The following is a 70,721-nucleotide window of genomic DNA, read 5'->3' as shown; positions in this document are numbered from 1 at the left end:
ATGGCTGCTCGTTCCAGTCTCTGTACGGATTGACACGAACTTCTTTTACCCTAGAATAACAGGCTTTAAAAACTGCCCGCACAATATGCACAGTTGGGAAGGAGGAACTTGACACCACAATTATGAAGCCCTCCTTTGTAAGGCTAGGTTCAGAAGTCGCTTGGTTATGATCCTTATACCAACCAGTTGTGAATAATTTCTCTGCCACCAAGGGTCAGCCAAACAGCAAGAGGGATCGAGCAGTTGCTTTGGCCAGCAAAGTCTGTTTTGCCACTTTTAAAAAAAACCCAACAACAAAAAAACCCAGAAAAAACCCTACCTGAACACTGGTCCTGCAAAAAGCAGTGGGCATTTTGCCCCTGCTTGGGCAGGAGCAGCGCTGGTGTGAGTTGGGCAGCCTTGTACGTGCTTGCCCAGGCACACTGCTGCCTTTGTACGCCGGCGCTCGGTGAGAAGTGGCAGGGGATGATTTCACTAGATTACAGACCAGGGCTTGATGCTGAAGGCTGAGTTGATCAAGGCCTTGTTATTCTCATAGCAGCGGGCTTTTGTGCTGAGCTCACCCACTGGCGAGCAGTGCTACACGGGTGCCAAGTCTCCAGAAGGTTCCCAACCCCTTTTGTAGCAGTGTGGGGATTTATTTATTTTATAGTGCTAGTTATGATTGACAGAAATTGGCATGGGGATAATGAGGACTGCTGCAAAAATGATCCGAGGGTTTGCAAAATCTGTGCTTTGCAAACATCCAGTATGTAAACTGTACATCTCAAATGGGATCGGGCTTTCGCGGTCTCCTTAAGACCTGGAATGTCGCAACTCGGTGCAGCCTAATTGGATACAGCCTCCTAATTCAAATCTATATTCTCTTCCTAATGAGCTACAGATCTGCCAGAAATTATCGACGGGATATCGGTGAGTGTGTTGTGAGCAACGTGCCAAAGTTATTTCTCTTGCAAAGAAAGAGTGAGCCAAGACCTCGGCAATGCTGCGTGCTGGCTGCACCCAGGCAGAGCACCCCTCATCGCCTTGGCTGCTCTAACAGCCGTGTGCATTAATCTAATGAGGGCCAAAAAGTGATCTAATTCCTGCAGGAACTGCACAGAGCAATTCAACTCCCATATTCAGACCTGCTGCTCCCATGGACATCTTGGGGCCATGCCAAGAACATCAGCTCAGGTCCTCAGCCTGGGACCACATGCTCTCCTGCTTGTGGCTGTTTGATTTATCTATTTATTCTGAGCTGTCTCTAGACATCACTAAATGGCTTGCTAATGTGTTTGAAAAGCCTATTATTTCTCTAAAAGAAGAAAATTCCCTCATTTAAATGTGGCACTTCTTTGTGTTGATACGTGCCAACACGATCCTTGTTAGACCAGGACTTGGACAACTTCCACTGAACCTGCTCAGATGTGTTGGACTCAATCTGGCTGCAAGTAAGAGGCACAAATTCAACAGCTCCTTGAAACTGTTCTCCTGGTAGAAAGAGAAAATGAGTCATTTCTGCTTCCTCCTTTCCTTCCCAATGAATGGGCTGAGAAATCGGGGGAATTTCCCTCATCTCTGAAAGAGGAAACGAGCTGGATGCTGGTCCATATTCCTGCTTCCTCATTACTCGTGCTGTCAGTCCAAGCTGGCCCAATAGGAAGGGGCCGTGTTTTCATTTCGGATGGTCATTTCTCTGTGGAAAGTCTGTGATGTCCCCGTTTGCCGTTGAGGATGCCCTAGAATGCAGCAGCAGAGCAGAACATGATCTCTGTAGCAGGATGGTGTCAGGGCAGGTTGGGATGAATTATGTGGAGGACAAGATGAGGTCACTTCACCCGTTTCTCAAATTAAATACTTGTCTTCCTTCTTCCTTGCCTCCCATGGCCCCTTGGTTCTGAGTGGAGCCGTGGCGGGTGCGGGCCACAGCAACTCGGTTTCAGCAAATGACCAGGAGAGACTCTGCCTGATTTTGAGCTCCCACAATATTTCCAGTGGGAGAAGGAACCAAAAAGAGTATGAAGGCCCCTGAGAAACCTTGCTGTGAGATTTCTTACAGTCCTGAGGAAACTCAAAATCTTACTCAGACATGGGGCGAGAGGAGGGGAGTTGCTACGGCTCTTCTGCAATGAACTGGAGGTGTGAGCTTGCCCCGGGCACAAGGCTGCCCACTGCTCAGCTCTGACGATAAACAGTCCTGAATAACCTTCAGACAGCTCTTGCTGGTAATTAATAGGGGACTAATTAGTATTCACAGGTTGGAGTCCATAGTGGGCGTTTCCCCAATGACCAAAGCAAGCCGAAGCCGTGGTGTGCGAGCGCACCGAGCTGCATCCCGCGCTCTGCATCCCTTCAGGGATGGAAGCCTGGCTCCACCGGCTCGCTGTGCGTCCTAGCAAAAAGTTCAGATCCTAACCTAACGGTATATATTTTCTTCAAAAATGATGAAGCAAGGTTTTCCTACTGAAATGTTATTCCACCACTCCCTGCAAGCGAGCCTTCGTTTTCGTTCTCTTTGAAAAACGTACATCTCGTTTCAGCTCTGTCTCTGTCCTCGTCTCAATCTTTTGCATTTGAAGTTAATTTCCTACTTCAAAGAAAAACAGAAAAGTCTTTGATTCACCCGATTGGCTAAATTCAATATCTTTCCCAGAAACAGTGGCTCAGTGTTTCCTAACAATAAGTTCAAATGTTTGAAGGATATAATTTCCTCACTTCTGACACTCATCAAAATCAGCATATTGCATCCAATTTGGTCTCCTTCATATCCCCGTGGCAAGCTTAGCATAAATTTTATCCACTTTAAACAATAGTTGTGTTTGCCACACAGTGTCCTAAAGCTGTAAGGTCTGATTCGTGATACGAATAACACGCACAGTTGGACACCTACATTAAGTATGTATGATGAGATCACTTCCAGTAAAATCTTGAAATGCAGTAATGTGAAAAACATCTGGTTGTTGTGCGTTTGATTTAAAGTTGGAAGTCTTGGACAAAGGGACTATACATTTATTAATGAGTTCTGTGCTTTATGGTGGTTTCCATGCAATTCGCTCATTAGACTTCAAAACAGGAAATTATATGACCTCTTGATTGAAATTAGATTATTAGACATCAAAAGCAGGACAATATATGATCTCTTGGAGGAAATTAATTATTGCTTTTCTAAAAAAAAAAAAAAGTGTGAATTTAACACAGCAATTCCCTCCTATGAACCCACCACTGATGCAGTACGTGTGTGTTTATGCACGTGTGCTGAAAATGAAGCGGGGAAGAAGATTTGGATGTTGGGAGTTGGCCACACCAAGCCATGCTGGTTCCTTAACTGGAGATGCTGGTACGTGGGCAAGGGTTAAGGCTAGAAGAGGGGATCCAGGGGGTCCCGTGGCACAGTCCTGTGGCCCTTGCCGAACGTTTAAAGCCGTGTGGGGTGGCTACGTGATGTCCTTTCCCCAGAGCAAGGAGAAGCAAGGATGAAGCACCATCTCTCCCATCACCTCTCACCTGGGTTAGTCCCTGCCGTCACCTTTGTGCCCTCGGCAGAGCCCGGCAGGGACCGGCGCGGGGCTCGGCTGCAGCCCTCTGCTCCGGGCTGCCCCGCAGGAGCGACTCGGTGTCTACGTCTCCCCAGCAAAAATGTACAGTGTGTTTGAGGCGTATCAGGCGAGCCCTGGTAACCATGGAAATGTGACTGTTTAGCAAATTGTAGAGAGGAAAAATCAACAGAGATGGCCAAAGGGATGAATTAGAGCTGCCCCTTGGCAAGCACGGCATAGAAACTAGTGTTTTTTTCTTTTTTTTAAAAAAAAGAAAGCATGTACGCATGTGAAATTTCTAATTTCTCATTCACCGCTGACTGTCTGATCTAAGATGTGGAAAATATCTGCAGGGGTGTTGCGACGTCTCCCACGTTTTGTTTGCGGTCCTGCCTTGCCTCGCCGAGATGGCCTGTCCTTGCACCGTGGGTGCTGCCGTGGAGGGGCGTCCCTCTGCCCCCTCCATCTCACAGAACGGGCTCTTGGCATCCCCAAATTCACATGCTCTGAGGGCAAATCCCCAAATCTGGGGAAGACGTTGCTGGAAATGCTGCTGAGGGCCAAAGCGGCATGCAGAGGGGCGGAGGGGGTGTGAACCCTTTTGCCCATCACAGCTGGGACCTCTCTTTCTGTACATAAATCTTTGTATTTGACCTCTTGATGGTCTCCTGTTGTGCCCAGTTCCTCACAAACGTCCCGTTCTGGTGTCTTGATCACTTTTCAAATGTGGGAGCTCCAATGGCGGATTAAGCCTAGACCAGAAAAATCTAAGAAACATAGATTTTAAGAGATATTTGTGTTTATGAAATTGTTTTGTGGTATTCTCTCTGATGCTGTTTAAAGGTGCTTTTTTTTCCTGCATTTTTATTTGGTGCTGCTAAGGATTTTGCTGCATTAATCCTTATTTTCTTATAAAATGCTGTATATTTATATAGCGCATTATGATTTTAGTCCCTATAACCTCTGCTGTAGAGAAACACCGATGGCAGAGTGATACAGCTCTGCAGCAGCCACTGCATTGTCCTTAGAAATACGGGCGGCCAGCCAAGCATAGTTTAAGCAGTTTATTCTGAAGAACAAGTTATTCTGATCTTCCCGCAGGCTGCCTTTTGGGGATGCAGGTACACAAATCCCTTGGCTTGGGCACAGCGAGGACAAATAGGACGAGTTTCCACTCGATGTGCAGTTCCCCCCTGCCAAAACAAAGGTGTAAACCTCAAGAGTTCCTGTGAACCTCTTTCTGACCAGTCATTTTTAACTCAGTCTGTTCCAGCTTTTTCACTTTTGGGTCCAGCAGCATTTTAAACGTGGCCATGGTTTGACCCACTGCATCCCTGTGCCCGGGCTGGGGAAACGTCTGAGAAAACCTGTCCTCTGGATGTGCAGACAATGACAAACGACCAATTACTGGAAAATATTCTTCTAATGAAACCGTCTGTATACAGTCTGACTCATCTAAAAGCAGACTAAGAAGACAAGTCACCTCTCATGTTTAAAAAAACTAGGTTAGCCCCGTGTATAAATATGCTTTTCAAGTAGCCCCATTACTATATCCATAAGGCATGTTCTGCTGAGCCTGCTGTGGGTCGGTTCCCATGGAAGCACAACCAAGGCATGATAATCCTGGCTACTACAGAACATCTGCTCTACGTTTTCACATGATTTACAGTAACATGTTGCAAACATATATGCGTCTGTGTATGTGTATATATATAAAAAAGAATAATACATCAGCACTCATCAAAAATCCTGCTTATTACTCTAATGCCGACACGCGTATTTCTGACCTCTCGCAAACCATTTGTTGTCCAAATTTCTACACGGCATACTTGCATAATAAAATATGAAGAAAACAGCAACTCTATTGATCTTCAAAACCAACTGCGCTTTATTTTGCTATATGAAAAGGTCATGGAGAGATTTGTATACAATATTTCTTTATTGCTACAGTTACCCAAGACTAGGGTACTTAGCAGGAGTACAGATCCACTTTGGACTACATGGACTCATTTATCTTCTTGTAATACCAACAAAGGTGTCTAATTATTTAAGAGCTTACAGGGCTTGCAACACTAACTCAAATTCCTCACGCTAGGCTCTTCATTTGCTTTTTATTCTGAAAAACACAATAGCCTTTGGAAGAAAGGGCAATGTTTTTTCTAGATAAAGAGAAATCTGAGCTATGACTTACTAGGAAATTCTCTTGATGAGTGTCTTACAGACTAGATTTCACAATTTCTGCCCTTTTGAGTTTGCTTCTCCTCACTTTACCTTACTTTTCTTTTTTCCTTTAAATGAGAAGGACTTTTTCTTCCTCTTTTTCTGCTTTTTACAGTCTAAGCAGAACATGAGGTAACGGCACCAGGGACTAACGTTAGTGCCAGACTTTTCCCAGTGGGCAGACAAAATGGGAAAGTCAAATTCTAACTGTAAAAATGAAAAGTCCTCAGTGAAGATGCCCACGAGTCTAAGGGAGAGCTTGGGCCAGGTACTCAGCTACCATCAGCGCGTACGGATTGGTGGCCACCAGTGAGGCATCTCCATTCCGTGGCGCTGCCGGTTCGTTAGCGTCGGTGTTACACTGGGATTCACAGTCCGGTGGACCTGCTCCCAGTGGAGAGCACAGGCCTGACCCATGCGTGCAGGTGACAATTTGATGGAATAGGCTAATTCCAGATATTGCACAGCAATAAGCAGTTGTGACATTTTCCCCTCTGTCTCCTCTCGCCGTTCGTGCTAACCGTGATGATGTCATCCTCCCACACGCAATACCCAGCGCCGCAGCCTCGGCTCCCCCCCACGCCTCCGCCGGCGGCTGGGACTGAGAAGCAGCCCTCGGCAGCAGCACGGAGTCTACTGTAGGTACCGGGATGCGGATGAATCGTGGCCTGTAATTACGTTAGACCCTGCAATATGTTTCTCATTTGCTGAACTAAGGCTTTTACGAGACAATGGTGCAGCGTGTGCTCTGGAAAAGGCAAGGGAGCTGAAGGACAGCGGGGAAGCCAGAGTGACAAGGAATAAATAGCCCATGGCAGGTACAGATTCTGCTTCCTTTTCTAATTTTTGGTTTAAATTCAGTCACTTCAATGGCGTTGGACTTTTATCCTCCTAGTAAAATCAGTATTGCCACACATCCCCCTTTCTTCCGTTAGGCTACTTAGAGTCTTCCAACGTTTTAAAAAAAAAAACAAAACATTAAAAACCCCTCTGATTTAATTACTCTTAAAAAATAATCATTGGCAATTATCTAACAGAGTTGTTCATTACTCCATTAATCAGCATATATGGGCACGTCAGGCTCTTGCTGCTACAACAAACCCAAAACACTTCCATGGTGGAGGTTGGTTGCCCTGTTTTCAGTCCCGGGAAGGTGCCGCGTTTTCTGGACCAGCTGCTATCACTTACTGGAAAAGAATTGCAATGGTTTGTCCTTCGTGGGGAGGAACAAGGTGACAGCTGGCTTTTCCACCATACTTGTCTGCACCTCAGGAGAAAACTGGGTTGCGGTCAGGCTCTGAGATATTTGCTCTCCATCACTGGCACAAGCTGTGGGAGGAAGAGGAGGAGGAGGCAGCCCGAGGCGTACAGGAGGGAGCGACTGGGAGGTGTTCGGCGGCAGGTCTGGCTGGGTGCGGGCTCGGGGATGCACAGGGCTCGAGGGAAAGGAGAAGTGCTGCTATATCAGCTCAGGGGGGTCCCTGTATCGCAGGTGTGTGGGGTTTTGGTGAGATTTTCTTTATGTCTGTTTGCTTTAAGGACAAATTTCCATCAGAGGCATCCCGCCCCCAGGGCATTGGGAAAGGAAACAGGGAGCATGGGGCAGGGCTGTGGGCTGTGGGGTGGAGAAACGAATCCACCTCCCAGGTGGGGAGAGGCGGAAGAGGGCTCTAGGAGATGGGTTTCTCCAGGTTTCCTTGGGGAAAACATGAAGCACCTACTTCTGAGCGCCCAGCAAATGTATGTTAACAAGTGCCTGGGAAAGAGAAGGTCTTGATTTGGAGCCGGTGGTCCTTTCCTAGGGTCAAGGCTGTAATAGTAGTGGAGAAAAAAGGAAATAAATCATCACTGGGAACTGTGTGAGAGGCAATGAGCTGAATCAGCACTTGTGGGCTCTGATGAACAGAGCTGCATCTTCCAGTGGTTTTATCTGGGGAAATTTGGAGGGCTGGTTCTCAAGCAGTGCTCCCCTGGGCTGGTGGTGGGCTCACATGGATGACCTGAATCTGGGAAGGATTCAGCCTCCAGCTGCTTTTCACATGGGTGCGATGTGAGCAATCCTCTGCAAAACTGGTGGGTTTGACTTAAAATGAGGCGTTAATGTCTTTGAGGAGATATCTGTACGTTCTTTTACTGCACACATTTGTGGTGTTTGGCAACCAAACATCCTTGTTTGGGATTTTTGCTGAGTTGTTCTATTTTCTGCTTCACCCGTTTATGGTACGCTGCTGCGGAAGCAATGTTGGTCCTGAAGCTGGTTTCACACCAGGCAGAACATCAAACCCACAGCAGCTCTGCAGCATAAAGAGGTGAGCATGGGCTGACTTGATCTGATTTATCTGGCAAATACCTGGTGCTTGTTCTGAGGCTGCCTCAGGAGCGCAGCTCCCAGAGGCATTTGCTAACCTTCCCTGGTGCTTTGGGTGTCCAGATCAGGCACCCGGTACCCGATCACTGAGGGTCCTGCCGAGCAGGGACGGGAGGTTCCAACCCAGGCTCTGGGCTGGGTCTTGCACAGGTCAGCGTCAAACCCATAAACGAGGAATAAAGCTCCAGCAGTTGAACCTTTCATCCTGTCAACCTGGGAGAGATTTGCCCAGATGACTTATATTAATTTTCATGGAAACTGTGTGCGGAAACCACAAGCTTAAATCAAGAAGATTATGTCAAAAGAGCAGACTTTACATTCATAAATCCAAATGACAGACTCCAAGTGGGTTTTTCTGCTCACTGCAAAGAACTCATCACTATTTTCAGCTTCTTAAAGCTGACACAATGCCCAGCCTTCATGGGGATCAAGTTTTGAAATGGTTTTCATAATTCAAAGGATAAAGGAAGAAATCTCCCCAAGTAGGGTCATGTTAATAAGCAGCTACATGAAAAGAGCAGTTCTCAGAGACTTCAGCGCAAGTTTTGGCTTGGCATCTCACTGCAGCCTCTGTGCCAAGGTGGGACGAGCTGCTGAATATCGTTTCCTTGCGGTGGCGTGGTCGGGAGCGTGGCGAAGGATGTTGCATCAGTCCATCCCGCCCGCCCCAGCAGGGAGACTGGCACTTTCCATGGAAGAAACAGCCTTTCCTGGAGAGTTGCACTTTTTAAATTCTATCCATTAATTAAGATGAAAGGAGGGGAAAATACAAACATCAGGAATCTCCACAATGGATAGTACTGATTTTTCTGAGGATACTTTTAGCTTGGAAAAGTACCTCCTGAGCTTGTAAGGAGCTGGGGGTATAAGACAAGTCCAACCTAGTGATCACAGACTGATCAAAATGCACTCGAAGAAGGGTGTGAAATTGCATGTATTGCAGCAGGCTGAGAAAACCATGACATGTCTTTGGACAAGCAGAAAGGAAAGGACCTGGCTTCCAGGCTCGGAGCCAAAATCCTGTTGCATTCTGTGCTTGAGAGTGTCCCTCAACACACAGCTCCTGGCTTTCTCCATTAGCAAGATGGGAACATCACCACGTGGCTCCCCTTGCTTAGGAGAAAGAAATAGCCACATGATTTCCCTCTCTTCTCTCCTGAGCTGCTCCCAGAAAGCCCTCCTACTTGCTTGTTTTTTCCAAAGCCATCCCCACCTTCGCGTCTGTCGGAATTCATACCTGGCTCCTCGGGGCTGGCAACGGCACCACAGAAAAAGCACTGTCTAATGCCTCCAAGCTTTTGAAGAACCTCACGGCCTGGGGTTTCTCAAGCCCCACCAGCTGCATCGAGGTCTGCCACTTGTTCCCCCTCTGCAGATCCTAAATTGCCTCCACGATGTGGTGCCTTGTGCCCGGTTCTCCGGTGGCAGCGCTGGGGGAGCTGAGAGCAGCTCTCGATGGCAGTCGGGCCAGGGAGCATCTCATGAGCCCTCAGATAGCAGCCCTGCTCCTGGGGAAGGAAGAAGAAACTGCCCCTGCAAAACCTGCTTTCAGAGCTTTCTTGGAAGGTGGGGGGGGGGAATAAAAGCTTTTCTGCCAGGAAACAGTAGCCACCACTAACGAACAGGGAGCAACTTGTCATTAGGCTCTTGTCAATGACTGACATGTTTGTGGCTCTGGACATCTGGAAGGGATTTAGCAGAAAGGTCTGGTTCCTGTGACACTGCTAATCTCCCTGGATGATGGGTTCAGAGGGAATGAGGTAGAAGAAGAAAAGTAAACTGAAGATCCAAGAGCTGATTCTTGCCACATGTGAAATAAATAAAGGACCAGCTCAGGAAGGAGGGTAAACAACCCAGCTCGGCAGCATCAACTGCTTTCTCTTGCTTTTCCCTTCTCCTGTTATTTATCAGGGGTGACTACAATGCGCTGAAAGCAAAACGTCCTCAGCCCCACAGGGTCTGGGTTTCTGCAGGGTAGTGGGGGGCTCAGGGGCTCTCCCCCACGCTGGCTTCCCAGCCACCTTCCCCTCCCGGCCTGAGCGTTTGGGCGTCAGCGATGGGCATCCTGGGGAGGTGGTGAGCAGAGTTTTAACTAAACCCCAAACCACCACCTGGTACAAAGCCTCATCCGGACCTTGTGAGCATGTTTGCGGCTCAGCCTGTGACCCTGCCTTTAGCCCAGCCACCTTGTGCATCTGCTCAACAGCGTGACCCCAGCAGACCCCACCGCTGACCTGAGACGGACGTGGGAGTCCTCCCGCTGCCGCAGACATGGAGGAGAGACATGGAAACACAGAGGTTTTAATTGTCGGTTTCATTTTGGTGTGACATAAAAAGCAAGACTTCTGGAAAAAACTGTGCAGAGGAAAGAGATTTCCCAAAGCCGAATCTGGTGGGTGGTGGTTGGGGCTCACCTGGGCTGTGGGAGACCGAAGCTTCCCTCTGGGGAAGCGCTTGGCCACAGGTAAACGGGCTGCTCTGCGTTAGTCATGCTCAGAAATTACTCAATCTTGGATAAAATTGCAGAGCCAAAGGCTGGTTCAAAATACGAGACGTGACCTGACTTCCCAACCTCCTTGATTACTTGGCTGTCAGGTTCTTCTGGGAGTGACCCAAATTTCACCTTGTCCGAGGTTTAGGTAACCTTGCAGCTGAAAACGCAACACACAACACTGGTTGTGCTCTTTCCCTTGGTTCAGTCCTGCTGGAGATAATCTTGTCCCTAGACACAGTGCTGTTATCCATTGTGTACTGATGAGCGACGTATTTTAAGTTGTTCACTTAACGTCACACGATATTTGGAATATTATCATATGCATGGCATGCCTCTCTTTATGTAAGGAGAAAACTTTCGGAATATAGCTGCTCTGTGTGATCAGTGTGCGGTCCTAAAATATGCTGTTGGATGTCTCATGCTTTTGAGATGGTCTTTTTTTACTGCCATCTGGGATTAAATAATATGGGTCTGTCTGGGAGCCATGAGCCAGTCTGTTAGCTCAGACCTCGGCAGCATTCAGATAAAATTCCTAATTTGGACAATTGTTGATCCAAACGGTCCCTGGAGTAAAATGGCCAAGGAATTCCCCGGTTCTTCAGTTTAAAGTGTAAATCACCAAAGGCCAGTGAAAGGCTATTGAGCAAACCAAAGATATCTCAACCACCTAAAAAAGTATTCCCAGCAGTAATCAGCTCAGAGGATCTTCTGACGACCTTTAAAAAAAAGTTTTATCTTATTCTTTTTTTCACTTTTGAGAAGGGTTTTTGTTTAAAGGAGCTTTCAGGGAGTTTGACAACGGGATTTTGACAAATTCTGGCAAATCAGAGCAACAGGTGCCTGGTGTCGGCACTGGAAATTTAATGTTGCACCCTGGCAGGCCTGTTGTGCTCTGCAGCAGGTCTCTGTGCAGGTTTGGGGGTGTGTATTTGCACATCGTGGCCCTAAAACCCTGTGGTTTGCTCTCCCAGGCGGGGAGAGGCACGCTCCGTCTCCTCCCTACCTGATCTGGCCTCTAGGAAAAAAGTACAGTTTGGGATGAAACACCCATGACCTCATCCTGGGAGTTTCACGTTGCTGCGAGGATTAGGACCATATGACTGGAAAGCCTGCCTGATAAATATTTGTTCCTGCTCATGGACGAAACATCTCTCCTGCAGCCGCCGGCGCGAGGGAGTGCTGCCTTCCCGCTCCGCCGGGCTCCGGGCGTGAATTAGCGCATCCCTCCGCTATAATAAAAGAAGAAAGCCAACGTGTCCGCTCGCCAGCTTCAGAGTCGGAGAGTGACGAGTGCGGACGGTGCCAAACCATCGTGAAAAGCAGACTTAGAAGAATTAAAAACTAATAACGAAGAAATGAGTCTGTCTTGACGGTGCTAGAACTGCCAGACTAATCCTACTGGAATCCTCCCAGGCCTGAGCATCACTTTCTCAGTAGCTGGCAACTCTGCTTCTTAAAACTAGTGGTGGGAACAACTTTGCTTTTAAGAAGCTCTTGATTTGTAGTGAGGTTTTGCTTCATTTGAACTCCAGATTTCCAGGTACTTGGGGCTAATTCTAATACAAAGTCCTATTGTATCCCACTAAAGAAATCACTTCTCTGATTCTTCCCATAAATGCCCAACGCTGAGTTTCTCTTTACCTTGCCTGAGTGAGAAGCATCACTGAAATGAAGAGGTCAGTTTGCCTAAACAAGAGGAACGGGATCTGGCCCAAGCTATCTTGCTTTACAATGTGCTATGTCTCCTGTAAAAATCCACATCTCCAGTTTCTCTCTGCTTTGGATATGCCAAAGTCCTGCTGCATGTTCAGACATCCTCTACGAGACCTATTCCCACACCTGCATCTCTTGTAAAAAGCAATTATCCTGCGTGCATGTGAGCCTCAGAAATAACGTGCCTGTGCTTTGCTGGATAAAACAGCGCATGCCTGTTTCAAATATTTGACAGAAACCGGTAGAAAATGCTGCTCCTTATATTTTATGGAAAATAAGCTACGTGGACCTGGCTAGTTGTAGAAGTGCTTTCTCCAGGAACATATGTCTGTACGTTGAACTTGCATAATGAAGGCAATTATTTTCCATTGAACCCTCCTAACACATATTGCAACATTCGTTCTCAGCAGTGGTGAGGAAATGGATGCAAACTGTTCCAGCTCTCCCTGGCCCTTTATCAAGGAGCGTTTACAAGCGCTGTAGACTGTATTACTAAATCATTCCCTCTTAGAAACATTTACTAGCCCTGTCATGTTATCTACTCAGCTGTAACTACAAAACCACTGCGACTAAATTAAGCCATATGTCCCCTATAACTCCTTGCAGTGATGATGCACTCACGGTACCTAATCGAGACGTACGTATGGGTTCTGTGTTTGCCTGCGCGCATGGATGCAGGTGGAAATGCTCCAGAATCACGGGTGCGGGTGAAGCTCTGCTTGGCGTACAGCCCCCCAGCGCGGACACGGGCGAAGGGGATGTCTCCGTCCGAGTTTCCTAGCCGCGAGGAAAGGAAAGAAAGAAGAAAAAGGTAAAATCCAGACACGAAGGAGCTGATGAGGTACATGATCGCCTTCGGTGCGCAGAGCCTCGAAGCTGAAGGAAATCCTGAGAAGGTCTTTTGCTGCAGCCGGTGTGATGCCAGGCAGGAGAACGCGTCGAGCGGGATTGTTTCGCTCTTGTACCTACCACGGTCCGGCCCCGTGGGGAAGGGTGTGGACGTGGCCAGCACGGGAGGGCTGGGGCGGGCAGAGCCCGTGCCCGAGCCCCCGCTACTGCCGATGTCACCCCTTCCCCGCGCCCGCTCCTGCCCACCCTGCCTGCTGCCTCCAGGAACGGTCTCGCTGCTGGGGAGCCCACCAGCCCAGCAGGAAGCGGGACCTGCAAAGTGGGTCCCACTGCACTGGGGGAGAAGGACCTGCCTGTGAGCCCCGTGCTGGGCTGACGGAGGCAGGAGAAGAGCTGGTGCGTGGGAGCATCATTTTCGGAGCGAGCCAGCCGTGATGTTGAAGGTTACCCAGCAGAAACAGGTCCAGGAGTGTGTAAGTGGATCTCATCCACACTGACAGCTTGGGTCATCTAGTCCCTCTCCCCATCTCAAGGCTGGCTCGGCGCTAGCTTTCCCCTCCCAGCAGATGTCTGTCTGAGCTGTTACTGAGAACAAGAGGGGAGGTTGCTCAGCTTCCTTCCTCCCAGCTGTACAGATCTCCTCTGACGTCAGGTCTCTGATCACACAGCCGCATGTTGGGCTGGATCTGCTCACAGAGCTGAGAGGAACGTGATGGGGTCAGAAGGAGGGTGGTTGCTGCGTCCAAGCACTTGGTCTGATGCATGGTGGAAGAGGCTGTGCCTCCTCGGTGGTGGCACGAGAGACAATTGGGTGTGTTGTGAAATGTCCCTCTAGTGTCACTGAAGTTTGTTCTCCCTTCATTAAAAAGGGAGAATTTTCTTTATTAGGACCTGGTTTTCCTAAAGTTTATTACTGCTTGCTTGGTCTGCTGTCCTGCGCTTTGTTACGTACTTGCTTCACCTTGGTGCTTGAGGAGGCAGCTGTCTGAAGAATGGAATAACCAGAAAAAAACACCCAGAATTTGTATAACTTTGCAGAACAGAGATATCAATGATGTGCAAATGCTACATGAAATAGCTACCAATAAATTATTATCATTATTATTATCACCATCATCATCATTATCACCATCATCATCATCATCATCATCATCATCTCTCTCTCTTTCTTCTCTTAGATGCAGCCTCTCTTCCTGCTGACGAGGGTGTGAATCAAACAAGGCATTGAGAAATACTCTTCTGTTCCCCACACAGTTTCTTGACATCCCAGCACCTTGTGATTCTAAATATTTTTAAATGCTCCTAACTGCGAGAGCCCACAGGGTTTGTATAAACCCTCAGGTTTACTTCAAGATATTGGTAGTATGTTGGAAAATGTACAGCAGGGAACATCTTGCACTTCCATGCTCTAATGTCTCTTTTCCTTTGCTTCGCTAACACCACATGAGGTGTATTGAGAGACGATTGTGCGGAGGCCCTGTGATCTGTAGGTAATGACCACCTTGTCGCGTTGGGTGTAGCATATTCAAATCTTGCAGAAGAAATCACTGCACTGAGCTACAGAGGGACTTTTTGAGGTTGGTCTTGAAGCCAGAGTTCTGTCTTGAATTTCATCCAAAGTCTATGGACTAACAGCAGCAGCCTTCTGGCTATGCATCTCCAGTTACGAGATGGTCTATTGACATAATGTAGTTTGTGTATCTTTTTGGCAGGCAATGGTTTCTTCTGCCTGTTCTATTTAACTGAAGTTAATGGGTATCTTGTTGGTTGTTTTTTTTTTTTAGGAAGTTCCAATATATCATAATAAACTGAATGAATTCAGATTTCAAAGCTTAGCATCCCAAAATAACAGTCTGTTGTAATTTGGCTCAGGCTGCTCAAACGTTTGCTCTCTTCCTGCATTACAAAATGGCCTACAGCCAACCTCAGCAGATTACCACACTGACGTTGAGCGTCTATCAGACCTTTAAATCAGTTGAAGCAGGCCAGAAAAAACTTGCTTTTATCCATCTTAAGGTCTGCAGACCCTGCTCGTCAAGTGGTTTGCTCTCCAGTGATGGCACAGACTTTTCCATGGCTTACGCAGCTATGCATGGAAATGAATACTCCCCAGAAAGATATGTCAGACTAAGATTTCTTAGGGTTTTTCTACTTCATTGCTGGCTTGCTGAAAACAAGAAGATAAATTGCAGGATAAGGAATAAAATGAGAACATGTGAGAGCTAGAAATGCCTTGTGGGAGCTGTTTTCTATCTCTCCTTTTTCTTTTTCATATATGGACGATATGACTAAGTGACACTGAATTATTCCCTGAAAGTGGAATTGCTACTTTTTGTGACTTCCTGCTCTATAACTTTACTGTATCGTATATCTGCAATATGGGGCAGGGGGAAGGAGAGGAAAATAGAAAACAGATGAGGGGATATCAGCTAGGCCCCACAGCACTACTCATGAGCTTCGGTGGGTTTATTTTGTGTGTGTGCCTGTCGGCACACGAGAGAGAAACACGGCGCAACGGAGAGGCGTTCTTAAAAAGATTTATCTCAAAATATCTAATGTGGGAAGATAATTACAAGCTTATACCATGGGGTAGGAGAATTGTTTTGTTTATACCAGAGAAGATAAAGCACATTATTTTTTCCATCACGATGATACATTAAAAGGAAGCAGAATATTGCATGTGATTGTCGCTTTGGCTAGCGAGGCGCCCCGGGACAGGACGACGGGGTGCCTTTCAGAGCTCGCAAGCTACCTCAGGGCAGCTGCCCTGCTTAAATGCTTGTGGGGAGGCAAGGGTAGGTTAATTTGGCCAGACCTAACATTCAGCCCTTCATCAGAAAGGAGAGAGAAAACAAAAGTAACTGTACCCCATTTCCTTCAAGCAGCTTTTCGGGGGATGTGTCAGAATTGGGCTCGCGCTGCCTTCGTCACGGAGCATCGCGGCTCCTCCCAGGCAAACGCGTGGTCTGTGAACTGCTGGGCACCCAAATGGCCTGTAGCTCACGACGAAGGCCCCGTATGGATGCTGTAGACTGAGGAACTGGCAGATTTTCCTGACTTTTGACGGGGGTAAGTTGGCTGTGCCACCGCAGAGCGAGCAGGAGGCTTTCACTTGCTCAGGCTCTAAGGAAGCACTGGTCCCTCGCGCTAAATTTGATAGCCAAAGCATGTTTCATTTTTGCTTCTTTCTGTTCTTCCCCACTCTTCCTCCCCCAGACGCTACCGTGATTTTTATTTTATTCTGAATTTCCACCATATGTCACATCTCTAAAGGGCCGGACAGGCTCTTCTGATGTTTCAAAGGCAGCTCATGCTGCCTGCCACTATTCCAATTGCTGACCGAGATGTTACTGTACGTAATAATAACACTTCACACATACAGAGGGCCTTTTGGACACAATTTTGAGCAGAGCTGGAACATAAATTCCGTGAATTCCCCTCTGCGTGCGGCGGAGGCGAGCGGGATTAGTTCTCTTCCTTTTCCAACAGGCTCTGGACACATCAAATGGAGCTGTCTACGAAGGGAAACGAAGCGGATTATGTGATCTTTATCGGGATCTCTTTACAAGACTGATGTGTGAAAGCAAGAGCGTGGTGTGAAGGAGCATCTGCCACGTCGTTAACATGAGACATGGAAAGAAGACCCAAAAGGCGAGTGCGGGAGCATTTGGGGCAAAGAAGTTGTTCAAAAAAAGGCCTAAAAAGACACAGAAGGGAAATTTCTCCCCCAATATTAGCATTGATAGTTAAAACCGGTAACAAGGTGAGAGTGTGGGATGAGACGGGATGTATTTCATATCAATATATCAGTAGACTCATGGTTAAGGTCATTTTCCACCAGTCAACCGACCCCTCTGTGGCACCAACCGGCGGCTGTCGGTGCCGCTGTCGCTGGGGAATATTTTTCTGCGACATTCTGATCCCGCCTGTCTGGATTATTTTTTGTTTCTTTCATCCCCTTTCGTGCTGGAGCCGCTCGGGTCCTGCCACATCCCGTGCAGGGCTGCGTCTCCAGCCGCAGCAGCGATGCATCTGCCCGGCGTTTCACAAACGCCCCGAGAGTAACGTGAGTGAAGGATCTTCTACTTATTCTTCCGAATAAATTCTGCTGAGGTTAAAACACAAGCACAACGGAGATGCTCAGAGGTGTTTTTCAGTGCTTTTGCTCAGAGTCTGTGCAAACGAGAGCAGAGGCTAGTCTGGGGAAAAAAATCTGACCTGGCTGTTAACTAGAGCTCAAAATGAAACGGAGATTCAGCCTGCTGCAGGGATGTGGGTTTTGCCAAATGTCACTATAACTTTTTATTATAAGAGTTATTGCTTGTACTATTATGAGGATAGTAGAAATTTAATATGGCAGGCAAATACAAAACTCCTTTTAATTCTATGCTATTTTCCTTGAAACTGTTAGTAGGGAGGTGGAAAGGTGGTTTTTCTCTAGAAGCTCTCCTTCTGGCCTTTCTGTGCAGCTCACAGAACAAGTAAAAAATATTTATGGTCCTAATGATTCAGTAATTTCAGCCTTCAGATTTGTTTATATAGGAAAAGCTTTTTAAATAATAGATGTTTATTATTGCTGAAGATTTCTTCGGTTTGGCTTAGGGTATGTCTTGCGATTCCTCCCTTTTGGTGGAGCAGCTGTTATTTCTGCTTATTGCTTACTCTGAAATGTGTATAGAAGTGTCTATTTGTGTAAGTGCAATTTTCTACGTGATTGATTTTAGAGTATTTGTATGAGTGTGCAGAGAGTCCACTGCCCGCGGATTTCATTTCAAACTAAACATCCGTCTGAAAGCAGAGGTTAAAACAAGTGCAAACCAAAGCAATGGTCATTCACAAATAGGTTTGTCACAGTCTGATAGCCCAGTGTATTTGAATATTTCTTTGCAACAGTTGAACCGCTCTCAAACAGATTCACAGAAGTTAATTGAAGGCTTAGTCAGTACAGGGAGTCCTGCTGGAAAGGAATAATGAATAAGGATGCACTGGAGAAGAACAAGGAGGCAGCAGGACCAGGAGGGAGGGATGGGGAGGAAGGAAACCAGCAGTGGCGGATTAAAAGACTGAATTTGCCGGGGGGTGTTGCGGGAGATGCTTTTCCACGTGAGCTCTCTGCTGCCCAAATGGCAAACACACCGGCTCTACCCACCCGCCTGCGCACCGAGTGTTTCCCGTCCTGCCTTTGCCTTGCTCCGTGTATCGGCACAACCAATCCAGACTTTTTGGGGCAGGAAAAGCAGCGCGTCACTCGGGGGACCCAGGATGCCTGCCGGCGCGGGGCGAAGGCGGCGGGGCTGCCCCATCACTCCCCGCTCTCAGCCCCGAGCCCTCGCAGCCACTTGTCCCTCCGCACCCGCTGTTTGCTGGGCCTCCAGGAAAACGCTTCACTGGGGAAAAACTCTGCCAAGTCCGTTCCCAACATTTTGAGTTCAGAAAACTTCTGCTGACTGCAGTGCGGGGTTTGGTGTCTCGAGGACATCAACCCTCATTTTGGAAGGTCATAACAGGAACATGGTGATCCTGGTGAGCTCACCCTAGGACAGGCAGCCCTGCGCTCCTGGGGTAAGATGCTCTTCCGAGGATCTGGGGTTCCTGCTCCTTGGGGGTGTCCAGGAGAGAAGCTCACAGGTCTATAAACCAGCTGTGCGAATGAGAGGGACCCTGCCATTCCCGAAACGGCGGTCTAGCACAGGAGAGACAAGGCAGAGCCTATGTCCAGGTGCTTGTCCCTGCCACCGCGTGGGAGCTTCGCTGTTCTTCGCAGAGAAATTGCAACCGGCTCCTGTTTTCAGAGGACTCAGCAGCTGGCAATGCCTTTGCCGTCATCTCCCTTCTCTTTTTGTTTCACTTTTTAGGAGCTTTAAGCTTTTCCCTGGCAATAAATTATGATAGCTGGCGGAGGAGGAGTGAATTTTAAGGCTCGTTCCCTTCTGGGGCCAAGGGGCCTAACTCTGACCTGGAAAAATGCACATCCATCAGATAAGGCTTCGCAGCCCTAAATCTTCTCCCAGAGCCGGGGAACCAAGTCACCCCTTTCTGGGGCAAGCGTGGATCACTCCTCCCTTTTAAGCAGAGCACTGGAGGCACTCATAAAAAACCCTCCATTTTACAGAGGTGCAGCTGAGAAAGGCTTGGGCTAGGCAATACCTAAGAGGGTTTAAAACCCCATCTTTCTCTCAGGAAGACCTGAAACCTCTATTTCTTGTCTTTTAGGCTGGAGTCATGAACCTTTGGAGGTAAGTCTTCATGATGTACATACTTAGATGGAAGCAGCAATGAGGAGCTCCCCGGGGAGAGGAAACCCGACTGAGGAATAGTTTTGTGTATTTTATCCAAGAAGCGTTAAGGCTGTTTACATGAATCAGATTTATTTATTGTGGGTGGAAAAAAAAAATCTTTGTAAATTCAAAGTGTTTATTATTGCTAAAGACTTCTTCTCTTTGGCTCAGTGGCTGCCCACTGGATACGTTTCAATTCCTGTCCTTTGCCGAGCAGCTGCCCTTTCTGGCCACTGCCCAGGCTGCAAAGCTGCATGAGGGTTTTGCAGAAGTCTGTCCCTAAGGGCAAGCGGCCACAAAGGGCCCCTTCTGCTTCCCAGGAGGATTTAGGGAGGAAAGAGCTCTTCAACTTTGGTGTCAGTCCAGTCAGAGCAAATCCATTACAAACACTGGGATGCTGTGGTGAGTCAGGTTGGATAAACTGCGGGCCAGGTGATTTGAGTCTCCCCTGCCCCTTTGTGCACGGCGTCGCACCAGGAACCTCTGGTTTGTGCTGTTTGTGCTTCGCCCACGTTTTGGCCCCTTGAGGACTTCCGCAAGGGCTCTCTCCTGGGAACCCGTGGCGATGACCACAGCGACAGCCCCGCGTAAGGGTTCGATTCTTTGCTGCCGTTACCTTTGCAAACACCGACCATCACTCTCTGCCCTTGGCTGGAATGGAGGTTTCCCCCGCGAGCTGTTAGGACGGCTGCGATGCCAGGGGTGGCTCCTGGGGGCCCGTCCCACTGGCAACGGCGGGCCGGCACCTTTGTGTCTGTGACCCTTCAGAGCAACGGGGTGGCATGTGGCTTGCTGCAGAACTCACCCCCGGGCTTTCACCCCAGAGCCGCGTGTAACACGAGCAACCCCGCCGCGGGGGCAGGCGGACGGCAGCCTTATCGCTCCTGCTTTTGTTGAAAAGAAACCAGGAGCCTCTCAACACGCGCGGCCCCCGACAGCGCTGGGAGGTGCTGGGAGCGGGGTGCGACGCCGGCAGGCGCTGGGAGGGTGCCAGGCGAGGCAGCACAGGAGCTTTCCGACAGGCTATGGGGCAGGCTGGGCCGGCCGGGCTGCAGCCAGGAAAGCTCCCCGGGGCCGGGGGGGTCCCAGAGGGGCTGAGATCGATGGGACCCCCGGAGCTGTCAGTCCAAGCACCCCGCTCTGAGCCCCGACTGGGCCGGGCCGGGGGGGAGGCCAGAAGAGGAAGAAAAAGCGTTTCGGGGTGAGACGCTGAGCGGGAAGGGAGGGTGGAGGATGCCCCCGGCCCCTCGCTGCTCCCGCAGCGCGGGGCACGGACGGACAGACGGACGGACGGATGCCCTTCCCGGGGGGCGGCCCCCTCTCCCCTCCCCTCCCGCCGGGCCGGGCGGCGGCTCCGCTCCCCCCGCGGGGCCGCACCGCCGCTCCCCGCCCCCGCGCCGCCGCCGCATTTAACGGGGCGCGCGGCCGCTGCCGGCCCGTCCCGGCCCGCCCCGTCCCGGCCATGGCGCTCCCGCCGCTGCCGCTGCTGCTGCCGCTGCTGCTGGCGCTGGGCCTCGCCGCCGCCGCCAAGTCCCCGTACCAGCAGGTCCTGCAGCACAGCCGGCTCCGCGGCCGGCAGCACGGGTAAGGGCGGCGAGCGGGAGGGGGCGAAAAAGGAGGGGAGAGGGGGAAGGAATTTTTTTTTTCCCGTCTAGTCGCACGAGCCCCGGTGGGAAGCGGCGGCGGCTCGGTTGCCTTCTCGGCCCCGCTCCGGCCGCCGGGCGCCTTGTGCGGGCGCGGAGGCGCCGCCGAGGCGGGGCCGGTGCGGGACGGCAGCAGCCCGGCCCTGCCCTCGGGGAGACTCTGGGCGCTTTCTTCCCGGGATAGCGGCTTTTGCTTTCTTCCTCGGACAACTTTCTTCTTTCTTCTTCGCGTAACTTTCTTCCTTTCTTGCAGGAGGCTTAATATTGCAGCTGTCGGTTTAGACCCCCCCCATGATACCGTGTCAGTCTATCCCCATTAAGGAAAAAGGGGGGGGAAATCCCCCCGATGTTGAACGGTTAAACATTTTGTGGAAGGTGTTCTCATTTTCATGAATTTATAGAACAAGAAAACTGGTTCAGTGGCAGAGGAGAGTCTCTCTGGAGTAAGCACCAACTTACTCTTTGACTGGAACCCCTCCTAAGCCTTTAAAGTTTTCTTGATCAAAGCAATCACTTATTTATTCATAAACCTTCCGAGATAAGGAATATCAAAAAAAAGTGTGCATAGACCTCTCCTGCTAGATGGACAATATGTTACGGACTGAGTAGTTTGAGTCTTCATTGATAGGTGGAAAACTAAGCCAATGTTAATAGTTCTTCCCACTATTTTTAAAATCTATTGGAAATTAGGAAGGGTGAAAGGATGACAGACCTTTCAGCTGGCTTTTGTCTCTCATGATGATGACGTTGTTTGAACTGTAGCTTCCATTTAAATGGATTGCTGAAGGCAGGGTGATGAAACGCTTTTAAAAAATCCCAAGGCTTAAGTATAGCAATTTGCTACAATAACAGGTCAGTATTTATGAAGAGGAGTGTGCTGTTCATGTGTCTGATCAGGTACAGAATCCAACACGCTAATTCTGGGCTCATGTCTTAATTGTCTAATTCTTTCATCTCAATAATGAAAGAAGTACAGTGATTTATGTACAAATACAGCGAGTCTTGTTCTTCATCTCTACGTGATCTGAAACCAAGTAAATACCCAGTTCTGCTGATAGCCCTGAGGCAGAAGTTTGCTCAGACTTGGTAGGTTAGGGCAGTCCTGGTGTAAATCAGTGCCTGCATCTGTGCAGAGAGCAGCCTGTTACTCCCTGTACAACCAAGGGAGGCACAGGGTAAGATGTGATTGCGGTCCGTGCTGGTGCCTGAGATCTTTGGGAGATGCAAGGAACTAGTATGCCAGGGTTTTCAGGTGAAGTGAAGTTATGCTGAGATAAGTCCAGCCACAGCACTTTGCTCACTGGTCCTCTTCTGATGGAGGGAGCAATTTATACCGAGCTAATTTTTAAACATTGATTAATGATGTGCCACAGAGATACAGCAACACAAAACCAGCCAAAAAGCTCTTGGATGTGAGGCGTGTTGTTTTGCTTGCAGGAGAGAGCTCAGGAGGGATGTGCAACCAGGACTGCCACCGTTTCTGCTGTGAGCATCCCCCCACATCATCAATGCTCCTATTGAGCCCAGAGCAAGTTGGGTGGCAGAGCCTGGCTCTGCAGCAAAACTTGTACATTTTAATTAACTTTTTTTTTTTTTTTTAAAGTTGAATCAGCCCAAATCCGGGAGAGGAGCTGAGAAGTATATAAGGAACATGAACATTTGAAGGTGAAAACCTAGGACTGCTCTCCCCAAACCCACCTGGCTTTGTGGGCACTACGTGGTGCTGGGGAGCTTCATGGGCACAGTCACAGCAGGTACCTGGGGCTGTACAGTAGGTCCTGCTCTTCTCTGCCCCTTCCCGAAGGGCAGCCCCTGCCCCAGCAGCTCCCAGCTGCTGCCTGCCAAGTGGAAGGCTTCAGCTGAAGGGGAACAATAGGCAGTTTTATCCTCGAGTCAGTGCGGCTGGCTGGGAACGGCATGGCAGAGGTGATGAACTCCAACGAGGAGAGGGGAGAGTGTTGACAAATTCATTTTAAGCCAGACTGGGCAAAGGACCAGAACACGCACTGCGGGGAGCCGCTACTACAGCCTGCCTGTGGGAATCACTGATAAGATGGGCCTGGAGGGGGATTTTTCCACACTGAGGAAAAACTGGGAAGGCGTTTTCCCCGATATGTCAGGGAGGGAGCAGCAGCCCTGCGGAGCTGCGGTCCCGGGCAGGGAGGAGGGAACAAGGCAGCACCGGGTTCGATGCTGTCCTGAAGGCGCAAGGGTTTTCTTGGCAGGCTGCTCCTGGGGATACGGGGGAAGTGATCAAACAAGTCTTTCAGTAGCCAGGCTTGTCAAGATGAATATTAGAGGGATTGTCCACTGCCGTCAGCCAGACGCTGAAATCGAGGCAAGGTTTGGAATTTCGATGTAATTGGAACCATATTTCGGCGCGGCAGGGCTGGGGTAGCCGAGGTGGGCTGAGTCAGAGAGCACAGACGTCTCTCTAAGCGATGATTTGGCGTGGAAATTACTGAGCCTGGGCCAGTTTGCACCAGCTGAAAGTTTGGCTTTGTGATTTCTCACTTTTTTTTCAGTCAATTCTTTCTCCCTGTCCGTCGCCCTATATCTACAAAGGGCAATTAAAAGCTTGCAAGAAACAACCTACCATTACTGGATATGGCAGTAACAGGGGAGATGGTGAGCCTAATTCCCCCAGGTCCCACGGGCCCTCACTTTCCCCTCGGGGCAGGACGAAGGTGCCAGGGCCTCGCGGGGTCAGATCCTGCCTGCGCAGAGCCCTGCAGCAGCCACCTCAACAAAGGCTCATTGAGGGAAAGCCACGCTCCCGCTGAGACTGGCGCTGGAGTTAGCCAACGTATAGGAGACCCTCACGTTAATTCATGCTAATGATGGGCAGGCTGGCCCGTTTTGGAGAGAGCTGAATTTGGGACACTGGTGAAAAGCAAGCACGGCCACAGGAAGACTCGGTGCTTGGGCTGCAAACTCTGCTTTTGTTAATTTTGGTAGACAAGCGGGCAGCGTCTCGGTCAAACCCAGCATGAAGCAGGCTGCTGTCTGTTTTCCTAAACAGATCAACAAGACCTTTACACCAGCATCTCCAGGCCCCATCCGGAGTTTCATTTGTGCAAATGAAAACTCTGCCTTGAACGGTGCAGAGCACTTCTGGTGGGCTGAAGTGATGATTTATGTATTTTGCTTAATTATTTGTTTTCCCTCCATCTGCCTGGCAGCCAGTGCTGCACGTACTTTTGGTGCCACTGCTGCAACTGGGGCATGGTGTTGGTGTTGGGAATCTCAGTTGAGCCAAGTGACCTCAGCTTGCTTGGGTGTTTGCTACAGCCCTGGCTCAAGCCCAGGGGCAGTTGGTGGCTTGGCGACCCAGATCCATAAATCATATCTCATGCACTGACCGTGCGTTGCCCGCACCCGTGGCCAGGGCTGCTGGCCACAACCCATGGAGATGGTGCACCAGGCTGCGTGGGGAAAGGCTGTGCTGGCCAATCTCCCAACTCCTGTTTGACCACATCTTTGCTTGCATGGCGCCGCTTCGTAGAAAGCTGAAAGGCTGCCGTCAGCTCTCAGTGGGGTTAGTCAGAAGTGTAACGCCAAGCATCTACTTTTCTGGTTGAGAAGCAGCTTTTGGTACCTTATGATGGCCACGGTCAGCCTGTGCTATCGTACCTGGTGTGTTGAAACCGGAGCGGGCTGTGCCACTTGCTCGTTTTCCCTGTTAGCAGCTCGGCATCCATGTCCAGAATCGGCTGAGTCGATCATACAGCAAAAGTTCTGGTTTTGGTGCAAGTATGTCCATAGGCTGATAAATATCTGTCCTTCTTTAGGTCTTAAACAACAAAATAATGGGGCTTTTTGGAAGGCTTTGAATTATTGCACAACTTTATCAGGTTTTAGCTGGGATCCCAAATTGTAAGTAGCGGTTCACCATAGAAATACTGACCAAAGTATTATTTTTAACTTAATTTCTCTATGTTTTGGCAAGATTCTGCACTCAGTGAAGAAAAAGATGCTCTGGCAGAGTGAAGAGAGATCTCTTTCACTGCTTCCTCCACTTGATGATAGTCATTATACGCTCAGGTCGAGCAAGTGGACTTGCAGGTCTCCAAGTTTCCTCCCTTGCAAGCCCAGCAGGGCTTTTCGGGCGCTGTCAGGTGGGGTCTGGCCCCGTGTTGGGGGTGAGCCCTGAGAGGAGGGAGGCTTACCGGACCCTCTTCTGCTTTGTCGTTACCTGTAGCCCCAACGTGTGCGCGGTGCAGAAGCTGATTGGCACGAACAGGAAATACTTCACCAACTGCAAGCAGTGGTACCAGAGGAAGATCTGTGGGAAGGCGACGTAAGTACCCGGGCGCCGATCAGGGTCTCCCCGAAAACCCCGTTGTGGAGGTGGGCGCTGGGTGGGAGAAGCGGACGGTGGGACAGACGTGGGATGTCAGAGCCCGTGGTGTGGGCTTAACATGTATATGTGTTAAGAATTGTTTTAGCCTTTTACTCCCTAAGACATATTTGTGTTTTCCTCAACTGGCAAACATGATCCTACAACATTTAGATGTTAAGAACGGAAAGTACCATATAAATACAAACCCTGACGGTTTATTCTAATTGCATTTCTATATATACTTACAGAGCTTTCAGTGCTGTAATGAAGTGTGTACCAGATGTTTTCTAGTACTTAGCTGTGTCTCTCTCCACGCTAGGCTCAATGCTGCTTAGCTACAAAAAAAAAAAGGCAGTCCAGAGCTGATGGATGTTGGAGAGAATGTAAAATTCATCTACATGTGTTTGCTTTGGAAGGGAAAACAGAAACAAGGGGAAAGAGGTGTCAGTTTTAGCCAACACTCTCTGATGACTCCATCAGGAAAGTTAATTAGACTTGCAGGCCAATTCCACGTTTAAAATTGCAAACAATAATATTCAAGTAGCTGTTGCATAAAGTATCTGTGTAAGCAGCCTCGGGACTTTCTTTTGAAAGATGTAGTCAGCAGATAATTAAGGATATGCATGCCTGACTATCTGCCAGGCTGTAGATCAGGAGCAGGGAATCTTTTTCCTTGGTGTAGGCCAAACTGAGCTTTCGGACACGGTTGCTGGCCCACACGTTAGCACGCACCACCATGTTACCCAATATCAGTGCAGAGGTGCCGGCCGTGGGGAGCAGAGCTCTGGGCCGGGTCTGGTCCTGGATCTGCAAGGTTGAGAAGAACAAACGGCAGAAGATGATCTCGTGTGTTTCTGATATGGTCCAATGTAAATTGTGATTAGATCTATAGGAACATGCTGTTCTTTGCTGCGGAATAAATAACTTCTGTTTCTGTAATCAGCAGCAGACTTTGAGGTCTTGAACTGTGGTAAGCTATATTGCTTTTATTTTGGTTGCCTTCATTGGTTTAGCTGTGATGGCTGGCCATCGGGATTCATTTCATGTGTCTGGTGTTGGTGTTGTGAGGAGGGAGGCAAAACAGGAATCGTCATTGTGTGTGGCTTTTGGCCTTTCATCGTGCTACCCATGAATTTGTCTAAAAGAGGAAAATTCTGTACTTCAGGAGGATATACTGCAGGATGTACTAGATAGTGAGCATGAATAGAGGTTTCCCTTATGTCTAATTGTCTTTACAAGGGGAAAAAAAAGAGGAGGGGAAAAAAAAAAAAAAGGAGAGGCAATATTGTAAAACCAAACAGCTCCCCTCCCTTAATTCTACAAAACCACTGTATCTGGGAAGACTGAATTTGGGTGACTAGAGTTCAGCTCTCATCTTGGCTGAATGATGGCTTTTTGGATGTAAAATGGACAAGACTATGGCATGGCAATGTGGTATCATCATTGCCTCTTCTGATAAGAGTAGCTTAGTAGTGTCTCCAAAGAAAACATGACTCAGCTGTGGATGTGGGATAGCTTTGCTCTAACAGTCACTGAAAGGCGAAGAGATCCAGCCACGGATTTCTTCAGCTCTGAAGCAAATGAGAAACTAACCTCATGTAACCCTCACGTGCAGCTGTATTTGGCAGAGACAAACTCATCTGCTTATCTCCAGAGAGAGGTGGAACAACTGGCATCTGGCCGTATTTCATGATTTCGTTTGAGGAGATGGGGTGATCTCTTCTAACCTCATTTTTTCTGCTTTTACCCAAGTGTCTAATCCAATGATGCATCGCTGAGAGAAGAGCACAGAGCATTAACCTGCCTGTTAACCTATGAGATAATGTTCCCATTACACATGGAATTTGTTCACTATTCTTCACTTTGCATCATCTCCACAATGCACGTTATTGTCTTCTTCTCTCTTCCTAGTAATTTTTGAGCCCGGGCCCTACTTTGCCCTTTAGCAGTGCTTGTGTGGAACAAAAGACACGTGCCTTGACTCAGATTTTCCAGAGGACCCCGAGACAGCTCTGATTACAAACGTTTGCTGGTGATGGCTCCCACTGGACATGGTGTTCCTGGCATATGGAAGCAATCAGGAGCCATTTGGGCCATAAAGGACATGATGCATTATGCCGCGGCAGTCAAATCCTTAAACCAGTGTCAGGGGCCTGATGCTGTGCCATGCTCAGTGCATCAGCACCCAAGAGAGTACGCGGGCACAGTTAACTGTGCTCAGCGTGAACCCTAAAACTGGCCCATTGCGTGGGACTGAGCTGGTCCATGACAGGTTTTGAGAATACCAGATGCCTTTAAATCCCAGAAAGAGTCAGGATTTGGCATGTTCATCAGCGTAACTGGGTGGATCCAGCCTTTGCTTGGGATCCGTAGTCAGAAGTCCTCTCCTGAAGCTGTGCGCTTGGTCCTCCCGTTGGCAGCCCAGGAGGGGTGGTGGAGCTGGATAAGCACGGTCATTCCTCTCCTCCTCCTAAAAGGCTTTTCCCACCTGTGAGAAGAGCAGTCCTGGGATAGGAGACGCTTGACCCATCTCACCTTCTTCCCATTTGACCTGGCCGTTATCCTCCTTATTTGCTCAAAGGGTCAGTGGTCCCGCAAGTTGGGTGTGTGTTGCAGGCGCAAATACCTGGCTCTAGGAAGGTAGTTCTGGCTGCTTTGATTTCTTTTCTTTTCCTGCTCTGAGCACTGTTGCAAACAGGGAGTGGGGAGGGAGGTCAGTGAGAGACGGGGTGCTGCGGAGAAGCAAAGTTGAGCTCCTGCGAGCTGACTTGGAGAAATTCAACCCGAGTGAGGAAGGCAGAAAAGTCACTGCAAACCTGTAGTGTAACTTCACTCCTCCTCGCCCCATCACAACCCGCATCGGGAGGCGCAGAGCAACTGGAATCACAGCATCGTGGAATCGTTAAGGTTGGAAAAGACCTCGAAGAGCAGCACGGAAAGCCAGCTCGAGAAACACGGCTGCGCCCGGCCTTAGTCCTTCTGGCCCGCAGGAGTGGGGTGCTCTGCCGGGGCTGGGTGTGCGCGACGGAAGTCTCAACTCATGCGTCAGAAGAGGACTCTTGCATCTGCTTTTTTTTTTTTTCTTTGTTTTTCTTCTCTTTGCTGAAGTATTGGCTCACACGGTTAGGGAGAAATTAGATAGAGGATTTATGTACATTTTTTTATCATTGCTGATGAAGTGAGATAAGACAGTTGGCAAGAAGTCTGACACTGCTTTGATTTTTAATGAGTGCTGAAACAAGATTGTTTTGGTAATTAGGTAATTTTCCACTGTTGGTTATTCCAAAGCCAAAGAAATAGTTTATTTAGAGTATATTCTCATCGCTGTGTCTGCGTTTTTTGTATTTTTCTACCTCCCTTATGCACTGGACTCATTCTTCCAGAATTGGGGTTGCGACCGAATGTGTCCCCGCACACTTTTTTTTCTCTTGAGAATGAAAAGACAACTTATATAAGTTTAGTTTTTGATTATTTTCTGAGGAATAACTAGTGGCAGTAAGTTGCTCCTTAATATGTTCCTTTTTTCCTTTTAAATTAACTTTCCTTTTCTTGACTGATGTACTTTCCTCAGTTCAGGAAAAAAAAAAAAGACTCTGGCACTTATTGTACAAAAACAAAACATATGGGTTTTATAACAGGAAATTATTACAAATGGATCTTTATTCACTAATATATGCCTAAGCTTATTTTTATTGCCTTGAAAAATGCACTTAAAATTTAATTTCAGATCCTAAGAATGCAACAGCAGCGAAACAATGACTAATAAAAGCCAGGGAGCTTGCTTCTGCAGTCAGACACAGATAGATATTTAAGAAATTCGGTGTTTCAAAACCAGAGGCTGCAAAGCTATAGATTTGACTCGAAATTACTCAATGAGGAGGTCAGGAAATTGTGGTCAGAGGCGTTGCAGAGTGGATGACAAATGCTCTTTGTGTGAGGGTATCGCTTGTTTAACCCACATCACGGCGGATGCCAGCGTCCCGGCGTAGTGGCCTGTAGCTGCCGAGCGGACACGGGGAACGGGATGGACTTGGCAACTCCAAAGGCCTTTTGTGGAAGCCGCCGCGCGGTGCGGTGGGTGGGAGGCGTTCAACGTTCTCTCCTGTGAGCTGTTTGCCCCCGGCCGTGTAAGAGAAATGCTCCTCTGTGGGCAGCACTGTGGCTCTGACCCAGCTGGAGGAGGACATGTCGGAGGAGGACGTGTCCAAGGAGGACGTGTCCTGCCATAGGGATGTGTAGAGACGCAGAGTCCTACAAGAGAGGCAGAGCAGCCTTCGGCCACGGCCATGCTGCTCCTCCCCGAGGGCTGGAGGTGGCTGCAGGACCAGCTGGGAGGATGCCCTGTGCCCAGCCCCGAGCAACCCCCTGAAGGCTGCCCACGAGCCTTTGGGTGGGCTGGGTGGGCTTGTGCTTCCACCAAGTCCACCAGCCATGGGAGGGCAAGCGGCTGAAGCTGAAGCTGTTTTTTACAGTCCCCATCTCTGGCTCCTTGTAGGTGCCAACCCTTGGCTGAGCACCTCTGTGTTCACCTGGCACTTTGCAGAACTTTTCTGGTACTCAAAATGCTGCCATGCAAAATGCGCACCAGATGCCGGTAGGTCACCTTCAGCGGGCGAGTGAGACTGGGGGCTTGAAGGAGCCCCTGCACGGTGGAGCTGGCCCCATTACTGGCCTCGGTGCTTCTCGCCATTCGTTTCCCTTGTGGGGCGCTGCTGGAGACGCCCGGGAACGCGCTGAAGAGCGCGCGGCACCGTCCCTCCCGGCGCGGCACCGTCCCTCCCGGCGCGGCACCGTCCCTCCCGGCGCGGCAGGCGCCTGGCTGCTGGGGCAGCCCCGAGCCGGCGAGCCCCCCGCGCCGCGGGCGGTGCGCATCAGCATCCTGCCCCTTCGTCGCAGCTCGTTAATCTCCGATCGATCTATAAATAAGGCTTTTAAAGCCTACGTCAGCGCTCAGGAATTATTTATGCTGAACGTTGGAATGATTTCTCTTTAATCAGCTCTTCGTCTTTGATTACAGGTCTGAACCAAGGGAACTGTCTAGACTGGATTTAGTTTCTAGGGTGAAAAAAAGAAAAATCGGAGGTAGGGGAGGGAAGTGGCGGGGGGAGAAAGCGTGTGTTTCTAATGAACATGAGACGGGGGGCTGGGGAAAGTGGAGCAGCAGGGTGTTAAGATCTCCAGTAGTCAAAGGAAGGGATTGCTTTAGGCAAACTCTTTCCCACATGGAATATATAATGTCTAGACAATCAGTCTGGGTTTGCTTTGTAACTCTCTTAGGAAACCGTGACACAGAATTTATTTGCTTCTGTCACAGAAAAGCAGGTATTTGTTTCACTTACTGGCTCTTAATTACCCTGAAGAATTCCCTCTTAAACCCCAGGCATTTCCACTGTTTGTTAACAGTGTTAAAATGATGACAAATATCTGAAGCTTGAGGATTTTCCTTTCTCTTTGAGTGAGTGTGCTGAGGCTCGGCCGTACAGCATCCTATTTGTCTCGAGTCCAACCGGGAGCACAGAGGAAACGCTGGTTTTTGGGAGGAACACCCATTCCCTCGCTGCCCTAGCCCATCAGTCATTTGGCCGTGCTCCTTTCACACCTAGCGTAAGAGCAAGAGGTGGAAGAACCCCCTGTGAAAAATAAACTGACAACTTCCAGACTAATTTTTTTTTTTCTTTTTCTTCCCCCCTCCCCGTTAATATCAAAACTCGTTCCCTCAAATGGCCAGATTTGAGAGGCAGATGACTTTTATGCCCCGTTGCGCTGCAGGCGATGGACGCAGCATTCGGGCAGCTTATTTAGGGTCTGCAAATCTGCAGGACGGCCCCGAGTCCCCAGGGTGAGGTCTCCGGCCCCTTTGGATTTACTGGGGGACAGGGCTTGATCAGAGCAGCAGTTTGTTGCCAGGCAGAAGGAAATGCCGTACCGAGGGCGCAGGCGGGGACGTACCCGGTGTTAGCAAAGGCGGGTGTGCCGCGCTGCTGCGCGGGCTGCCCGTGGATGCGCGTGCCGCCACCGGCGAAGTTTGTCCTTATGCCAAGCCCTCGTGCCAGTGCATCCGAGACCAGGGATGCTCCTTCCCCTCCAGGTCTGTCGTGTGGATTTTGCCGTAAGTAAGCAAATAATTTCTGGCTGGTGGGGAAGAATGGGATGAAACGGAGAGGAGACGGTGGCTGGTTTGGTAAAGCGGCCGTACAGTGTGTTGCCCAAAGAGCGATCAGACGTGACAGCAGGGGTCCGCCGGGGAGATCCCCAAATCCCATGGGGAATGTGCCCAAATGAACCAGCGCTTGCAGTATCTGGCGTAGGTTATCTGTTGGGACCGGGGCACCGGTTTCCATCCACTGTTTGTACCAAGTCTCCTGGAAAGCGTGGTTTTGAAAAGAAATTGTGTCTGCTTTTGTTCACTGGAGAAATTGGCAACATGCAGCCCTGAAGGAGATAAAAATTGTGGTTTGTCTTTTGTTCAAGCCTATATTTCTAATAAAGAGTCTGCTTAGAAACATCACCAAATATGGATGGACATGGAACTATAGCGAATAGAGAAGAAGCAGTGAGACGCCATCAGTTAATCTGCCGTATCCATCTCTTATTCCAGAGTAATCAGTTACGAGTGCTGTCCTGGATATGAGAAAGTTCCTGGAGAAAAAGGCTGCCCAGCTGGTAAAAATATGTTTGACATTTTTTAGACTTCTTAAAATTATACAGCTGCCTAGTAAAGGGAAATGTTAGAAAGTTACTCAAAGTGGATTTGATTTTTGCAATTTGTGCACAATATTGCCATGAACAAGTCAAAAAGGGACTCAGCAGAGCACCAGCTGAGTGCCAGATCAGCTTCAAAGCACGCAAAATGTTCCAGACAACTTAAAACCTTGGATATAATTAAACTTAATCAAGCATGGGAGGGCCATAGGGAACTACTTATTCCAACAAGTAATATAGCTGTGTTGGAAATGCAATACAAAGGAATGACAGAGGAGCAGACAGCTCTGCCAATCTCTGCTCATTTTTACTTTGGCAAGCACGAGTTTAGCAAAATTGCGTTTAGGAGAAGATACAGCTCAGCCACTGGCGGGCGTTGGGAGGGAATTAACTGGGTTTGCTGAAGAAAGACATCTTCTGCTTTTGCTTTCTGAACGCTTCCTTCCACAAAAGCTTGATGCCTCCCAGTTAATGACGTGGGCTGGTGTGGATGGGCCAGTGGAGACTGAGACCAGCGGTGAGCTGCTGGCTCCGAGCACCGAAAGCCTGAGTACCAGCAAGGATCGGGTGAAAGCAATGAATGTTTTTGCTTGCCTCAATTCACATCCATATAAATCCGGAGTAACTCCATTTAAACCCGCAGAGATGCGGTAGATCCTGGATTGCACTGCTGTAATTGAGGCTGGAGCTGTCAGGCTGTGATTATTTATTATCTAATTACTGAACAGATAGGAGTTCCCCGACGTGCTCCATTTCCCCAGGCGCTTTCACCAGCAGCTCTCCTTTAACGCAGCGCAGCGCAGGGAAGGATGAATGATGTTGTGTTGGGAACATAACCTTCTGTTCTTTCAGCGCTGCCGCTCTCAAACATCTATGAAACCCTGGGAGTCGTTGGGTCTGCCACCACGCAGCTCTACTCCGACCGGTCTAACCTAAGGCCAGAAATCGAAGGACCTGGAAGTTTTACAATTTTTGCCCCGAGTAATGAGGCCTGGGCGTCCTTGTCTGCTGTAAGATATAATTCCTCCTTTTTCTCCTCTTCCTCTGGCCTTCTTTAGTAGAGATCCAGCTCTGCAGGGGTCTGGATCCAGCCCCGTCTTGCGGAATAGACACAGTCCTGATATAGGAAGGACTATGAAATTCCGAGATGGGAATCCCTGTAGCGGCCCATCAGCTCCAGAGCTTTGTTTCTGAAAGAGCCCAACACTAGAGGTGTGGATGCTCTCCAGCGGGTGGATGAAGAAATCACCCCATTCAGTTTCCCCACCTCTTGCCATTAGAGATTGCGTTAAGACCTGTAGCAAGAGACTTTCCACCCCTTTCACTTTTTCTTGTTGACCCTTACTTTACCACTCTGGTTGTTCTTAATGATTTGTACAAGTAGCCAGTCCCAGCTGGAGCCTCGGTAAACCTGCAGCCTTCCCGCACCAGTGTGTTCCTTTGCTCAATTACATACACATTTCCTTTACATTGGTTTTGATTTTCTCACTCTGTGTCTTGTGAAATTTCCACTCCTGACATTGCCACCGCTGTCCTGCTGGTGCTCCCATCCTAGTGGAGCATCTCGGTGACCAGGGGAGAGTCCCGACTGTACAACCCCCATCCAGTTACAGCCCACATTGAAGTCGCTCAGCCGTAACCATGTAAGAACAACTGTTGGATCAGGGAGGGAGCATCTTTTTGGCTCTCCCCGCTACTGAGCCTCTACCCCAAATGTGCACCAGCCTTGCAGGGATGAAGGACTCCCTTGCAGGGATGGTGCTGTCGGGGAAGGGCTCCTGGTGTATTTGTCCTGGGCCCCAAGCGATGCCTTTTGTTGCCTTCCTGCTCATTTCGATGCAGTGATCCCCCACCGGAGCTTGCTGCCATCATCTCTTCATCTGCCAAGGGTGGGGGTGCCCGAGCTGCTGGCTGCTTTGGTAAGGCAAAGCATACAGATTTACAGAAGTCAGAGCTCTTAATTTGCACAGATGGCTTAAGGCTGAATACATCACAACACACATGCACGCACACCCCCACCTTGGAAGCACCCTGGATGCAGCCAGACCCCCTGGCTCTCTCCAACAACTGGCTTAATTGTATTCAGCACTGAAAAATGACTTTTTCTGATTTTCAGGAAACTCTGGATTCCTTAGTCAGTAACGTTAACATTGAGCTGCTCAACGCCCTCCGCTACCATATGGTGAACAAACGGGTCCTCACAGATGATCTGAAACATGGGACCACGCTTAACTCAATGTACCAGGACCTGCCTATCCAGATTCACCACTATCCCAATGGGGTAAGACATTTGTATTAAACCTACCCACAGCGGGCGTGCTTTTCTGCTGCCTTGCACCTCCTACACCGGGACCGCCAGGACTCTCTAATGCTTAGGCTGATGACTATTGATTTAGGATGCATATTTAGAAGGAGCTTGAAAAGAATATTTATAAACAGATAGTTTCATTGATGTTATTGCAGGGAAGTTGCCCACATTGCTGTATAACAGTATGCTTGGCTAAGTATTCGTTCTTGCATATTGTCTTAGTCTTGATGATTCAGGGTAGACAAAAACACTGATTCTTTTCAAAGCTCTTTAAACATGAACTGTTTCAAACATTCTTGATAGAGCATTCTCATTCTTTGTGTGTTTTTTTAGGAAACCACATTTCTGCTCCTGCTGATTCAATATTACAGCGCTCGCTGCGTTTGAAATAGAAAACAGCAGAGGCTGCTTTACCTTCTTGTTTTAGTGCACGTAACGCCTCGTGGCTCTTTCCCTCTGCAGATTGTGACTGTGAACTGTGCCAGGCTGTTGAAAGCTGACCACCATGCCACCAATGGGGTGGTTCATGTCATCGACAAAGTCATCGCCACCACTACAAACAGCATTCAGCACATCATTGAGACTGAGGAAAGCCTGGAAACTCTTCGGGTGAGTCCATCCCCGTGTGCTCCAGGGATCCTTAAGATATTCAGTCATCTTACTCCCAGGGAATTTTCATGAAGAGCTTACTAGTGCCTAGGTGCCGTGACTCTAAAGCTGCTGGTAAAATCCTTGTACCAATACAGCTTATTTTGCTCTAGGAAAAGAAGTGTCTGATATCAGTGCAAGCAGGGTTTTATAAGAATAATTGTCATCCTGTTACTCCTGTCGGTGAAGAGATGTAGACTGAGTCTATCTCCTCACTCTCCTATGGGTATCTCAGCCTTAGGAAATATTAACTGTTCAGATTTGATGAGTGCTCTTTTATTTGCCGTATTTGCCAAGTTAAGGAATAACTTCAAAAGCCCAGGAGTTTTGCAGTTAGCCAGCTGTGGGTTCGGATCTGAATTATTCACTGGAACTACTGTGAACCTTTCCAGGCATATCGGGGTATTCAAACGAGCACTCAGTCTTGCCAAAAAAGGGCTCTTGTATTCAAATTTCTGGAGCACAAGAGAACAGCGGGGCTGGGTCAAATTTATAAAAGGACCAAAGTGCTGAAAGAAGCTATTCAGGATTTTTTGTAAGTCCTGCGAAATTATAAAAGCCTCAATAAATCTGGCCCTTAGTGTGTGCCTGGACGAAGATGCTGACCTTTGTATTCTGGCTGAATGTCTTTTACCCTCTCTCCTCATTTCTCTGAAGGCTGCTGTGGCTGCTTCTGACCTCAACAGCTTGCTGGAGAGCGAAGGCCAGTATACTCTTTTGGCTCCAACCAACGAAGCCTTTGAGAAGATCCCACGAGAAACACTGAACAGGATCCTGGGGGACCCAGACGCCCTGAGGGGTAAGTGCTTGTTTACTGAGCCCATTGAGAGACTGAAGAGTATTTTGCAGTTCTTCTAAATTCCTTCTGAAGGACATCTGAATGGCTTCTTGATACTCTCTGACAACAGCTGCAGTGAACACATTTGACAAACTCCAGCTTTTTACTCTGGACAGCCTAGACTTCTTTCGATGTAGACATGGTAGCTGTGTAGGTGTGGCAGAGAGGGTGTTATCCGGGTGTGGAGGAGGGGGCTGAAGCGGGCCCTTTTCTGAGATTTCCTTTAGCACTCCTTTATGGGATGGTGAGTCCCATCAGTCCAGATGCCAGAAAACTAGTATCCAATCGATGTGTCCTCCCCTGACAAGTGAGTCAAATAGCCACACAGAACCTTTCTAAAGTTTACAAAGGTGTATAAAAATTACTCTTTTTAGGCACTTCATTTCACAGGCTGCTGAATTAAAATCAGCACAACTTAAAATGACTTTTGGAGTAGAGCCCCATATAGTGCTGTACAGGAGAGGCCCTTGCAGTTGAACTGGACCCCTAAAAGTTGCAATAATTTTATAGTTGATTTTTTCCAGCTCACTAAGGCACTTGCTTCTTTTACAGACCTGCTGAACCACCACATCCTGAAGTCAGCCATGTGTGCTGAGGCCATCATTGCTGGCCTGACGATGGAGACTCTGGAAGGAACCACCTTGGACGTGGGCTGCAGTGGGGAAGAGCTGACCCTCAATGGGAAGCCCATCATCGCCAACAAGGATGTCCTGGCTACCAACGGCGTCGTACATTTTGTTAACGAGCTGCTGATCCCAGACTCAGGTACTGGTGCCCCTCTGCATCTTTCTTTCTTTTGTCTTTCTTTTATCTATTTTGTAAAGGAAATACTGGATTTAGAGGGTGTAGGTACTCCATAGTGATGGGTGGATTGCCTGTAACACAGGGTTACTATGTGTTTCTTTTCTTTTCAGCTAAGACGCTGTTTGAGTTGGCACAAGAATCTGAAGTTTCCAAGTCTACGGACCTTTTCAGACAGGCTGGTCTCAGTTCTCATCTAACTGGCAGTGAGCAAGTGACCCTCCTTGCCCCAGTGAATGAGGTGTTCAAAGGTAAACTGGGGAGTAAATCCCTTTCTTCCATCGGTTTGGGCCACAGATCTTCGAACAGTCTTCAGCCAAGTTTCAGTGCACAAGTGCGCAAATCCTCTCTCAAATGCCTCAGCTATAGGCAGTGGCATCTAGCTTTAAAATTAAAAACCGCTGTGGGTAATACTCTGTATTTTGACTTTGTGTCTCATGTCTCGTTTTAAGTGAATCACTAGTTCTTTCCATACGTTTTGCTGCAGATGGACTCCCCATTGTTGACAGCAACATGAAAAACTTGCTTCTGAACCACATTGTTAGAGACCAGCTCTCCTCTAAATATCTTTACCATGGGCAGAAACTACAGACTCTGGGTGACAAGGAACTGAGAGTTTTTGTGTACCGCAATGTAAGTTCCTGCAGTGTGCGGTGCTGTAGATGGCTGACTGAATGATGCTTGATGTCTGTAATGCTATGGCTACCATGTAAAAGGGGTTATTGAACACCAGAAAGTATAAACATTTCTCTTTCAAAGCATATGTTAATAACGTCTTTTTTCTGCAATTGTTTTTGCAGAACCTTTGCATCGAAAACGCCTGCATTGCTGCCCATGACAAGAGAGGAAGGTTTGGGACCCTGTTTAGCATGGACAAAATGTTGACTCCACCGTCTGGCTCAGTGATGGATGTTCTCAAGGCAGACCATCGCTTTAGGTGACCTCTCTGCTCTTCCTAAGTGCTAGTTAGGAGCAGAGCAGCTGCCAAAGCAGTTTCTGTTTATTATGGGTCGTAGTCATGACTATATATATATTTTTTTTAACATAGAAAGACCATCCAAAACCATGGTCTCATCCCTAAATTATAGGGAGCGAGACTTCAAATAACCCTTCAATGAACTGTGAGCCAAGAGTGTGTGGTCCTCCTTAATACAGTAAGAAGCTGGCTCCAAAGCCATCGCTGCCCATCAGAGCCGATGTGGTCAGGCCTCTCTGGCTCCTCACTACCATTTGATCCCCAAGGATTCAGCATTCCCAGGTTACTTTGGTTTTTCTCAGATGTTCTGGTTGGACCTCACAGGCTCATTTCCTACCTAACTAACATTTTGGTTAATTGCTGGACCCCAGCAGGATTTCGCAGTTGTAACTTCACAGCTCGCTCTTGAACACAACATGCAATTGCTCAAAGACTAGCAAAAGTAATTTGTGGTGAAGTGTTTCGTGTATGTTTGTCTTGCAGTACGTTGGTGGCTGCAATCCAATCTGCAGGTCTAACGGAGAACCTGAACAGGCCAGGTACCTTCACTGTGTTTGCTCCAACAAACGAAGCTTTCCGAGCCATGCCCCGAGGGGAACTGAACAAACTAATGGGTGAGTATTTAGACGAACAGCTGCTGTGTCCTATTGGCATGATGTGGGAGAACTGGCTAAATGTCTCCGCCATATCTCATTCTTTGACCCTGCCTGTTGGAAGTGTGGGCTTCCTACACAACTGATTTGGATAAGCCCTATCCAGCAGAAGGCTGAGGATGCACAGAGCGGCACTGAACTCTCACACAAAGTGTAGGCATGGGTTTATACTTTCCTTATGCTTGGCAGACGTGTTTGTAAGTGTGTGCTACAGACTTACTATGACCTTAGTTTGGCTGTGCTGGTTGGTGTAAGCAACGTAATTCAAAGGCATTGAGTCAGAGGAACCGATGAGGACTCTGCCTTTCTCCAGGACAAAAGAAGTGAGAATGGGCTGTCAGCCACATAAGGTCAGGGTGTCTAAAGTAAGTTCTGCAAAGAGAAAACCTGGTCCTCATTCAGCCTCAAGTTACATTCTATGAAATTTAAGTAGTGAAAGGATGGAGCTGTTGTTCCATCTGTGTGTACATGGACAAAGCAGAAAGTCCAGTCTGATCCTGAGAAGGTCACAAATATTCCAGTCTAGCACAAATGAAGACCAATAACCTGAAAAGCATGGCCGTGCAGGCTGTGTGTGGAATGTTTAGTAACGCTCTTCTGGATAAGCAGCACGATCTTTTATTTCGCTCATGTTGAAAACCGGCTGTGGTTGGAAACAATGTCAGGTATTTGAGTGTAATGTCTTCTTGTCATTAAAGCCCAACCAAACATTGACATCATAATTTGGGAAGCATCTGCCCATGGTTATCCTTTTAAGTGCAGGGATGAGGAACTGGTAATATCAGACTGCACATCCAGTCTAGTGCTTAATGTATAAATATTTCAGAAGTGTTTTGCAGCTATTGTAAACGGCTGCAGGAGTGAAGTATCCCAGATGCGGACACTTCAGATGTTCTTCTTTTTTCACACAAATATTTAGCTTACGCTCCTGAAGAAGAAGTGAAATATGCTGGTGAGGATGTGCAGTGTGAACTGTGGCCACCCTAGGAAAACTGTAATGGAAACAGGCTCACAGTGTGCTCCGATATGGGCAGTGAAACAAGAAGTCCCCCTTGCTGAAGGAGCTGCTCTGGTTTCATAGGTACCATCTCTGGTGGCCGTCTTTGCACCAGCTTTTGCCCAGCCCCTGTCTGTGGGTTTTGCCAGCGACACTGCATCCTCTAAAGGAGAGGATGGAGGAGGGCTGCTGGCCTGTGCTGTGCACGTCACTGCCTCTTCTGGAAAATAGATGGCGAAGGGGAAGCATCTTATCTTCCTAAGATCTGCTTCAAAGTGCAGCTAGATGAGTAGAGACGCAGTGGGGTGGGGATCAGGCCAGCAATCTGCAAGCAATTAGTGACATTTCTCCTGTGCTTTTCCCCTTCCTACCCAGGGATTCTGCAGTTCCAGCTGTGAAGATTATTGCCAAATGACACTGGCATTGGTGAAAATAGTGATCTTTGGAAAGACCCGAGTGCTCTATCTGTTTCCTTATCTCGCACAGGCCTTTTTTCTCCCCCTAGACTTCCTTGGGGAGTGAAAGCAGCAACAAAAGCAGGTTCCTGCTGGGCACAGTGAGAAAATGAAGGACTTAAAAATAAGAGATGGGGATTTCATGTGTAGGGCAGGTTTGGTACGTACCAAGGTGGGACATTGGAAGAGTGTCCTGGACTCGCGGGGATCCTGGCCTGTCCAGGCAGGAATGGCCTCAACGTCCTAACAAGCTCCAACCAAGGTCCTTCTGCCCCGTCTTTTCAATTTTACATGTTTCCCTTGCACTTCTAGGAAATCATGATATTTTCCATGTAATCTCATTCCAGCATGTGAAATACGGGAAGCAAGCGCCGATGCTGTTTTGTAAATGCAAGCGCTTTCTTCCCCCAGGTAATGCCAAGGAGCTTGCCAACATCCTCAAGTTCCACGTGGCTGATGAGATCCTGGTGAGCGGCGCAGTCAGTGCCCTTGTGAGGCTGAAGTCCACGCAGGGAGATAAATTGGAAGTCAGCATGGTGAGTCACCTCGGATGGGGTTTTGCAGTCAGCAGGACTGTGGTCTGTGTTTAGCTGTCCGTGTCAAGGACAAAAGTATGTCTGTGCTCATCTGGATTGTATGGGAACCTCTTCTAAATGTGCGCCCAGTCCCACCAAACAGTGTTTCTTGGGCTGTAGCGGAAGGACTGATGACGTGTTCAACTCAACAAGCTGGCAGTCTTGAAATGTGGTTTTCTTCAGCTTTCTCCCCAGAAGACCAATTGTAAATGACTTCCAGGAGCTGTTATAAATTTAGTCATGGGGGAAAAGCATAAATAAATTAAACGAGTAGCTTGTTCAGCTAACACATCTTCTTTAGTGTAACGAAAATGATCTCTGCATGGGCTCCCTTAACGCAGCAGGATTTATTTAGATGTATAATTTAATTTCAGAAATTCTGCACTATGTTAAGAGAATGTAGGATCCTCTATTGAGGAAAAAAAAATGTATTTCAGAAAATAAATAACCATGACCCACTCTGCATAAGGAAGAAAATGCAGGACAAAATGGAAAGGCCAGTGTTTCCAAGGGCATTGGGTTGGCCATCTTGCGTGCTGGACTCTTCTCATGTCCACTCCTGATGCCATCAGCCATCTTGGCATGAGCAGCAGTGCCCGCTGCCACCATGGAGCTGGTGGCTGTGCTCCGCTACCACGGGACAGCATTCCCAGCCAGTGCACCGCGAAAGTCCGTGCTGCAAAGCCTGCCAGCCACTCCAGGACAAACTGCTCAGACTATAATTTGGTTTTATATTCTGCTTAATTGGCAAGAGGAACGAAAACGCCTACAGACATCCAGTAAATGAATGAATGCAACATGAGGGCTTTTTTAATAAAATTGGAAACCATGGATGACAAAAGTTTCTCATTCTCTACTTTTTTTTTTTTTCCTTTTCCTGAACAGAAAAACAACGTAATACATATCAACAAGGAGCCTGTTGCTGAAAGCGATATCATGGCCACGAATGGTGTGATTTATGCCGTGAACTCTGTCTTACAGCCTCAGGGTAGGTCCACGGTTAGAAATATCGAGAGCCACACCGTTACAGCAGAGCCGCTTTGGGAGGGAGAGGTGACACATGGCAATTCCTTCAGTTTATAGAGGAGGATTAGTCTGTTACGGGATTTTAAAAAATCTCCACAACCTCCAAACTATTGAAAGGAAGCAGCCCGTGTGCTTTGAAGAGTATTTCAATGCTATCTATGTCCCACCCTTAGCTTCAAGGCCGCAAGAAAGAGGTGATGAGCCTGCAGATCCCGCATTAGAAATCTTCAAACAGGCATCTGCGTTATCCAAGGTAAAAGACAAAAAAATCCCTCACTTTAGAACTACTGAAATTACATTTTGGTAGTAATGATTGGAAGATAATGTCACATTCAGATTTTGACTTCCAAAGAGAGTGAGTGTATGTTTCATGGAATGACCAGTCCTCTCTTCTTACATGATTTAATTATATAAGAAATAATACATTTTGCAACATGAAGCCTGCAGTTTGCAGCACACCGTGAATGTAACCGTGGCACAGTACTATGTTGTGTCAACCTCCAGTAATGTACATGGTACTGAACAGTCATTCATCCATAGTTTTTGGGGAATAGGATAAATATATTGGCATGCAAACTGTTCTCATAGCTGTCGGAGATTTGTTGTATTTATGCAAACCTTGTATGTTCTTTCCATGCAGGTTTCTCAGAGAAATCCTCGACTAGGTAAAACGACTTGTCTAGCTTGTTTCTAATTTCCATCGTATGTCCCTGTCCCTTAGAGAGGTTTATCCTGTTGTCTTGCTGCAAGCAAGATGTAGCATAACTGGGAGGGGAGGGGACAGGGAGATGCTGCGTGTTTGTCCCACCCAACTTGGTCTTCTCCTTGCAGCACCCGTCTACTCCCGGCTACTGGCGAGGATGAAGGAGAACTCGGGTAGATTCTGAGCTGCGGCGTGAGCAGCTGCAGTCAGTGCCTCCATCCCATCCGCTCCGGCTGACAGCTAAAGAGAAGGAGAGAATTGTTTTTAAAAACCAAATATCACCCTTAAATTTATTTTTGTTTCCAATGAAATGGATAGGAAAAATGAAAGCCATATAAATGTATATATTTTAAGACCATTTTTATTTGGTTTTGACCTTAAAGTTCCCACACTGATAGGTTTTGGTTTTTGGTTTTGGTTGTCTTTTGTTTCTTTTGTGTTGGTTGTTTTTTGGGTTTTTTTTGTTTGTTTGTTTTGTTTGCTTGTTTTTGGTTTTGGTTTTTTGGGCTTTTTTTTGGAAACTAGTCACTAATTTGCAATTTTTAACAGACCCAGTTTGGGGCTTGATATGTACTACATGGGCAGGTCCTTAATTCTGCCCTGGTTCAGGAGCTCAGGGAGATGCTCAGAGCTCGCCTTGGTGCTGTCTCACTGGGGGAGACCGAAAGGGGCTGAATTAAAGCCTCTTTTCCAGGCTCCCAGTCGTACCTGCTGGCACCGCAAACTCCAGGCCCCCGAAGCGGGAAGCCAGGTATGATCTCACTGAAAACCCTTTCCAACCCAGTGCCAGAATTGGGAAATTTTGCCCAGAATGACTTGGCAGGAATTGTGTATGTTCAGCTTTCTGAGCAAATACATCACCCAGGGCCAGCTGTGTGGCTGGGCGAACAGCGATTGCTTTGGAGGAAGTAAATTGGCTGAATTCATTACCCATTACCCAAGCAATTTTTTTCCTTTTGTTTTTTGTGGTTTTTTTTTTTTAAATAAGCATGTGTTTCCTTCTTCCTCTGTGTTTTAAAAGTCTTCCATGAAATTCTGAATTGAAGGCTTTTAACAAAAGCCTCTCTATTGACATTGAGAAAACTGCATAATAATAAGCTATGGTTCTCTTTTTTTTTTTTTTAATTGGGTTTTGTTTATGCCTATGGGTTTTAACTGTGCTGCGTTTTGTTCACGAGATTGAAATGAGAGTTCTCCCTGGCAGAAGCCTTCCAGTAAATGATTCATTTTTAATAATGGTTCTTTTTTTAATAAAAACTAAAAATAAAATCAAAAATATAAATATGACAAGTGATGATAATGCTTGTTTGGTTTTTCATTTGTTTTGAATTGCCTGCTGGCACAGTTTGACCACCTGGGCACCGGGAAGGAGGGGGGTCAGCTTCGGTCGGATCAGTATTTACAAGGCTACTAGTTACTGGGGGGGTAAGGCAAGGCGTTTCTGCTCCCCGATGCTGGCCTGTCGTCATTTTTCGGCGGTGCATCCATCAGCAGTCACCGTCGGGCACTTGCAGGAGCGCAGGGCGGCCGCGCGCATCCCTCCCGCTCGGCCGCCGGCCGCGGAGCACGGCACCGCGTGCCACGGTGCCGGCAGCGCCGGTTCACCCCGGCAGGGCTTTGTAGTCACTCCCTGGCCAGTTGTAATCCTGGGTTTCACCGAGGTAATGAGGCAAAAAAATGAAAAAGGGTATCAAGTGCAGAATACGAAAAATGCAGATCGATTTGGTCGTCCTGGCTGAGAAACAACACTGGGAGTTTTTCTTCTATTAAAAGCCCAAATTTAAATCCCATATGCTGTGAGCCATCTGCATAACTCAAATGTGTGAAAAATAATCAAGCTCTTCTTTTATTTCCCTTCCCCAACCTCCCATCTCATCTTTTATTTTTCTGGCATGATGCAGTCCTGTTGTTTGAGGCTGGACTGGTAATGGGGAGCCCTTTGAGCCAGCCATTCCCAGCAGCCCAAGAGAAGAAGAGTCGTATCAGGGGTCTGGCTCCTGGGGGAGGCTCAGCTTTTTGTAATTAGAATGATTAATTACTAACTCTTACAAAAGCCTGAGAGAGGGAAAGCTACCTTGCATCTTGCTCAGTAGTAGCAGATGCAATTGTAAGATGGAGTCTTGCCTGTTTTGCTTGGCTTTGCTTTTTTTTTTGTCCTGGTTGCTTCCTGACTAAGTGCTACAAAGCCCTTCACCACTTGGGAAGCAGATCTGATCCTCACCGAGGTGAGTGCCCCACACTGGTACCTTCTTGGTGGCTGACCTGGTGACCAATTAAGTGTTTCTTTGCAAAATGAAGCTACTTAACTAGATGGGAGTAGGGGAAACTTTACTTAGATGTGCTTGGCGACTACAAGTTCCATCTGCTGAGACAGCAGTTTTCATCTCCCGGGAATACAGCCCCGGCTTTCTGCTGCCCAGCTTATGGGCTGGGGCTGGTGGCGATGCAGCGATAGTCTCCTTCATGTTTTGTGTGTGCCCTGACTTTGCTAGGCTTGCTTTGAGGGGGACACCAGGTTTACGAGTCCCAGCAGAGCTCACAGTACATAGAGGTGCGTTATCCTTTTAATCCAGTTCCCTGTTTGCGCTCTCCCACGGCTTATCCTCCCTCCCTTGCTCCTCCTGCTGCCTGCTCCATCCCCATAGCCGCAGTGGGTGCCAGCAGCAGCTCCCTGCGGTGCTGTGGGTGTAGGGCTGGTGCCCCCATTGTGTTGCCTCTGGAATTTCCCCGGGATCCCACATCCTGGGAAGCCATCCCAGGGTGCCTTCCCACGGGCTCTGTGCTTGGAAGCCCCTCAGGGCTGCGGCATCTCCAGATGACAGTTCGTGTTGGTGGAAACTCTTGAGATGACTTAACTCCCTCCCTTTCCCTGCTCCAAGTCGGTTTGCGCTCAGGGAGTGTGACGCAGGTGGCTTAGATCAACAGCGACGGTTGAGCCGCTCTAGCCGACGGCTCCTCTCGCTTAGATTCAGCGACGCTTTGGGGATGTTTCCCCCCATGGAGCAAGGGTGGGTGCTGGCAGTCATCCCCCTGAGGGCAGCGAGATGTCGTTGCTTCAGCCTTCGAGGGGTGCAAAGGGAGGAAGCGAGAGGAGAGCAGCTGAAAGATGGGGAAATGAGGAGTGCTGAGATGATGGGAATATAAAACTTCTCTGTAATTTTCTAAAGATTTTTTTTAAATTTTTTTTTTTTGAATGTGACAAAAGGTGGAAGTGAAAGGAAGAAGGAAGTTGCTGGTGCTGAGGAGAAACATAACTCCCCTGGGGAAGTGCTGGCCGAGGGGCAGAGAGCTCCCGCCAGCCCAACTGGGTGTGGGAACCTGAGCGATGTCCCAGCTGAGGGCTGTGGTGGGACGGAGGAGCTGGGGCTGCCCTGTGTACCCACCCCAGCCCACAGCTCCAGGGGTCTCCAGGCAGCAACACGTCCTGGAGGGGAAAGAACCAAAGCCTAAGGTGCTGCTGGGCGAGGGTCGGGGCTGCCGCGGCGGCAGAGTCCCTGGGTGCCAGGCAGCGTTTAGGATCAGCCTTGCGGCAAACGCCGCTGGGGCCTCGGCACGTAACCGTACTGCGCCAGTGGTTTTTGGTTTCTCACGTTGTCAGAGTGTTTCCACCTGAAACTCAAGAGTGTGTGGGTGCATGCCACCACGAGCTCGAGCCAAGGTTGTCCTCTGCAGAAACTTCTTTTGGGGCTGGGGCAAAAAGAGCCAAACTGAGAGGAAATAAGAACCTTCTGGAGGAGAATCTTGCTTTTTTTCCTCCTTTGGAGTCAAGAGCGTTTTTCTATTGAAAATCTGCAGGAATGTGCAGCCGCCCTTGTTTACTTTTTTAGAATAATGATTCCTTCACTTGCAGTGGCTCCAGTTCAACAAAATAATTAAATGTATGCAGAAATCCATTTAGGAAGAACACAGCTTTTAAGTGTGTGCTGTAAGCCCTGAAATCCCGCTGATGCCCAGCGATCATGGCGGGACTGGTGCTGGTGGGGAACTGCTGTGCCGGCTGAGCACCAGTGCTCTGCTGGGTTGGAGCAGTGGAAAGAAAGCAGCGCCTCTGAAGGGCTGGAAAAGCAAGTGTTGAGTGTGAACTGCTGCATTTTGGGAAGCTTAATGTCGTGGTTTTGCTGCTCATTTACATCTTGAGACAAGAGCCAGAGATGCTTTTCTTCTAGAAGATTCTTTTACTTTCTGGTGGCCTCCTGCAGATGTATTTAAAGCAAGAGGAAAAGCAGTGGCTGTGCTTTGTCCCAGGAGAGATCTCGCGCGCAGCGCCGTAGTGGAAAACACGTGCTCTTCCAGCATCACGGAAATCTCATGGCATTGTTTTTTCGGCTTGCGAAAGAGGGTTGGAGTTGACCTGCCCCAAGTGCTGGGGCTTGGGGGGGTCAGGATGGGAGGGCTGCGAGGTGGGTGAAGGCAGTTCCCCGCGCCTCATTACGTCCAAGGTGGAAAGGCAAAAGCCTTCACGTGTGTCAAAGGCCAGGCAGAGGCTTGAATGAAGCCAAGGCATCGCAGCCAGATGTGCTGCAGAAGGATGACCCCTAAAAGTCAAACCTGAAGGCCAGGGGTGAAGCCACACACATGCCATCACTGGAAGCAATTGTACTCCCTGCTTTGCTGCTGTACACAAATTCTTGCTCCTACATGGGATTTACTGCAAAGCCATTGCACCTGCTAGCTGTTGTCTCAGGAGGAGCAAAAAGAAAAACTAAGGGTAATACTGATGCTGGTGAAAGATGGGCTCGAAGGAGCAATCAGCATCAGAGGTATCCAGCTGTGGCTCAGGCCACTCTTGCTTTTTTTTTCCTTCAGAGTCCTTTTTGGTGACACATCTGAGAGATTTTGCAGAAATCTGTAAATTCCCCAAAGAAAAATATTTTGGGAGACTTTCTTTCCAACAATGAATGATGCCTTACTGTTTTCTAATATTCTTGTGAGTAAATACTTTGCAAAAGCTCAGCGCTTTTCTTAGGAGAAGAAGAGTTATTTGGAGTAAAAGCAGAGGGGTATCGAGTGTGCAGCGCATCATGCGGCACGCTGTGCCACATGAAGGCATCCTCCTGCTAAAGTAGAATAATTTCCCTAAGCATCAGTTATCACCTTCTGGAAAGGAAGGTTTGTTGGATGCTGCCATTCATGGGACACCAAAAAATTCTTTGCAGATTTGTCATGAGTTGGCCCAGGCACGTCTCTTTCCTGGTACTCTTATCCTCGACTTTTCTGTGGCTTTTCACAGCGCTTGGTTGCCTCTTAGGCTTTTGTCTTGCCACCTGCCTCTTCTTTCTCTGTTCAGTTGGTTCTTCCAATGGGACTTCATCTGACTTCTGAAGCCACATCTTCAGTTTTTTTCATGTGCAGCTTGTGCATCAAGCCCTATTAGCTGACAAATGCGAAACCGGTTATATTTTAACTGTTACTTCTGGGAGAAGAATCAAGAGCTCCTGTCTGGAAAACAATTGTGCAGAGCCTGGGAGCCTTCTGAGGGCATTCATTGAATTTGTGGTTTTGTGGAGGCAGGAGGATGAGTTAATAGATTTCAAGATTTCCACCAATGCTTCTGTGTAGGTCTTCTAGGTTTCTGCTTTTGTTTCAAAGCTTACAACTGGGATAAGTGACCTTTTAGGTGGAAATCCCATGCAACCCCCAAGTATTACAATGCTATCTTTGTACATGCAGCACTGTTGGAGTTACCAATCTCCACAAAGAGCCAGAGGATGGCTCTGTAGAAAGGTGAAGTATCATGATGACCATGACAGCAGTTGTGACTTCATAATTATAACTTATAATTAAGGATGATTTTATAACACTAGTTTGAAGACACACCCATTTGCTGTGGATGTGTAGGCATCCTAATCCCTGTACTCAGCATGGTGTGTGTGCTCCTTGCAGTACTGTCAGTGGTGTTTGTGGCTTTGGACACTGGACAGGCTCATGTGGTGATGCAGCTTCCAGCTTGGAGCTGGCTCATGGTGGGCATCTCGGAGTTCAGGTTGTGGGTCTGGCTGGGCAGGGTGCCCTACCACGCGTGTCTCTGGTCCTGCTCCTCGCCAGATAACAGATCCTCATCCTTCCTATCATGTAGACCCCAAAGTGCTCAGGTAGAAATATTTACAGACTCATCCCTCAAAACTGTACACCCATCCCTGCACTCCAGACCCGAATTTGCAATCTTCGCTCACATGAATGGTAGTGACACACCCCGTTAATCACCCCCGCGGACGTGCACTGGCATCGACAAGTGATTAAACTAGCAAAAGTGGCTGGTTCCCTTCCTTAGCTCGTAACTAAAGAGCAGGAAAAAGTGGAATAAACAAAGCAAAGCTGCAGAGTAGTCACGCAAGGCAAAGGGAACCAAGGAGCATCAGCAGAAAGTGCTCCAGGACACCACCATCTGCGAGCACTTGGGGTTCAGGAAATGCTGCTCTTTAAGAAGTTCATGGTGCTATTGCATACGGCCGGAAACAGACTGGGGGCGAGGCTGTGCAATTATGCCTTTTATTTGCTCAGCATATTTTGCCTCTTTTTACGTAAAACCAGCAAATGAGGAACTTACGGTCCCTTCTCCCATAAAAGCTTTTGACTGCAGAATTGTTTATGGGCTTTCTTCTTTTGGGCTGCTTCTACCTTACATTCTTGCTGCTGTTACTCTGAAATCCGGGGAAGCCGTAATAAAATGACCTGTGCTCCAGGCTTGTCTGGAATGCCCATGAAGCTGCAGGGGCCTCCAAGTTGAGTTCCAAAAGACGGGACACTGAGCTGGATCAGCACCGAGCTGTGAGCCACAGTAGGACCGGTTGAGCTGTGCAGGCTCAGATGTGGCCCTGTGTGTGCCCAGAGAGCTCCTGGTGCAGATTTGGGAGATGCCCTCCACCGGGTATGCAGACAGGGCAAGAACGATGCTCGTCCGTGCCTGACTGCTTGGCCTTGCGCACGGGAGCCACGCTTGCCATGAGGTCCCAGCTGCCCCCCAGCTGTGTGGCTGGTGTCACTGGGGCACAGTGGCGAGTCTCTGGGGCTGCCCTGGCTCTACACCACAGGAGGGCAAGACGTAGTATCAAGGAGGTAAAAACCAGACAGTCTGAGGGAATGCAACTTACTGGCATATGTGTCCTCTCCACCTGCCATTCCTGTGAGTAATCGCTCCCCAGCTTAGTACCTTCACAGCAAAAAGGGCAGCTGCTGTTTCAGGTTAGCGGTTTCTGAGGCAGCATCATTGCCGCATTGTTTATCGGCTTTCCCGACTCCTCAGAGTGAGCTGGCTCATTGGGAAGCCACGTTCTCCCGCTCCTCTCCTGCCCATCACCGGGCAATGGCACGGAGGGTCAAAAGCCCGTCCACGCAGGACGCTGTGTGCCAGCTGTGCCAAAGTCTTGCTGAGTCCAAGGAGATGCTGAGATATCTGGAGGCACTTTCTTAAGGAGTAGAGCGGTCCAGATCATATCTGAGGCTATTTAAAAAGAGATGGGAAGAAATTTGCCCTGGGAAGCCCTGAAGTGAGGTGGTGGCTGCCTGGGCAGAAATGACCTGCCTTTGGTCCAGCAGAGGTGAATGCTTCAGAAAGCTGTGGGCAGATGTGCCTGGGGAATCAAAGGGGACTCATCTGGGCTCTTCTTTCTGCCCCTCACTCTGACTTGCTCAACTTTAGGTCGGGTTAACAAGAATTGGGGGGAACGGGCTGGGCGTACCCAGGGAGAACATGAAATGCTGGGGTGTACGGGGCTGAAGGGAGGGATGCTCAGGAGGGAGAAGCATGTTTCTGCACGGCACAACCTGGGGATGCTCGGGGGCGTTGGGGAGCGAGGGAAGCACAGTGAGTAATGCTCAGAGTAGGTGGTCCCAGGCCTGCTGACCAAATGTTCCTCCCAGGCTACTATATTTGAGTACCACAAGCAAGTGATTTCACTTTCCTGTTTAAAAACAGGCCCCCTAAAGTTACATCGCTGGCTGCTAACGCTCGCCTTGCAGCACACGCGGCTCGCCGAGCCGCAACCCCTCGTCTCCTGCGGGTAACCTCGGGCAGCGCGAGTTCTGCCTGGGAGTAAGGGACTGCAGAGCCACATTGCTCGCCGTTTAATTGTAACCAGGTTCCCCTAGAAATGTCTGCTGAAATATTTATAAATACCATAGCTAGCAGCTGCTAATGCCAAACAGGAAATTTTAAGCTGAACAAACTTTTCCACGTTTCTAAGTGGGAAAAGTAAACTGTAGCTAAGACCAGTATTTTTTAAAAAAAAAAAGTCTAAATAGCAACAGGCTTCCAGTGTTCCATATCCTGAGAGAAGTTCACAATTTCTTGAAGTCTTGGTCCCTTCCAGCTAGGCCATTTTCTCTGAGCAGGATGTCCGCACAGTGATACGGAAGGTGGCTCTAAAAAAGAAAATTGGGTTATACGTCGAGACGGGCAGTTGTGCTGTACGACGTGACAGCCCTGCATATCGGTACAGCCTTACTTAAGGGCTGTCTCACAGCGGGAAAGGGCCACTGGGAAGCTTTCAGTAAGGGCACATATGTGGTACCCGCTCTTGTGGCAGCGGTCGGTCTCGGGGGACTGGCGTTTTAAGCTGGCGGATAATGTAATTTCAAGGAGGAAAGAACTCCCGCAGAACTTCAACGGAGAGCAATGAGCCAGGGACGGGGCTGGTGGGAGCAGCGGCCACCCAAGGGAAAGGAGCCCTCTTCTGTCTTGTACTTCGTGCTTTGGGCTTTTTATTCCCCTTCAAGCTCTTTCCTAGGATTTTCTTGTTTCTGCTCATTCATTACTTGGTATTGAGACAATAGTTTGGAACACTTAATGTTACGTTTTTTCCCATGTTTTAATCTTCGTGGAATTACCTGCTTTAAACAACTTCTGCCATTTATGAATTCACTAAATTCATCTTGAGGCAAAAGGCATTATTAGACTTGTAAAAACTGATTCATGTCATTTCATAGTCAATGGTATTGAAATGGAGATGAAATGAAGCAAATGTCCTTAGTGTGCATATTAATTCTAAAATTGTATTCTTCAGATCAAGCATCTTCCAAATGGATCTATAAACTTGAGTCTTTCGAAGAATGAATTATCAAAATAACTCTGTCTCTACCATCTGTGCTATTGCTTTCTTATACAGATATTTTTTAGCTCCTTTTTCAATAAACTCTGATTACTATGGTACCTTAATGGCAAGAGAAGAGCTTTCTAAAGCCTGTACCTGTTGCTGAGATTTCTTTGTCTTTAACTTCCTGCTGTTGGTAGCAAATCTTTATCCACTTCTTGTACATGAGTTAATTTTCTTTGAAACAAGTCCATGTTGTGCAGTGAGCTTGTCCATAGGAGTGCACAGGCTGAATTGCACTTTGCTCTCTGGGTGGTTTTTTGGTGAGCAGCATGTATTTTAAGAGGCAAAAAGATCATATAAGGAAATTAAATTTTAAGGATTCCTGTAAATTTTAGCAACTAATAGTAGTAGGATCTCAGGAAGACTATTACAATATAAAATGTGGAGTTCAGGTTCAAATTTATTCATAGCTTTTCTACCTGAATGGACTCTATCTGGTTTAATTCTGGGTGGGAAATAAAGCACCCAGGTGGGCAGCACTTGATTTTATTATGAGACTATGACAAAGGAAGGTCTCAAGCTAGTGTGGGATGAATGGGAGCATTGCTGGCTGGCTGGTCAGAGACATCCATGGTGCCCAGAGGTCCCTGCCAGCTTTTTTGGGAATGTGGTGAGCTACATGGCCTGCTCATGATCCAGAAATTCATTACATGAGAAAACTGCAGGAGTCTTATCCCTAAAAATCCTACTTTCCATTCTGCTGCTCACCTGTGTAGGTTGCTGCTAAACTTTTGGCTTTTAGGTTTGGTCTTTCTCAGTTGTCACCTAGGCACCCTGGAAGGATGCACACAGGGTAAAAAGGGTTCAGTCTCCTTCACAGGCAGGTGGTACCAGCAGTAATCCTGCCCGCGTTTTCGCCATGCGTAAGAGAGAACAGCCCTTTGCAATTACTCTTTCATTTTTCAGGATGTCACTGCAGATACTATATGAAAAAGCAAGTGGAATTTTTCAGCAGCTGGAAAAGCACCACAGCAGCTGAAAACAAAGGTGGGAACCTCTTGATAGTATCCACATAAAAGTTCTTGATTGCAAGGGTTGAAATGGGATATCTTGCTAGTTGCTTGTCACCACGTAACCAATCCTCCAGCTCCCTTTAATGCTGAATCTCGGTGCACAGGTTTCCTAAGGGCCAGTCTGCCATGCTTGAGTGTGACTCTTCCCTTGAGAACTGCTCAGAAGTGTTTGTCCTGTTGTGGAAAGCAACTATCTATCCTAGATCTTAAATCACCTGCATCAGAGGCTTGACTTCTGCTTGCAAGTCCTGGCTGAGTATACGTGTGATGTGCAGACTCCTTGGCAGCTCCCTGTTGCTGCAGGACCCTCCTGCTCTTCCCTTTAAAGCATCACTGGGTTTTCCTTTCCCTGCTTGACAGGAGGCACCAGGCTCCCCTGGGCCAGAATAGGCATGATGGAGCATGAGTCACGAGTTCTCCATGTTCTGGTATCTGGAACAAGTTTCTGAGTCTAATTTAAACCAGATACCTAGCGAGAAAGAAATGTGCCTCTGAGCCTCTGCAGATGTGTAGGCAGTCAGGAGGGGCACATCTTAGCAGAAAGAAATGTTTTATCTCACTCCTAGTTAATGCTCAAGAGGCCCAAGTGTCGCCAAATGAGGCTTAAGAACGCAGTTAAGGCATTTCACTCCACTAGGTAAGCCTCTGGGCTCTTTGCACTCTTAGATACAGATCTAATAGTGTGAGGCTGGGGTACTCAACTGGTTGCTCTTCCACACATACCTTCCCTCCAGAGGTATGGCTCTTCAAAATCCTTAGTCATGGCTTTACCCAATGGTTGGTCAAAGCCTTGATGGGAATCTTGCATGCATAGCTGAGAAGATGACGTAAAGTCTGTGTTTCCCTGCCTTTGTGTATCAGTACCATTGGAACAGCCTCAACACTTCATTGTCTGCTGTCCCGTGACTCTTGTTTAGATTCAGATATCTCTACAGTCAACTTCTTCCTCTGACCACAGGGATTAGCAATATCTTAAGCATGCAGATGCAAGACAAAGCAATTGAGCTCTGGTCAGATGCCACTGCTGTGACAAGGAGGTCTATTTACAAGTCTAGTTTTGAAAGATGAGCAATTAAATCCATTTTCCATATAATTAATGAGAAAATTCTGGCTGCCTAGCACTAAGCTCTAACTAAGAATGAGGTTTAGAAGAAATTTTGCTTTCCTCACACTGTGGTGCTGTATAAAGCTGCAGATTACTTTTAAGGCTCTGCCCATCAGCTTGTATGGGCATTGCTTGACTCCTACCCAACTTTTTAAAATTTTATTTATTTTAACATGAGTAGCAGGGTGCTAGTCTGATGTTTTTCTCCCAACCTCTGTGTGACTAATAGGGAATGACAGGAACAGAGCAATGCTGAAAGCCTCTTTTGCAGGGTTTGGGGGAGAACACCACATGGGAGTAATACCCATGTACTGAAAGGCAAAGCTGACTCACTCCAGACCAAGACAAACATAGAATCATGAACACATTGGCCTGCACCATCCACTGCCAAACACAAGTTTACAGACAGCTCAAAGCGAGAGATCGTCTTGACAGCTTGAATAGCACAATGTTGAAAAAGGAGCAAGCTACAGATCTAATTACGGCTGCCCACTGCAGATTGGGTTGTTTAAGGTAAAGGCAAACTCCATAAAGAGTGAGAGGGAAGCAGCTGACCAAAGCACTGTGTGCCAGGTCCCCGCTGAGGTGGCATCACTCCATCTTGCCTCGGGCACTGGAGCTGCAGCACTTGGAATTTTTATTACATTTAGGAGAAAATTATATCTGGTTTAGGAATTTTCCTGTAAAATCCTTCTTTGCTGGGAAACATCAATTCACTGAACCTAAAACTTGGTATCCTAGGTGGGCTTTTTGGTAAGAGAGAGAGAGACCATCACAGCATAGCTCACATGAGCTTAAGAAACTGAGGTTGGTATTTCAGGCTGGATTTGGGCTAGAGAGGAGCTCACCCATACCTGAGGTGCAGCTTGGTGGCTTCCCTGCTCTGAGGTATGCAGGAGGTCTCCCAGCTCCTCCTATGGACTCAGGCAGTGCTGTGAGCTGAACATCAGGGAGTATTGGAGCTGGCTGGCTCCTTACAGAGCCCAAGGGGGCTCTTGGAGACCAGAGGAGAGGATGTCCCCTGACCACGCAGTGCTCGATAGGCTGGTCATGAGGCACCCCTTGAGCAGACAGAACTTGCTGGAGACTTACCACAGGTGGAGGTTAGTGGGTTCACATCTGTTCTTGGCTCCACAATGCAGGGAAGTAACTTGCCAGGTTTAAACTCTTGACAACTCTTACAGTTCCACAGACTCTTCCCGGCTGCAGTAGTGGAAGAGGGAATTAAGCTTGATTAAAACCCCACATGCATTAAAATGTAGCATGCCTGTTTTTTATGGCCTGCTTCTAATACTTCATCCACAGAGCAATGACTCTTACCTCAAAATTTTCTTCCCTGACTCTGGGACTGTACCAGATGCTTGCCAGGGATGGCAGCCGATTAGAGAGCAATGGAAAAGATGAAGAAACACTAACTCCTGGGTTTGGGCTGCTCTGCAAAGGATTGTTTTTCTGCTCCACGCTGGGGGCTAAGCTGAGCGATGTTGTCCCACGTTCAACAGGACAGACCCTTGAAATAGTTCACCCTAGTGATTAATCGAGGTTCCTGTCAGACAGACTCTCAGAACTGGACCCATCAGAAGGAATAAGGCTCTCCTGCAACTGGAGGTTGTGGTTGAACCTACTTGCATCCATGCAACAACATGCAGCTTGGGCTGCAGTACAGGATGGCAGACCTGGGAAAAAGAGCAGACATGGGAGTACAGTGGCCATCAGCCCACGTCAGCAGCCTGAGCACCCGTGTCCTGGTAACTCTGGGCTTGTTAATTGTATGGATTGTGGCATATACACCTTGCTGGGCTGACCTAGCCCTGACAGTAATGCCTTTTGGCGACCCGTGTGTGCCACATGTTGGTCCAAAACCAAACACATGTATTAGTGCTGCTGTTCCATAAGAGCTCCACCCACCAGGTGTGTAGCTGTACCCTTCTGCACACCCCATTTATCCACTTCCAGCCCACTCCTTTGTGGAAAGATGTCTTTACCTTCTGTTTCCCTTGTTATTTTTAACCAGGGCCAAATCAAACAAGGACATGCAGATGTGAGATAGCAAGCAGCACCTGCCCACAGCCCTTTCAGTGGTGGCCCTGGCCCTGCCTGCCTAGAGCGGGTGTGAGACAGCTTCTGGTTTGGTCCCTCCTGCCCCATCTCGACTTTGAACACCTTGGCATTGTACTTGGGATGATGCTGAAGCTCAGCTGCAAGTGCTTTGGCTAGTGCTGTCAGCCATGCAAGTCTGGTCCTCAGTTTAAGTAAACTCTCTAAATAGATAGATATGTACTTTAATGTACCTAATACATGTACTTAAATATATAATTCGGTACTGTAATACCACTGTTGCATCTACAGCAGCAGCTCCATCCAGGTAGCAAGTGCATGTTCACCTTAGTGTGGCCTTTCAAACAGGCACGAGGTCTATCTGTGGACAATTACCTGTCCTTTGGCAACTACGTGCAGATGGGGTGCAGACTGTCAGTAAAATTTTGGTCTCTGGTGGCTGTAATTGCTGCTAGCTTAATCCTGGCAAAGACTCTGGAATTTGTTCTGTTTCATCTGTCAGATGTTAATGAGGATTTTTTCTCCATCGCTGTATATTTTGCAGATACAGATGCCTTGCATTTTATGAGCCTTATGTAGAAAACATACCACCACTGTAAGGTAGCAGTACAATTACACCTACTAGAATCAGAAGAATGTGGATGGAGTTTATAATAATCTGTTTCTGGACTCTAGATAGCCATGTCTCTGGCAGTCACATCTATCACAACTGTGCCACACAATTACTGTACGAGCAGAATCGCTGTCACTTGCGGCAAGCGTGTGTTTTTACGTGTAAGAGGGTGGCCATAATCGGAACCACCTGCAGTCACTGAAGGCAGGAGCCTTTTGGCTTCGGCACAGTTTTGCTGAGAACGCTAATGCAATTACTTATGTGAACTAATCTCTGAAGGATGTTTTTCTGTTGTCTCTGCATTAATTGTTTCCAGCTTATGGCATGGAAATATTTTTGGCCCTGGGAGGCCAGAGGGAGAAGGGAAAGAAGGAACATCAGAAGCAAATGGAAGGTTTGGATGAATGTAGGAGGTACTTGGGTTTTTTCCTCCTACTCCTACATCCATTAAGTCGTGGGAACAGAGGTAAAACTATGTGATGAAGTCACACTTGGTAGAGCAGGCCTTGGTCTGCTGCAGGGCTGCTGTGAACTATTCTATAGCTGCACAACTTTCTTAAAATGGGTCATCCTGGTTTCCAAGGGTCTCTTGCTGCTTGGGAGCAGGTCCTCAGCCTCCTTTCTGTTGCTGGGGTGAAGAAGTGGCTCTAGTAGAGGCGTCTGGGATTCCTCTCTTCCCAGAGATGCTACAGACAGACTTGCTGTCCCAAGGTGGCTGCTCTGGGATCTTGTGGCTTCCTTCAAGTTGTTCTGCTGCTCCCGGCACACAGAATGTGGGCACCAGCAGCTTTCAGCCCAAATATTCAAAGCTTGGGAGTCTGTGGAGCATCTTTGCAGCTTTCTTCCTCCTGTTACTGCTGAGTTTGTGGTGTTCAGCTTTGGCTTCCTCACCCGTGATTTACAAATGTCGGCCCTGCTGCCTTGCCTCCATTTGCTTTGTCTCCTCATCCTCAATCTTGCCCAACTAGGCTATAAGTGTTAACCATCACATTAAGCTAATTTGGCAAACAGCCTTCAGAAGAGCAACCTCCCTGCTGAGTTGTCAGAGCAGCTTTGCCTTCAGAGAAGCATCTACCAACGTATCTCTTCCCTCATTCCACTTTTTTGTAAGATCCATTCCTTTTCTCTTGTGTTCACCTCAGAAATGTCTACTTTTTTTTCTCTTAGCACAACTTGTTGTCCCTCCTTTCATATTTTTCATATTTTCCCTCCTCTGTTCCAATCCCTTCCTCTTTCACTTCTTGTGGTCATACAAATACCCTTCATGCTGTGTATCAGTTCTGGAAAACTCCCAGTGTACCACCTCCATGTGCTCTTCCATTAATCTGAGCAGAACCCTTCTCCAGGGAGCTCAGTACCAGCAGAAACACAGAAGGTCTGTAGAGACTTCCAGAACTGTTCAATCATCCAGGTTATGAGCAGAGCCAGCAAACAGGTTTCAGACCGAAGGTGTCTTCTCAGTTTGTAGGCGGTCGCCTTCCTCAGAGGACGGTGTTGAACGTCTCCAGCTGAGGGGCAGCTCTGATGCAGTCAGCTATCTCAGCATTGCTTGTCCAACACCCAGGTGTTGTCAGGGAAGAGTTTGGAGTGTAGCTGAGCCACCAGTGTTTGAGGACCTCTCCTCTGACTGCAGATAGATGGCTAAGTCATCAGCTTTGCAGAGTCAAGTATCTGAGGCACTGAATAGTCATGCTTTTTCCCCCCAACTTCTGTATGGGAAACATCTGTGGATACAGATATTTTTGAGGAGAAAAAACTTGTAGAGAGGGTTTGGCCATTTTTAGTACTTGTGTCACTTGAGTAAGAAGCTCTCTATGTGGAGCCTGACACTTGGAGCACCTGAACTCCCTGTTCTTGAAGGGGCTGTTGGAAACAGTGTCTGACTCTCCTACATCTCTGAAGATTTCAACCATGCATGTCAACACTTCAGATCTGAAGGCAGCTGTACTGAAGAAATGTTCCCAAATCAAAATGACTCATTAGCGGAGGCTGGGATGAGGCCATGTTATTTTGAGTCAAGATCCACTTGTCCTGTGTCCAGCAGCCAGTCTGTTCCAGAGAGGCTGCATGGGCTAGATGACCTTTGCTCATTAACTGACATGTGAATATCCCTTCCCAGCAGTAGCTTCCACATGCTGAAATTACTCACTTGACATCCAAATATTAATGGAAAATGTCTTTTTAATACTGAAAGCTATTCCTGTCCTGCATTCATGTCCAAACTGTAGCCTTTTGGATAGGCTTTTGGCATACTGCTGGTTTCTCCAAAGCAACCATCTCCTGCAAATGGTAAACAGCTAACAGAAAAAAAAAAAAAAAAAAAAATTTGAAGCACTTAGAGAGGTCAGGAAGGTGCTTCACAAAAAAATGCAGATTTTAATTCCAGATAAATAAACTAGACTTGTTCTTTGGAAATGCCTATTGCTTTGCACTGGCTGTTCTTTCCAGGCATCAAAGTTTCTTCTAACCAGAGCAGGGAAGATGGATGTCGGAGCATTGCTTGTCGGGGTATTTTACATGTGTTTTGTGGTTTTGTTTTTTTTTTTTTTTTCCTGGGATGGTCTCTCCTGCTACCTGTTCCTCTTTCCTGTTCCATTTTGAAAATGCCAACGCTCACAGCACACTGCCACAACAAATGGCAGTTTTGCTAAATAAAACATAAGCAAATTTATTTAAATTACAGAATCACAGAATCACTAGGTTGGAAAGGACCTTTAAGATCATCAAGTCCAACCATTAATCCAGTGCCACCATGTCCCCTAAACCATGTCCTGAAGCGCTACATCCACATGTTTTTTGAACACTTCCAGAGATGGCGACTCCACCACCTCCCTGGGCAGCCTGTTCCAATCCTTGACCACCCTCTCAGTGAAGAAATTTTTCCTAATATCCAATCTAAACCTCCCCTGGCGCAACTTGAGGCCATTTCCTCTTGTCCTATCACTAGTTACTTGGGAGAAGAGACCAACACCCTCGTCACCACAACCCCCTTTCAGGTAGTCGTAGAGAGCGATGAGGGCTCCTCTCAGCCTCCTCTTCTCCAGACTAAACAACCCCAGTTCCCTCAGCTGCTCCTCATAAGACTTGTGCTCCAGACCCCTCACCAGCTTCGTTGCCCTTCTCTGGACACACTCCAGCACCTCAACATCCTTCTTGTAGTGAGGGGCCCAAAACTGAACACGGGATTCAAGGTGCGGCCTCACCAGTGCCCAGTACAGGGGCACAATCACTTCCCTACTCCTGCTGGCCACACTATTCCTGATACAGGCCAGGATGCTGTTGGCCTTCTTGGCCTGCTTACATAAGATTTCTTCAGGCATGTCAAGTATTTTAGTCATGGAAAGAGCACAGTCATTTTAATATGGTCAGACTGTACACAGACAGTCTAGGGATTTCAGAAATAATTTCCTTTAAACTTATTGCTGCTTCAAGCTTTTGTTTTGTCTATAATATTGTGTGTCCTGGGTTTTCCTTTGCAGCCTACTCACCATCTGCAAAGTTGTTTTAAATCTGCTGCTGTATCTCGATCCATTTCCTCGAGAACCAATGTTTCATACTAAGGAGAAGTGCCTTTGCTTTGCCTGCAGAGTCAGGACTGATTTTTTTCACTGAGCCTCAACCCAAGGCCTGTCAGTCCCAGGCTACCTCATCCTTTCTGTAGAACTGCTGGTGATCTGAGAGGACCACCCTTCCGAAAGGAAGAGGCCAGCCTAGGCCAGGTTTGGGCTGTGAGGTGACACCCAGAGCATCTCACCTGGCTTTGTAGAGATGGTGGCTGTGGGGCTGGCTCAACGGGCAGGTGATGGCTGGTTCCCTTTCCCGTGCGCCCTCGGGAAGGTCCTGAACGGAGCGCTGTGCCTTGTGAGCGTGGGTCTGTTGGCATCGCTGCCGTGGTTTAGTCCCAGCCGGCAATTAAGCACCACGCAGCCTCCTCCCCAGGTGGGATGGGGAGAGAATTGGGGGGGGAAAAAATCTTGTGGGCTGAGATAAAGAGTTTAATAGGACAGCAAAGAAAGAGGAAATAATAATAATACTGACAAAGGAATATACAAAGACAAGCGATGCATAATGCAGCAAGTGCTCACCACCCGCTGATCGCTAGCCTGTCCCCGAGCAGCGACTCCCACCCTGCAGCCAATGCGAGTTTTATACACTGGGCATGGCGTTCCCTGGTAGGGAATATCCCTTGGCCAAGCTGTCCCGGCCATGCCCCTTCCCAGCTCCTTGTGCACCTCCCTGATGCCAGAGCACGGGGAGCTGAAACGGCCTTGGTTGAGTGAAAGCACCACGACTATTTAGCAACAAGCAAAAACATCAGTGCGTTATCAACGTCATTCCCACACTAAATGCAAAACACTGCACTATACCAGCTCTTAGGAAGAAAATAACTCTACCCAGCCAACACCAGGACCATCAACTTTCTTCCGACTCCTGCTCCCTTTGCTCCCTGTGGATCTCCACCCTGGGGCAGCTCTCCCCAACCTCCTGGAGAGAGTCCTAGACTCCCCTCTTCTTCTGAAAGTCCCTCTATTTCTTGCTGGCTGTTGGAAGCTGGAGGGATTGGAGTCTGGCGCGTCTGGGTGCCGCACAGAAGTGGATGGTGGAACCGTGAGGTCATTGCAGCAATGTCAGACAAAAGCTTCTGAATGTGGCACAAAAAAGATGCGGCTGATGGTTTGAATATTAACTCGACATTTTTCCAGCTAATTCTGAATTAAAAAAAAAAAAGAATTGATGGAGAGCTATTTTATGTTGTGATCAGGAACAGTAATTCATGGTCAAAACCAAAAGCAGTGTAGTACCATCATTAAGATTCTTGACTACGGCTCTGACATGTGCCCTTTTTTTCCTTAGTTGTAGTAAAAATGCTAAATTCTAAGTTTGACCCTGGGGTCTTGAAAGCATTTGTCTCTGATTTTACTTAGAAAATATTCTGTTTCTATTGCAACCAAAAAGCCCAGGCCTTTGGCTGGGTCCTGGTGGCTTTCAATGGCTGTGGCTCTCCGTCTGGTTTTGTTATTCCACCATCAGTTGTGCAATCTGGAATGCTAATGCACACCAAGAGCCAGGCATGGGCCATGCATGCACCAGTTGGCCCCTAATTTAGCATTTCTAGCAATCGCTGGTAGTGACGTTAAGGCACACGGCAGCCTTTGTCTCTCTGGGACCAAACCTCCTCTGGAGTCAGCACGGATGGTATAGTCATGTATTCATTCAAAAATCAAATATTAATCTCAAGTTTCATTTCTTCATCAGCTATTAAATATCAACATAATTATGTGTCCATTAGCATGTAATTAAGATGATTTTCATTTATATAACAGTGTCAGGACTTGGTAGGCTTCCTGTTACTCTGTTGAAGAGTGGAAGAATGTGGCTGCGGGCTAGCAGTGGAAAAAAAATTCTCCTAAGTCCTTCTGTCACTGGTGCAGCAGCACCATATACTTAAACTGTGGGGAACAAATTAATCTCCAGTGTGGACAGATGTAGGTCTCTGGGCATCTCTGGTTGTACTTGCAGGGAAACAGCCCAAAGGCGTGAAGCCCATCAAGGTTTTCTCAGAGGCTGCCTGCCTTTCCTCCAGGCCTTGCTTGGGGCAAGAAACCCTTCCATCTTTTAACAATGTTCTCTCTTAGCTTTAAGGAGTCTTCTTGAATTTTCCTGACACATTAATGATTACAGATTGAAAATGCCTCTATTCTTGTGTGAGGGTGAAAGATTTATCTCTGTATTCACAGAATCATTAAGGTTGGAAAAGACCTTTAAGATCAAGTCCAAGCATCAATCCAACACCACCATGCCCACTAAACCATGTCCTGAAGTGCCCCATCCACATGTTTTTTGAATAATTCCAAGTGATGGTGACTCCACCACCTCCCTGGGCAGCCTGTTCCAATGTTTGACCACTCTCTCAGTAAAGAAATTTTTCCTAATATGTAGTGAAACCTCCCCTAGCGCAACCTGAGGCCATACTCCCCACTGTGTGCTGGGTTTGGCCTATAGTCTCTTGGTTTTTGGTGTGGTTTTTTTTTCTGCAGTTCCTCCAAATCACAATGTATTTCAAGGTTAAAGAAAGGAGGACACTTGCCGTCAGCTATTCCTGTGCTATAATCTTCCATGCAGACTGAGAAACTGTTGGTCTGCAGGGCCCAGTCGTCTTGTCCCGAAAGATTCAAACAAGAGTTTATAGGAGGAGAAAGTGAGGAGAGACAGTAGACTTCCTTAAAAATTAACTTAGAAAATAAAATGAATGGGGTGCTGATAGGATTTAAAGAGAAATGCTCAATGCCCCAGAGCTCTTGGATGAATTCCTGGAGGCTGCACAAGGTGACTAGAGAATTAATGAGGAATTTAGATGTTGGCCTGCAGGATGAATTTCTCTTTTAAAGGTCTCTTAGATTCTTCGTCCGTTTGGCAAACCTCCTTGTAGACCTGTCTTATGTGGCAATAGTCTGCTCCAGCTAAAAGTGATGCCAAAACCTTCTGTAAAAGCTAAAGGAAACACAAGCTTATTTCTGCATACCTGTGCGTGTCCAAATTCTGCTGAAATTAAGAGAAAGCTTCTGTTTCAGTATTCGCGCTCTAGATTTGTGCAGCTCGGTCTTTGGCCTTGTAGGAGGAATTATGGCTGCTAAAATACCAAGGGGACTGAGATCCTCCAGCCCTCTCTCCTAGTGAAATGATCCCACCTTTTATGAGACATTTGAATTGTCCAACCTTTTCCTCTGATGTGAAAAACATGCTGACGGTAATGAAATCTGCTTAGCTTCCGCAGGAATTATTGCCTTAGTTTGGTGCCACTGTAAATTCTAGCATGCTTTTACAGGGAAGACGTCTGGAGTTTAGTTTATAGAAGAAAATTAACAATAAGCATGGAAGACTGATAAGAAAAACTCTGCTTGCTTTTGAGCCAAGCAATTAAAAAAGCAGAAGAAAACTGTAAATGAAAGGAAATTTCACTAGTTATCTAGATTCTAATTTTGTTGCTATAAATTCATTTAGTTAAACAGAATTTTGAGAAGTTGAAAGTTACACTTAGGAGAAAAAAGCAGCTGTTGCTCAACCACAGTTTTAGAGGTAATATTACATTAATGTTCACATCTTAATACATTTTCCTCCTAACTGCAGAGACCACAAAATCTGCGCTCTCATCTTTCAGAGTGAGGACAATTTAATTTCTAATACCAAGAAATGGGACGTAGAGCAAAGCCACCAGGGTGTGTAGGGAAGATGATCCTGGAAGGTGGCAGTGAGCCATTCCACACCCAGTTTCCATAGCGTGAAGCAACGACTTTATGACCATCTCTGATGCTAGTGCTGAGCCTCTGGCTGTGGCCTATGGAAATGTGAGAGTTAAACACCTTCTAGGATTCCACTTGGCCAATCATGCCAAGTAACGTGGGAGTGTAATGAAGCCAACGAAGTTTGGACAAGTCCAAAGGGATAGCGTATGTGTTTCAAGCATGGCAGGCAGCCAACCAAACCTCTCTCTCCTGTCTCCCCAAGGAAAAACATCCACTAAGCAGACGAAGATTATTTTTTTGCCTTTCATCTTCTGAATGTGATCCTGTTACACTGTCTAGAGGTGTCACTGGTCGGCACCTGGTAGCGTCCCATTTTGCATTGGCTCTGTGAGTCTTCAAGGCCATGGGCCCTTTTGGAGACCTGGAGAGGGGAAGGACGTGGCTGGTAAAAGCCTTGGTTTTGACATGATGGGCTTGAGGTAGAGGTGGGCAGTCCACAGGCACGCAAATGCGGTGATGTTGTTTTCAAGGCACTGAATGACAGTAACAAACATAAATTGTCTGCCCAGAAGAATCCCTCAAAGCAGGGACTGGCTGTGAGAGGCCAGAAAGCCTGATTTCTGGCAGAAAGCGTTGCTTACAGACGGCCAGTTTGGGGACATGGACTTTCTGCTTGTCTTCGGGTCTGTCCTGTATATATCCACCTTTTATTTTAATTAGATAATTGTTGGCTGTGGAAGTTTCCTTCTAGTAATTACAGCTTTTGTTTGTTCCTCAGTCTCAAACATGTGGTGTGAGGGAGGCTTCAGTGTTTCTTACGGGTTCCTCTCATTACTGCATTTCTTCTCTCTGCCAGTGTCTTCAGCAATCCCCTCTTAAAACACATCAGGTGCTCTTAAATTGACTTGAGCAGTAGTTTGGTGAAGCAGACAAGGGTGGATTTGGATCTGGGAGACTTGCTTCCCATACCTGCTTGTTTTTCTGGCTGTTCTTGCCTGAACTTGCTTAAACCCTTTTAACAGATAAGGCTGCTTATTTCTTTCAAACATTTTGAGGATCTCCAGCTACAGAATTTACTGGGTAATGACTTTCTGATGCCTGGATCTACAAAGTTGGTGGTGTAGCTCCTTCTCTGTCGCGGCTCATTCAGATGTCAAGTATCGGCTGAGTGCCGTGTAAGGGCTTTGAAAGCCCTTTTCCAGTAAGATTTCCACACATCTTTTTCCAGACTCCATGCTCTTTTGTTGCTGGTTAGACAAAGTTATCAGTGAGGGAGGATGGCAAGAGCTAGCCGACAGCTACCCCGCAGAGTATTGCTGGAGAACCCGGGGGAGCAGCGTTCCTCCTGGCTGTGCTCACTGCCTAGTGAGTCTGAGCAGGTATTTATTTTAATGCCTTCTAACAAAATGCTTTTCCAAACTGATGTGGTCTTCTGGAGCCCTGCTGCTTTTTCCTGGTGACGCGCTATTTCAAAATGGAGGGAATGGCTTTTTATGGTGGAAGGTGATGCTCACAAGCAAATGCCGACACGAGGGAACAAATGGATTCACGTTCAGGCAGAAAGTCGGGAGGGGATGCTCTGTGCTCTGTAAGTCACCACCCTGTGCGTGATGCCAGGCGTCTGGCCGTTGAAGTATTGAGGTGACAGAAGGACAGAGCTCATCACATAAACAGCACTGACAAGACGAAAGACCCACTGGAGAGAGGAGCTAAATTTGGCTGTATATATAGATGACTGGCACAGAAATCTCATCCATTTACAGGTTGTCTCCTGGAGAGCGACGGGTCCAACTCCCCTGGGAGCCAGTGCAAAAACTTATTGGCCATAGAGGGTATTTTTCCCTTTGTAGCTCTCTGGTTTTTGTTGAATTGTTTCTTCCAATGCTGAACATTAATCAGCAGCAGCGCGGTGAGGCAGACACGTAATTCGTAGAGCATCATTGCTTCTGCTAAGGACGAGAGGCTGCCCTGTGCTGCAATCATGTCTGGGGCACTGGGAAAACGGGGTTCGAAGCAGATGCTGGTGTGGCACTGCCTGGAGATTGCTGCAGGGACACGTTGCCTAATCACCTGTGTCAAACGGCATCTGCAGACGTGTGCCGCTGAGCAAACGCTGCGGGGCCGGAGAGGGACGCGGGTGGCGCCGGGGAGGAAAGGGGAAGGGCTGGGACGGGCAACGCGCGGCAGTTCAGGAGAGGACAAGGCGTTTCGAGGACACCGGGCAAGGCCGGGGAGGAGCCGCCCTCTGCCCGAAAGGAGAAAACGAAGAGTAAACGGCACAAGACTGGAGTTCCCCAATGGAAGGGCAGGGAGTCGGCACGGGGCAGAGCTCGCGGGCTCTCCCCCACCGCCGGCGGCTCTGCACTGCGGCGTGCAGAACGACGGCCCGCGCCAAAACCCGGGGGCATGGCGGCTGCTTTGGAGCAGCACACGCAGCCCTCCCAAAAACACCCGTCCCGCGGCCAGCGCGGCACAGCCCTGCACGGTGGCAAAGGCGACGGCTCCCTTCCAAGTCCAGCAGTTAAAGGAAATGATCCTATCCGGAACGGAAACCCCCTCAACATCAATATGAGAATTAATCTGCACGTGACTCGGAGTGCTTATGATTCTTAGCTTGCAGCCATTGTTTCTCACTTGTGGAAAGGCTACTCGCTTTGGGCCTTAGCACTCATGCGAGGAAGCACAAGCTGTTTGCAAAGGCTACAGGACAATATTGAGTTTGGGATTTTACCATAGAATTATTAAGAATTTCAGTTGTCAGCACAAAGTTTATTAATAAATGAGGTGGAGTCGTGCATGTGGGCGACTACCACTTTCTTGAGGTACCAGTCAGGACTACCATTTTTATCATAATTGAAAATTGCTCCAAAGCAAAATTATTTATATATTTAAAAAAAAAAAATTCGATACCTGATTCACAGTGCATTCAGAGCATGTTTGAAGTGTGGTGCAATCAAGTGTGGGCAAAAAAAAAAACAAAACCCAACAACTGATGGAATCTAGTTAAAAACAGATGGGAATTATTTTCCCAAGTCCAAGAAAGCCACTTAAACTCAAGGCTCAGGAGAGCAGCAGGCACTGAAGACACAGCAACATGCCGGAGAGGAGAACATGATGCAACAGCAGAGCAGCTCAATGTGTTACCAAGTCTGCGTGATGATGGGATGAAGTACTCATGGTGGCTTTGGATGTTTGGTTTTGTTCTCAGGAATATCTTTCCCACTGGGAGTAAATAACAGTGTAAGGATGTGTATGGTGAGTTGTGAACTAAATGTGGCTGGATTCTCAGCAGCAGCCCATGCTGCAGCACATGGTGAGGAAAGGACTAGCAGAGGGGTGGCCAGAGGCACCTCTGGAAGCACAGAGAGATGAGAATCCACAGAAGGGGAAAGAATGAAAAGTTGAAACACAAATGGAAAGAAGATGTGGGAAGTGAAGAGGTCACTTGGAGCCATGTAGAGTAGGCGTCTCCCCCCTCCCCAGGCGCTGCTGGAGCTGCGGCTGAGGACGGCTGCGATACAGCTGGTATGAGGGTTGAACCTGCTTTAACAACAGAACTAAATTTTGACACAGCCAAACCCCTTCCAAAGCTCAAAAATGCACTGGGCATCCTCAAAATTTCTTAGATCAGCAGGATCTCAGTGTCCAAAATGTAATTGGTTTTCTCACTGCTATAACTATGGCCTTGCGGTTCAAAAAAACCCCAAAAACCAACCCAAGGCAAGAGCTGAGTCCATTTGCTTCTAGTGTCTATGCAACACGAAAGTTTTTGCTCTTCACATGCTTTAGTTCCCAGGGTTTTAGTTTCTTTGCTCTGAAAGCATAAGTCATAAAACCCCAAAATATTTTTAGAAGTAAATTGTTATGCCCATGTATTCATTATCAAACTATAAATGAATAAGTGCTCCCTGCCCAGCTAGCTGTTGTCTTACCAGGCCGGGGGTTTCTGCCTGAGGTGCCTTGGGAAAGGCAGGAGAGCAGCGTTACTGTCCTGCACGGACAGTTCTAACCTCGGAGGTCTTCCCAGAGCTGGGAAAGTCCCCTGGCTCCCCTGTCTCTATCTCTTGGAGGATAACTTGAGGGTTTTTTCCCCCCCCCACTCCTCTCCCAGAAAAAAGAGAGTTTGGGAAAGAAGGAGCAGCCCTTGCCTCACTGCCTGTGGCTGGTCTCGGTGGGAGCAAGGAAAAGGATGCCCTGCGGGGTGGCAATGAAACCTCTGCTGCCCATAGGCATAAAAGCCTAAGGCCTTTTTTTATAAGCGTAGTTACACCGTGACATACCGAATTACACATCATAAGGGTAGTTGCTCCGAATCCGTGCAGACCGGGCACCTACGTGCTGGACGCGGGAGGGCCCCGTTGTCCTGCCCGGAGGTCACCGTCCCCTGCGCTGCAGCAGAGGTACCGCTGCCAGACTGCAGGCAAAGTGCCGGCAGCGCTGCCACCTTCAGGCAGCGTGGCCGAGCGCAGCACCCCGCGATGCTCAGCATCGCTTTTGCAACGAGGTGTGGGGGAGTGGGAGCTTTTTAAACCGGATTCTGTAAAAACTGGTGATGCGCGTCGGAGCTCCAGCCTGGACGGAGGCACCGGCTGGTGCTGGGGCTGGAAGGGAACCTCCACGCCTTAACCAGCTCCCGGGAAAAGCGCTTAGGGAGTTATGGGAGCCTGGCGCTGCCTGATAGAGCAGTAATTCCAGCGCTTTTCCAAAGAAGCCATCTGGAAACCGGCATTAATCGCAGGCTTCTGCTCATAAACGTTTGTGTGTGTTTACTTGCCCCTGAACCTCTTCTCCAAATAGCGTCAGCCATTTAACTCCATCACGGCGTTTCTGCTCTGAGGCTGCTCTCGCTAACCCAGGCTAACGTCAAAAAGCAATGTCACGTTAACGGGAGGCAGTGGGTGCCGTGGGCGCTGCCGGGCCACCCATGCCCCCGGCGTTACGTGACCCGCTGGGTGTTGTTTGTGAGGCTGGTTGGGGTTCGCTGCAGGTGCGTGCTGGCACAAACTGCCTCTCCGGCAGCTCCGTATCCTCTCCTTGTTGTTTTTGCTGCTCTCCTGGGGATTTTGGGAGGCAATCTAACCTCTAATCCAATTGTTTGTCAGAGCTTATTTATACTCGGAGTCATGCTAGAGAGAAATAAAAATCTCCCAGCAGAGCCAGCCGGGGCTCAGAACTGCTTCCTTGGCAGGTTCCTCCTGCCCCCGGGCCCTGCGCCAGCTGAGGATCCTATTAGGAGAGGGAGGAGGAAATCGTTGAGCCTTAAATAGCTGCTCTGATAATGTCCACTTGGTCCGTGCAGCCTCAGAACTATCCACGGAAGGGTTAATTGTGCGTGGCTCCTCGGCTTTGGGCAGGGATGGGTGCTGTGCCTCTCCTCCGAGGTGTGGATGGGGAGTTCCCACAACGGAATGGTTTTTAATGGGAGATGGGGAACCCAGTTTCTCAAACACTTTTTATGCAGATGTACTGATTTGGTCCCACTCTGGTTAGGAAATCCCCAAATCAGAAGGAATTAAATTAAATTCCTACACAAATGTGAGTGTGAGGGATGAAAGGTTCCCTCCCTCCTTGGATTCAAGCTGTAAATTCAAGTGTCTGGTCTAAATCTGGTGGAAAAGGAACATGATTCCCAGTGAATGGTTATTGGATCTCAGGCTGTCTGACGGCATGGCACAAGGACCACGCACGTGCACCTTCTCTTGTTCGACGAGGTTTGATTTGGGATGGATGGAGGAAGGCAGAAGTTATCGACATGCTGAAGTTCCCGTGCCTCGGCGGTGGGTACGTGGTGGTTCCTCGGCAGCTTTGCCGAGAAGCGAGGCCAAAAGCACCTCGTCCTTCCTGCACCTCCTTCCTCGCGTGCACCGGTGGCAGCTGCTGCCGGAACAAGGAGGATGTGTCGTTTCCTTGAAAATAAGAACAGGGCTTTGCTCTCCTGGGAGCTCCGTGGTTGTACCCTGACATATTCATCCGAGTCTGGGCTCAGAGTGAGGGCTGCTGCTCCTTGCTGTCGCCATACAGGAAATTTTGACTTCAGTGAACAGTGTAACTTCATGGTAGCCATGATGGCCATGTGCTGAGGGGACGCAGACAAGTGTGGGGCTGCCCTCCTTCCTCCCCGCCATGCCTGTGGGAGACAGGCTGCTGTCTGCGTTAGCTTCCCAGCCCCTCCCCAGCAAATCCTGGCCTCTCCTCCGAAAGAGCTGAACCCAGGTGTTGATGCGGGGAGACCCACGTGTTGACCCAGGGAGAAACGGATGGGCAGCGCAGCCCGAGAGCTGCCTCTGCCCGGCGCGTGGCTCACCGCGGGGCAGGAGCCTGCCCGGGACGGTTGGAGCCTGGTTTCCCCAGCTCTGAGCAAGAGGTCCCTCTGGTGGGGAGCTCTGCTCGAAAGCAAGCCCGAGGTAGCACTCGGACCTCCGGCCGCTCTGACCGGCAGCTCCCTGCACCCTTGGACCTGCTCCCCACGGGCGGCGTCGAAAACCTGCGGGTTTGTCCATCTGACCCCATTGCCACCGGGGGAAGCTCCTGCTTTGGGGCGGGTTTCTGACAGCCCTCGTTGCTCGCTGCCCCTCCTCACTAACCCTTCGGCCGCGCCGCACCGCCATGCTCCCGCAAACGCGCCGGGCGCGCGGCCGAGGAGCCCTGCCAGGGCTGCCGGGCAGCGCCGGCAGATTGGCACCGGGCGAGGGCATCCAGGCTCTGTGCGGGCGCAGGAGGGCGGCGGGCGCGGGCAGCATCTCCCTCCCGCGCCCCGGGGCCGCACTCGCAGCCGGGGCTCCGCAAAGCTGCGGGGTCAAAGCGGCGGTGCATGCCCCCACTCCCTTCTCACTGCAGTTTCCTTATTGCAAAAATAACCCAGGAGGAAAACCAGGACACCTGGCCTGTTTTCCAGGAAAAAAGCCACCAGGGAGAAGTTTGCTTTGTGCTTCGAAGGCGCGAGTGCTGATAGCCCAGCAACCTCTCTCGTTCCAGAGGTCAGCGGGGAAGATTTCCTCTGTGCTTGCTGGGAGAGGGAGAAATCACCTCTCCCCGGCTTTGGACACGCTGTGGGTCGAGCCTTGAGTGTCGTGGCTTTGTTTATGATTCCTGTGATGTCCCCACCCTGCACCCAAGGGCTTGGCAGCCTTGGGGAGGGAAGGCAGCCGCAGGCAGCGGGGTGGGAATGCCGCGGGACAATGCAGGCGCGGGGTATCCAAGTGCTCGCGCTGGGCCAAGGTCAGCTATTGTTCCAGGGGTTATAAATAGCCGTGCTGGTAACAACGCAAATCTGAGCCTTGAAATAAAAGCTTCGTTTCTTCTTTAGCTCTGAGGTGAGGAAAGTGGAACAAGTTACAAGGCAGAGGCAGGGCGAGAAAGGAGCTTCTCCAGGGACGCCCCGCCTGCAGGTCAGACCTATAAAACGTAGTTATAAAGTTATGCCTGAATTTCCTGCTTGTGCCAATAGTGAGATTTTTTTTTTTTTTCCTGCAAACCACAACAGGTAAAT

At 48.3% G+C, this 70,721-nt stretch overlaps 1 protein-coding gene across 1 annotated transcript; it reads left to right on the top strand.

Annotated features, from left to right (window-relative positions):
* The first annotated feature begins 20,472 nt into the window (after positions 1-20,472).
* TGFBI (transforming growth factor beta induced) lies at positions 20,473-43,986 on the top strand. Its single transcript, XM_082006407.1, has 17 exons — positions 20,473-21,024; positions 25,285-25,383; positions 32,024-32,088; positions 32,980-33,137; positions 34,244-34,408; positions 34,898-35,044; positions 35,741-35,882; positions 36,474-36,686; positions 36,836-36,973; positions 37,210-37,355; positions 37,523-37,659; positions 38,182-38,312; positions 40,215-40,339; positions 41,264-41,366; positions 41,578-41,657; positions 42,045-42,069; positions 42,236-43,986. The coding sequence occupies exons 1-17, from the start codon at positions 20,735-20,737 to the stop codon at positions 42,289-42,291; spliced, it is 2,220 nt and encodes a 739-aa protein (XP_081862533.1). The 5' UTR covers positions 20,473-20,734; the 3' UTR covers positions 42,292-43,986.
* The last annotated feature ends 26,735 nt before the right edge of the window (positions 43,987-70,721 follow it).

This window comes from Phaethon aethereus (assembly GCF_964289735.1).
Source record: "Phaethon aethereus genome assembly, chromosome: 14".
NCBI classification, from domain to species: Eukaryota; Metazoa; Chordata; class Aves; order Phaethontiformes; family Phaethontidae; genus Phaethon; species Phaethon aethereus.
This window is presented reverse-complemented; position numbering and strand designations above follow the sequence as displayed.

Bases quoted from the DNA above. Each gene is read 5' to 3' on its own strand.
- TGFBI (XM_082006407.1), top strand. From the start codon at position 20,735: ATGCCCTTCCCGGGGGGCGGCCCCCTCTCCCCTCCCCTCCCGCCGGGC. The intron at 37,356-37,522 runs GTAAGTTCCTGC...TTGTTTTTGCAG, and splicing joins GAGTTTTTGTGTACCGCAAT to AACCTTTGCATCGAAAACGC. The intron at 41,367-41,577 runs GTAGGTCCACGG...TCCCACCCTTAG, and splicing joins CTCTGTCTTACAGCCTCAGG to CTTCAAGGCCGCAAGAAAGA.